The sequence below is a fragment of the Brienomyrus brachyistius genome, chromosome 22 (assembly GCF_023856365.1).
Source record: "Brienomyrus brachyistius isolate T26 chromosome 22, BBRACH_0.4, whole genome shotgun sequence".
NCBI classification, from domain to species: domain Eukaryota; kingdom Metazoa; phylum Chordata; class Actinopteri; order Osteoglossiformes; family Mormyridae; genus Brienomyrus; species Brienomyrus brachyistius.
The window spans coordinates 1,332,967-1,393,914 of NC_064554.1; the positions used below are offsets into that span (position 1 = coordinate 1,332,967).

At 43.9% G+C, this 60,948-nt stretch overlaps 2 protein-coding genes and 5 long non-coding RNA genes across 12 annotated transcripts; all 7 read right to left on the reverse strand.

The window, feature by feature from the left end:
• Window positions 1–20,268: 20,268 nt before the first annotated feature.
• Window positions 20,269–25,209, reverse strand: LOC125717885 (uncharacterized). The gene is made up of 4 exons (XR_007384677.1): window positions 23,177–25,209; window positions 22,829–23,028; window positions 21,197–21,326; window positions 20,269–20,822 (listed from the first exon to the last, which is right to left on the reverse strand). It is a non-coding gene; the product is annotated as an uncharacterized LOC125717885 (long non-coding RNA).
• Window positions 25,210–26,309: 1,100 nt separating this feature from the next.
• Window positions 26,310–31,018, reverse strand: LOC125717882 (uncharacterized). Of its 3 annotated transcripts, none has more exons than XR_007384673.1 (4): window positions 30,892–31,009; window positions 29,959–30,136; window positions 28,979–29,358; window positions 26,310–28,802 (listed from the first exon to the last, which is right to left on the reverse strand). It is a non-coding gene; the product is annotated as an uncharacterized LOC125717882 (long non-coding RNA). The 3 variants fall into 3 exon arrangements; XR_007384672.1 differs by having other exon boundaries at window positions 26,311–28,802; window positions 29,959–30,032; window positions 30,671–31,015; XR_007384671.1 differs by having other exon boundaries at window positions 26,312–28,802; window positions 30,671–31,018.
• Window positions 31,019–34,201: 3,183 nt separating this feature from the next.
• Window positions 34,202–37,490, reverse strand: LOC125717883 (uncharacterized). Of its 2 annotated transcripts, none has more exons than XR_007384674.1 (3): window positions 36,043–37,490; window positions 35,531–35,589; window positions 34,202–34,986 (listed from the first exon to the last, which is right to left on the reverse strand). It is a non-coding gene; the product is annotated as an uncharacterized LOC125717883 (long non-coding RNA). The 2 variants fall into 2 exon arrangements; XR_007384675.1 differs by having other exon boundaries at window positions 35,190–35,589.
• Window positions 37,491–38,779: 1,289 nt separating this feature from the next.
• On the reverse strand, window positions 38,780–39,883 carry LOC125717881 (uncharacterized). The gene is made up of 2 exons (XR_007384669.1): window positions 39,789–39,883; window positions 38,780–38,974 (listed from the first exon to the last, which is right to left on the reverse strand). It is a non-coding gene; the product is annotated as an uncharacterized LOC125717881 (long non-coding RNA).
• Window positions 39,884–42,677: 2,794 nt separating this feature from the next.
• LOC125717880 (uncharacterized) lies at window positions 42,678–45,974 on the reverse strand. Its single transcript, XR_007384668.1, has 3 exons — window positions 45,867–45,974; window positions 43,781–44,606; window positions 42,678–43,427 (listed from the first exon to the last, which is right to left on the reverse strand). It is a non-coding gene; the product is annotated as an uncharacterized LOC125717880 (long non-coding RNA).
• Window positions 45,975–49,457: 3,483 nt separating this feature from the next.
• cenpx (centromere protein X) lies at window positions 49,458–51,820 on the reverse strand. Of its 3 annotated transcripts, none has more exons than XM_048991238.1 (5): window positions 51,733–51,820; window positions 51,204–51,255; window positions 51,040–51,093; window positions 50,251–50,362; window positions 49,458–50,119 (listed from the first exon to the last, which is right to left on the reverse strand). In XM_048991238.1, the coding sequence occupies exons 1-5, from the start codon at window positions 51,766–51,768 to the stop codon at window positions 50,038–50,040; spliced, it is 336 nt and encodes a 111-aa protein (XP_048847195.1). In that variant the 5' UTR covers window positions 51,769–51,820; the 3' UTR covers window positions 49,458–50,037. The 3 variants fall into 3 exon arrangements, with proteins under 3 accessions (XP_048847195.1, XP_048847197.1, XP_048847196.1); XM_048991240.1 differs by having other exon boundaries at window positions 50,274–50,362; window positions 51,733–51,800; XM_048991239.1 differs by lacking the exon at window positions 51,733–51,820 and adding an exon at window positions 51,418–51,714.
• A 3,048-nt stretch (window positions 51,821–54,868) lies between these two features.
• LOC125717865 (uncharacterized) lies at window positions 54,869–60,362 on the reverse strand. Its single transcript, XM_048991218.1, has 4 exons — window positions 60,287–60,362; window positions 58,054–58,213; window positions 57,536–57,706; window positions 54,869–56,855 (listed from the first exon to the last, which is right to left on the reverse strand). Exons 2-4 carry the CDS (start codon window positions 58,201–58,203, stop codon window positions 56,172–56,174), a joined length of 1,005 nt encoding a protein of 334 aa, XP_048847175.1. The 5' UTR covers window positions 58,204–58,213; window positions 60,287–60,362; the 3' UTR covers window positions 54,869–56,171.
• Window positions 60,363–60,948: the final 586 nt, after the last annotated feature.

A 60,948-nucleotide genomic window follows, 5' to 3' on the forward strand; every position in this document is an offset into this window, starting at 1 on the left:
CCGTAATCGAGCCTCGTTGCTTTGCCCCCCCCCTCCCTCCACCCCCCGTCACTGCTGCCACCACCCCACACTGCAGGGAGATGGCTTGATTCACCGTCGCCCCTCTGATCACCACGGGGCCCTCGGCAGCCGGGTTAAATAAGATCAGAAGCCCCTTTGGTCATGCCGACACGACAACCCCCCCGACAGACCACCCGTCAGCCTTTTGTTCTGGTTACCAGGCACTGGGCGCCCCTTAAAGTTATCCCAGGGGAACAAAAAAGCAGTCCGGCCAGGGGGAGAACAGCCATTCCCAGAGGAGGAGTGACAACCCCCCCCAGGCTCACGGCTCAACCCCTGCTTTCTCACTGAGGTACATTCCAGTCTGATTCTGCTCCTGGGACAATCTAATAGGGAACATCGCTGTGTCCAAGGGTGCAGGAACTGGGGGGCACCGGGGAGACATGTACTCCCCGATATTTTATTGATGTCGTCAGTCCCCCTCTAAAAAGTAGACCTTCGCCTAAATAATGTAGCTGTGTCCCCCCAATACCAAATGCTCTCCTACACCCTTGTCCCTAATATGAAAATAGAGGACGACACAGATAATCATGTAGGCCGGCATCTTAGAGCCAAACCCTTTACTTATCAAAAATAATCCATGCTGCCCAATATGGCCAGACAGCAAATCCTTACCCGCTCACTCCGTCCTGCCTAAAAAGTTTCGCTCACATTTACTCCTTGGCTGCACGTTTTCTACATTCCAAATCTGCTTGTCCACCTTTGTTAAATGCCTTTCCTGAAAAATTCAAAGTCCTTTTTCTGCCCACCCGATTCAGCACTCCTGCCTCACCGCTGCCTCCCCTCACCCCCGAATAAAATGGACACTTATTAGCCTGCCAGCCAATGGGAACTCCCCCCCAACCCACACACACACACACACACCGCTACATATTACATGCAAATAGGACTTTGGGCTTAGAAAGCATAACCTGAAGACAGTTCAACCATGACACCTCTTTCGGGACTTCAAACGCTTTGTGGAAAAATAAAGGATGTCTGGAAAACAGACTTCAGTCTGTTTGTCCACTTCTACAATTACGGCATTTTGGATGGGGGGGGGGAGGTTGGTGTCCCAGCCCTATTTACATTAGATAGATTTCAGTAGTTTTCTCAGCTGTGGATTTGCAGGTCCTGCTTCCCCCGCTGGCTGTCCGTCCATCCATCCATTTGCCGCGGGAGTTTCCCAGTTTGCGGTGGCTGTACGTCACTGACCACTTCCTTCGGCTTTTGGCAGAGATGTTCTTTACTGTCAGAAGACACGCTAGGATACCACAGTGCACCATCAGTTACAGAGTCAGTCTGTGGGGCTCAGAGACACTCGAGGAAACGCACATGAATTTTCGGATGCGCTCCTGCCAAACTTCTCTGTTTACGATATACTGTCCCATAAATCCCATCCTACAAAAAACTAATATACAGAAAAAGGTACAAGCCAGGCTTTTTTTGTGTGGGACTCTCTCTCATCCTGGCTCTTTATGTCTATGTTTTTATGTATGTCATTGATTATATTGCCTTGATTGTCCTTGACTGTTTTGTATGATACCTTAAAGTTAAAGGTCTTGGCGATAAATAAATGATTCTGGTTCTGATTCTGGTTAGCAGAACTTGCCTGAATTTTGGGGGCTGGGAGGAGTTGAGTCTATGTGTTCAGTCACCCTGCCTATGCTGCGTGAATCTTGGACCAGCAACACTTAAAGCTGAAGTCTGATGACTTAATTAAAGGTGCAGCAGATCCTCTCAGAAATAGGCAAATGCCCCCGCTCCCCCTTTCGTCTGCGTAATTGCTGTGAATGTGTAATAAACCAGAATGCATGTGATGAGCAGCTTAGCTGCTTCACTGAGCCGTTCTTCTTGGGTGCTGCTGTGGTCGGTCAGACTCATTTCAGGGTTGCAGAACTAGAGGGTAACCCCAACCGCTCTCCATAGAAACCTGTCACTTGGGATAATCTCCCAGACCTCCATCATCCACTCTTTTTAACTGCATTTACCATCAGTTAAATTATTATATATATTTAGCTATTTCCTTAATGTTCTGTTTTTGGGATATTCTGCTTGTTTACTACATACTTTTAAAATTTGTTCGCAGTTTGTTTGCTCGTCTATGTCATGCCCTGCTCGTGCCGATCATCCTGTGTTCCGCGCCCCCCTCGCTACCTCCTGTGGAATCCTCGTATTACCAGCTGCTTCGAGTCATGTTGACTGTTGTTGCGTATTTAAGTCCATGTTAGAGCATGTTTCCTGAGTCTTTGTGTGTTGCTCCGTGTTGCTCATCATATTCTCTGAATAAATCCCTCGTTCACCCGACCCCACGGCTTCTGTGCTGCTTCCCCGGTCCAAGCATGAGGGTCCATAGCATGTTTACCGTCTTTGCACTTTGTCTTATTCTGCATGTTTGTTTGCTCACTGGCACTTTATGTACCTGCTCTGAAATGCATAAGATCTTCACCCCCGAGATCAACGGAGTTTATCTGATCTCTCAAATAAGAGGCCAACATGCAGCTTCCTTCAGAGGCTCAGTGTAGAATGTACTGCACTGTCTTGTGCCTTAGGGGGTGGGGGGGCATTATCAGTTCACTTTCTCATGTCTGTTGTGCATTCGTAGCCCTACTTGTTGTTTTATCGTCACTGTAGACCTAGATCTGCACCGCATCCACGCCTAGATCCGCAGAGGAAGCCTCAGTATTTAGACAGCTTGAGCATTGAATACTTTGCAAAAAATTACATGCAAACACAGAGATACTTTTGATGGATATTTCAGCTCAGTGTGTGGAACAGGTATGGAAGCCAGTGGGATGTGGGTCGTCAGGGGGTTGGGTGCTGTCCTGGTCAGGGATGAGATTCATGCTTGGGTACGTCAGGTCTCAGGCTGCCCTTCTGAAGACAGGAAAATATGACAAAATATCGTTTTCTCTGATACGGTCCGGATAACGATATAAAAATTTTGAGTATCCGTCGATACCTGTATCATTCCAAAATTTTTTACCCCTTCATCAAGTGCTAACCAGTAGATGACATACTTGTATCAATTCATTGAAGTAACTTGCCAAACTACCTGCATTTAGTGCCGTATGCATTGTTTGAGTATGCTAAGAATCAGAAGGTTTAATGATCATGTTGCTCAAACAAACGAGAAAGAAAGAAAGAACACAGAAAGAAATGTGTGAAGGATGTTGCTTTGAATTTATGACTGATTACATGGGTTGTCACTGTCATTGACCATGCATGGAAGAGGAATCTACCTGGGAATAATGATCCAAACCTGGTGATCCAAGTACCATTCCATGTGGGGAAAATTCCACTTAGTTGGGTTTCACTGTCACTGAGGAGCTAATTAGAAGCAAAATATTTACCGACCGGGGCTTTTTTACATTTATGAATCCCCTCAAAGCAAACTTTGAGGAAACACACTAAGCAGCCAGGAATCACATACTTTATGGAGAATCCAATGCATTTGCTTGTGATGACCATGATATTAGCTGTATCACTAATTTGCCAGTAACCATATTATCCTATCATTGAAGGATATCCCAGATATCCTCACCATCCCAGTATGGCAAGCATATGTATTCATTCAAAAACCTTGGTAGAAAGGAACACATTTAGCACTTTCTGGCTAAAACATGGGTTGTGAAGTTAAAGTCATCTTCCTCATCCAGGACCATGTTGACACCCTATTTTCCTAATCCAGTCCTTGGGAACCACAGACAGTTCATGTTTTTACTCCTATCAGGAGCTGGGATAGAGGAAATATGTGGAATATCTGGCAGGGAGCTCGAAGGGAGCAAAAATGTGGACCATCGAAGGGAGCAAAAATGTGGACCTAATGTGGATTAGGAAACACTGCCGTAGTGGGATACTGGTGGTTTTCCAACCAGGGTCAGGGAAAAGTTAAGCCTTTGTGGCTAAGAGGTCAAGGCCCCTCATACCACAGGGGCTGTAAGAGTGGGTGCGTATGCCTTTTGGCATTTCCAACGCACCAGCCATAGACCTGCCAAGTGTGAACTTTTCAGAAAAGAAATTAGGTATGGGACAAGACTGGTGTCTGCATTGACCCAAAAGACTTCATGGCTGTTCTCTCTCTGAGACCGAAGAAGCCCAACACAGTTTGTGAGGTTTGCAAGTTACTGGGGTTTCTGAGCCAGACTTAATTCAAATTCAAAACATTTTCAATGATTAATTAAGACATTCAAATTCAGATTTGCTAGATTCAAATTCATTTCCTAGTGGAACATTTTTCATTCCATATGTTAGGTCAAAGAGCTGAATAGAAAAATCTAATGTCATCAGTCTTTTCAGTTTTTGGGGGTGACACATTAAATGTTTGTTCACATTGTTATGTTCATTGATTTTAATATTTATATTTATAATATTTTCTGCGATAGTTATATCTCAAGCTTTTTTATTTAAAACATGGTTATGGGTGATTCCTCTGGTTACCTGTAAAGATCTGTGTGAGGGCAATGTGCCATTTGGGACAGAGGACTATACTCTCAGTAGCTGTGTAAGTTTCTCAAGTGGCAACATGCTAAAGTGGCACAATTTCTTTGCAGATTTTTTGGCTCTAATGTCTGGTGGCTTCAACTGATGTTTTCATTGAGTTCCATTTGCTTCAATTCCATAGGAATCTAAGAGAAAGAAATCAAGATGACAAAAGCTATTGCAGGAAGTGCTGTGCTATCTGCATTTGCCTCTATTAAAAAACGTTATTTTACTGAATCTGCATGGAAAATATGCATCCAGCTCACTTCAGCTCCTGGTTCCTTGAAACCTACAAAGCTTCTCGGACTTTGAGAGACACCTTATGAAGCTCCTGCTGTACGGAAAATAAAGTAAATGCTTCTCAGGAACTGAGCTGGAAAATTGTGGTTATCACACCGTGGTTGTGGTTTCAGAAAAAACAAATAGACCTCAGAAAACAGAAAACCTGGCACCCCACTAGCTACTAAAACCCAACCAGTGCTCCAGACCAGGAGGTTTCAGTCACGGGTTTGAATAGCACTAAGCTTCAAGCGTGCTTCATCACAGAGATTCTTCGAGACCTCTGGCCGCTGAAGCAGAATGAACACAGGGGTGAGAACGTACAATCTGCCGTCTGCAAAATCACCGTCGCTAATGAGTATAAAAATAGAACACCCTGATGCCCCCTACCTGATGACCCCAGCGCTGTGTGTGGTACACAGCCACTTTTTGCAGTGATTGGTCATTTACTCAGTTGACATCATGCTGGTCATCGTTCTTGTATTTTTAGTATTGCGTCAAAGGTAATATAACCCCTAGCTGTGTTGTGTAAGGGGGTTACTTATTGTCACTGCCTATCACCTTATTTGTTTCGGGATTGTCAAATTGGAAGGGATAAATTGGAGGTCATGGTAGAGGGTGAAGGGGGGCGGGGTTACATTACCAGAAATTGCTGTTTTTTTGGCCTAATTGTACTTCCCCCCTCCTCTATTGTCCCTTCCAAGATGCCAACCGAGGTCAATGACCTCATCATCCACTTGGCTGGCTTCGGAAGAGTCCTTTCCGCCCCCTGCAGCTTCCAAAGCGCCAACCAGTCAGGCGGACTGCACCTCGATTATCTGCAGAGAGCCAGAATCTGTTAGGGCTGATCCCGGCACAGTGGCCCGAGCAGCCCAAATGGGCAGGTATGCTGTAATCCGCCCCCAGGGGAGCACGGGCCCCGGATGAAAGGCCTCCAGAGCGGCCCCCGAGAGCCCAATGTCAACACCTGCAGCAGCATTCTGCAGTGTATCTGACTTCCTCTGCACATGCTAACACTCTTTCAACTCCAGCTACGTCAGTGATTTTATTCATTCCTCTTCAGATACAGTAAAAGTTGTATCCAGCTGACTTCTGGTTGAATATTTCAGATAATGTTACTCTTGAAAAACATTAAATAGTATCATATTTCTTACACTTTAATCCTTTCGTATACACTCAATAATGAACATTTTAGCATTATGCCATATCAGTGCCAAACACAAAAGATCACTAGGCAAACAATGGTGGAACAAGTGGGAAGATTACTAAAGAGTGCTGCTCCATTAACATAAGTGAAGAAGCTTTACTTAGTAGTAAACAACATTGAACAATGAAGACGATTTCACTTCCTCTGCAATTCAGGAGCCGTAGGAAGCGGTGATTCTGCCTGTAGCTACAACCGGCCCTGCTTTAAACCTCTGCTATACACAAAGTAACGCTCTGTTCCTCCAATACTAACTACAGCTGCACGTCTTTAAAACCTCATCAGAGACTAATTCCTGTCCCGCTAATATTAATAATCTCCATGTTGTTACACTGTACCCAAACCAACCTGTAACGCCTAATGCTACCACTGCATCCACAAACAATAGTTCTCTGCCTTTGTGGTAGAAAAATTTTAAATATAACACTTAGAATAAAAGTCGGACCTCTCAGTCTGAGGTAAAGGAAATCTCTTTTATTCTAGCAACTCAGCAAAGCGCTCCCGTCACACTCTGGCACTTGGTACCAAGTCACACGACGCACACAGAGCAACCAGTTGATAAACCATAACTCCCAATTCCCAATAAGGACTTCTAAATCCTGCTTGGTCACAAAACACCAACAAACCGAGCTCAAATGTATAACAAACACAATTCTCCTGCTCTATTGGTTTACCTTGGTGGCAAGGTAAAATCCACCCATCTAGCTCAGTTTACCGGAATCTGTCTCGGCTTCTAGACTCTACTTGAGATATGTATATAGATATTGATCATATGACATTGAATCACTATTAATGTTTGGGTGTTCTATTGATTGATGATTAACATATTGATGTCCTTGTCATTGAATCACTGCAAATACATGGTTAATATATGATTAGTATGATTAACATAGTTACTTATACATTTGCACTACCGCATAGTTTGCTATATATTGTCTGCCACAACTATTTTATAAAGCTATAATTCACTGTGTACCAGTTGGGGCAGCTTCGAATCTCCTCCTGCAGGTGGTTTCTCCCCCCCCCTTTTGTTCCGCTGTCTGCCTCTCCAAGGTCCAAGCTTGCCTCGGGGTCTGCAGAACTTATTGCAGGCAGCTATCGCGAAGCGAGGTCACACAGTATTTAAAACAATCTCTTCTTGCCTAAGGCCTAAGACATAACAGACCCAATATGCCAACCTCCCTGGCTACCAATGTCCAATTTTACTTCCATACCTTCAAACATACTCTACAGTCTACACGCACTGACATCACACATTCTAGATAGTAAAAATTATGCAGATAGATGCTTCTTACGCTGTATACATCTAACAGTTGTAACTCAACATTTCTCATAAAAGGCTTGTCAATTTTAATACACTCAGTCACAAAAAAAGTTAAGCACCCAGAAGTAATGGTCTGATTTGGATGTAATTTGGTAGACGTGCAGACCAGCAATGGGTATGTAAATGATTCGATTTGCAAGGAGCTGGCATGTCTAGTCACCAGACACAGAGGATCCCTCATAGACACATTGGACAGCATTACCAGCACTTGATGGAATTTGATAGGGGTCACATTGTGGGTTTGCATGAGGCCAGATGATCATATTGTGCAATTGCCCAGCAAGTGGGGCATGCAGATGTCACAGTCACCTGATGTTGGAACCAAGGGCAGCCATTGTGAAGGTTCTGGTCACCCAAGACAGACCACATCAAGGGAGGATCGTTGGATTGTATGCCAAACATTACAGAACCCCATGACATCCACACCTGCCATCCGGACACAGGTATCGGACTCTCTATAACACCTCAGGTCACCCTAGACCATGTCTTGATGACTGGTATCAGCTGGATTATGGGTTCACCATCCCATGCATAGGCTGCTACTAACACCAGCACAGAGATGGCTGCGGATAGAGTGGCACCAGAAGGCATAGACTGATGACGAGTGGCACCGTACCATGTTCAACAATGAATCTCGGTTCTGTATTAGCACGGATGACTGTCGTGTCTGTGTATGGTGGCGCTGAGGGGAGAGGACCGATCCTGCCAATGTTTCAGAGAGACACACCAGCGTTACTCCTGGCATCATGGTGTGGGGAGCCATAGGGTATGACATCATGGTGTTGGGAGCCATAGGGTATTACATTATGGTGTGGGGAGCCATAGGGTATGACATCATGGTGTGGGGAGCCATAGGGTATGACATCATGGTGTTGGGAGCCATAGGGTATGACATCATGGTGTGGGGAGCCATAGGGTATGACATCATGGTGTGGGGAGCCATAGGGTATGACATCATGGTGTTGGGAGCCATAGGGTATGACATCATGGTGTGGGGAGCCATAGGGTATGACATCATGGTGTGGGGAGCCATAGGGTATTACATCATGGTGTGGGGAGCCATAGGGTATGACATCATGGTGTGGGGAGCCATAGGGTATGACTTCAGGTCATCTCTGATAATGATTTGGGGGACCCTGACGGCACAGCGCTATATCAGTGACATCCTGTGTCCACGTGACTTACCCCTCCTGAAACAGCACCCCGGTAAGTCTTTCAACAAGATAATACCATCCACACATGGCAATGCCTGCATCATGTTGAGGTCCTCCCACTGCCAGCCAAGTCCCCAGATTATTATTCAATGGAACATGTTTGGGATCAGCTCGGACGTCAGCTCAGACCCAGTGCCAATCTGCAGGATCTTGAGGGCCAGTTACAACAACTGTGGGCCGACTTGCCACAGGAGAGGATACAGCCACTGTACAACTCCCATCTGCACCATATTGCTACATGTATCCAGGCCCGGTTGGGGGAGGGGGGGGTGCCACACCCTACTGACATGGGACTAGCAGTGTGCCCATATTGGCAACTCTGTTATCTGTTTCATCTGTTATTATAGTCATTGCCATATAGTCACATGACCTTTTACCACATGCAGATTCATTTAATTTCCACCACTCCGTCTGGCTGCTTAACTTTCTTTTTGTCACTGAGTGTATTTAAACGGTACTACATTTAATGCTGGTTTTATGATATATTTTTATTTGCTACAAAGACTTGGTGAGTAAAGTGCTGCCACAGTAAATGCTGCTGAATTTTAAAAATGCCACAGGCTGTAAAACTTGACCATTGTTCTCAGTGGTTTGTGGTCCCAACACCATGGCAGAGAGTCTCTGAGTCCCTCGGCAGAATACGACAGGATGTGAAAAGGAAAGTGAATAGAGAATATATTTTTCTTAGAGATATTTTTTTCTTAAAAATCATTTTACAATCATCAGTGCTTGTGCATTTAATGCAGATCGTTATTTAGAATCCAGAAAATGATTTGTAGAGCACACGTTGAAACGGTACTACTGAACCACAGATTGCCATTGCATTGCTTAATATATTTGATGCTGTGACGCACTTCGCGTCTGGGTGTGCATCATGGCCACTACGGAAAGCCAAGCAGTTCAAAAACACATGAATGTGATGTAACAGGAGTTAATAGAGCCCCTCTGATTGTCTATCCATTTTCTATACCCAACCCATTACAGGGTGAAAACACATACATACACATCACATCAATTCTCCAGTTCATCCTAGACCATGTCAACTTTGCACACAGGATGTGGGGGCAGAGATTTGAACCCCAATCCCAGACTTGGTAACCACTGTACCACCCCGGAAACTGTATGAAATTAAACAAAAAAAATGAATTAATAATTCCAAAATGTTTCATTCCCTTATCCATCACGCACACACTTCTGTGATTTCAGTCTGTTTGGTTTAAGCCTAAAAGACTACGTACTGCCTAGATAAATAACCTTTGCTTTGACTACCCCAGACGTTTTTGCAGTACTATAAAATTAATTAACCAGCATGTTTTAGCTCTTTATGTCCAGCAGGGGGGAGCAGAAGCTAAGCCATGCATACAACAAGCCTGAGAGTGAAACAAAACACAGAAAAATAAATGTCAGTCCCATCAGTGTTGGGATTCAGTCTGTCATGATTCACTGAGTGTGTAATGCATGGTCAACATCTTCAACTTTACTGCAACTATCCCTTTTCATATAGCAATGGAAACATAGTAAACTCACTTTTTTCCTAGTTCAGGGAATAATAGTCACCTTAGTAACCTTTAACTGTTAACCGGCCATTTTAGTGAGATGGGTTAATTCACATTGACTTTGGTTTGAGCTGTTTGAGCTGTTTCCAAGAATGTGGATGGTCCCCAGGGTTGGGAAACACTGATCTTAAGTGCTGATGGCTGATTTAGACTATCTCACTCAATACCCCACTACAGGTCCCAAGAACCCTCCCCTATTAAAAAAAATCAGCAGTTCAGCTGAGTGCATGTCAGAGGGGGTGCCCCTTGCAGGTTCCTGCCACTTCTCTTTGTCTAAAAGGCCAGGCCTGTGACCCCATCCTCTGCTGCTCTTTAATTACTTTCAAATGCTGCTCAGGTCCTTTGATGATGATGGGGGGCATCATGCTAGATGCACCTGCTGAGAGTCCAGAGCCTGCAGGGGGAAGAGGGTGAGGGGTGAGACCAGGCTGTCGGGGTCCTTAGTGCCAGTGCTCTTGCTACCGGCCACTGCAAACGTGCAGTGTATAGGACCATCACTGCAGTTAGAAGTTCATAGATGGTGTGCTTGGAACTACATGCAAACTACAAACATCCAACCTGTCCTGTATAAATGGATGTATTTAGCAAGACAATTTAATTTGTTCCTACTTCCATTCAGCTGTGACTAGGCACCAAAGCCAAGCTAGCTAATGACGGTCGAAAGCATAGCGTGATTCAGTTTGTGTGGTGTGGGGAATGCGGCTCCCAGTGAATCATCCCCACAGAGACCAACTGGTCCAAAGGTTACACTAATGAGTCATGCGGCAGCATTTCAAAGCGTGTTTGTTCCTCTCTGCCCCTCAAACAAACATGCTCACTGCATTCTGTGGCACCAACTCACACACAGACACACACACCCTACCTTTAAGACAGCCAGCCCAATATCCAGGGGTTTTCATGATAGATGGGCCCCGTCCTCCATTACTCAAGTGCTAAAAACCTCAGTGAGTGAAGGTGAATATTCAGTATGGACTGGTGTTCCATTTATCCAGTTTGACCAGTAGCTGTATGACCCGTTTACTGCACCACGCACCCCGCCAGAGGCACAGTAAGAAGGTTAAAAACTCTTGGGCTATTTGAATGGTCAGAGGCCCCCCCTTTACTGTTTTACTGTTTTCCATGATGGTGTAGTTGTCAACTGGGGGGGGGGGGTCAGGGATGGCAACAATAACATTTTTTTATAGTGTGGAGGGGATGGGCATGTGGACGCATGCCACATTTATGTAAAATGGGACACGACATTTCATTTTTCAGTATGAGATGATACTGTAGATTATGGGATGGGTGGCAACTCTAGGTTAAAGTCTAGGTTGAGACCTTTTTAGCTGAGACCACTGGGTTACCCCGGCATTAAAGTACCCTGACACCAAGCTGGTTTATGGCATTCCAAGCTAGGAATAAGCCAAATGAATGGGCGAGAGCTGATGAACCACCTAAAGGCCGTCTGTGTTTCATAGCATGTTTGAGAAAGAGGATCATCCACGGCAACACAAATAAATGTTTTGACAGAAGAACCAAAGGTCTGTTTTAGCCTCCTCACTTGACTGGTGAAGTAACACCTCATAGCAGAGGAGAGACCTCCTCTCTAAGTGTCATCTGTAATTATCTGGGGGTTTCTCCCAGACTATGAAGGTCAGGTTGCGCCTGCTGACAAGGCATATGTTCTGTTTGTTTTTGTGACACCATGGCTATTGTGTCTGCAGGGAGATTAGAGGATCTCCAGTGGATTTATAAGGATATCCCGCATTTGTTAATGGCAAAGAAACATTCCATGAGGTTGATGACTGTAAGATGATGGTCTGTGTGTGGGGGTGGGCAGGGTTGGGAGGTTGAAGTGTTAGCATCATAAATAGTTATGGACACGTTGGCTGAATAACTAGGATTTGTATGCCTTCCTTTTTCAATAGCTACTTATGACTGTGATTAAGCTACCTAATGTGTTATTGAAATGGCTTTGTAAGGATGTTTGCATCTTTCCCTCGGACAGGCCTGGTGGTGTTGACATTCTTGTCTGGTCTTCTTGCTAGACTGCTGACTTGTGATGGTGTACAGGGTCTTCAAGTCATTCTTCTAAGCTGCATCCTCGGCATCTGTGGTTAGTCTGTCGGCTAACTCCCTTTTGTCTCTTCTCGCAGTCATTCTTGACTTCCTTGTCCTTCAAGTTGTACTCTTGCTATACCTGCTGCTGCTGGGCTATGGTTCTGTTTGATTGTCCTGAACTTCCCCGTCTTTCTGTTTCTTCATAACACCAGTTCTTATATTCTCTGTTCCTGATTCCTCACATCTCCTCAGCTACAGGGAGCCGACTTCCACACCTACAAGGACTTTAAATCTGTTAGACAGGATTATGCTGTAGTCCTGTGTCTGCTGCGTTGGTATCTTTAGTTAGGAGATATCGAATGTAAAGTATAATAAAATCATTATAAGATAAGATAAAATGAGGAGAAGTGAGGGGAAATATTTTTATCCAGTATCACAGAAGAGATAAATGCACCATAGAATAATTTAGGTAGAAATTAACACAACAAAGCATAAGCAAAGTGGACAATAAACACATAAAAAAGCAATAAAATTTAAAAAGGAAATTAGAACACTGCACATGTGAATATGACTTGTTAAGAATAAAGGGAGATTTTACTTTGTTATTAATGTTAGAAGACTCCAACTATTTGTTAAACACGGGAATTGTTCAATGTAAAATGGACTGTTTTCGTTACATTAGAAATCTTATTTCAAGATGTAGTCAGATATCTCCCCCTGGTGGCTGTTTGTTAAACTGTGTGCTGTGAGTTATAATTGAGGGTGCGTTTGCATTGAGGAACATATATTCTTCATGTCTTGGACGTTTTTGTCCAATTTGCCCCAGTCTCAGGCTCTGTAACAATAGGGATCAGATGTCCAAGCACAGAACAAGCAGGTTTAATATTTTAAGAAGGACAAAGAAGCATAAAATACAGTCCTAGAGTAGGGTCAAAACACAAGCCAAGTTCATTTAAATAAAAGTCAGACAAAAGATTTGTTGGCTAATATTCAGGTGTGGTAGAGCATGGCTGCAAGCACTGGTGACAGGTGTTACAGGACACTGCCATTTAAGGTACATTATTCTAAATATGTGCTAATACAAATGCAACTGTAGTTCGTAACAAAGGGGATCAGACTGGATTTCAGTAATACCTCTGATTACACGATTACCTCGAGACCGGCCTAAGTAGGGATTGATTTGATTATGATATCATAGCGTTTACATGGCAGCAAGGTACCTTCTTTCCATGTCCTTGATGTCCTGATGTAATCCTTCACCTTGCTCTCGCCACTCCCAAGATTTTCAGGGAATAATTCCAAATGTGAATCCAGACAGTAGATCTTGAGGCTCATGTTGCAACCCAGTTCCTTAGTACTTGTTTTTTGCAATTTATTTATAATTCTTTCTCCCCCAGAAGAACAAGGCAGTGAGACTCTCTTGCATTCCTCTCCCCCAATCCCAAGGACTCACCGCACCCTCCCCCCATCCCACGCCTTCGCCGCTTCATACCCCCAGCGTGAACAGGCGGGTCTGTGACCAGCGCCCCCGTGGCTGCAGGACCGGATGGCTGTTTGTCTCTGCTGGACTGCCTCCACCTCCCCATTTCCCTCACCTGTTGCAATTCGTGTCATTTTATGTTATAAGATGTAGTGACCATGTGCTTATGCTACTGAGGTGTTTTTTTTTTCGGTTCCTACAATGTCCTCCCCACTGGAGTACAGTCTGGGGGCTGTGTTTTTATTCTCCTCCTCTCTCCTCATGTTATTCTCTTTCTTATCTTCTCTCTGGTTGCCCCTGTCTCCCGGCCTGTCTCCCCCTACTGTGATGTTTGTGTATATGTATGGTCGGGTTGATGGCCAGTTTTTTCGCTGGTACTTATGACTAGTGACATGATGTATTGCAACAGCAATAAAGGGTTCTCATCTCTCATCTCTCATCTCTCATCTTTACTGTTACCAAAAAACTTTTCTTTGAATGAGTCCATTTCTTTGAAAGATACCCAAAATATGGGAAGTGACTGCTGGCCCAGTAAGACACATAGAACTGTGTTTTGAGAAAAACATTACGTGATGGTGAAAAATGTTAATTTTTTCAATCAGTACCCAAAAAATCCACCCATCCATTTTCTGAAACCCAACTGGGGTCGTGGGGGGGACCAGATCCTATCCCTGGAACAGTGGGTGCAGGCAGGAACCGACACGCCGCAGAGCGCACATGCTCACAGGGCCAAATTAGACTCACCAATCAACCTCTCCTGCACACTTTTGGACTGTGAGAAGAAACCGGAGGCCCTGGCAAAAACAGGGAAAGTGTGCGAGCTCCACACAGAAAGGACCTAGGACCAAACCCAGGACCTCCTTGCTGTGAAACAGCAGTGCTAACCCCTGCACCATCACCACCCTATTATATAAAAATCACATTAAATAATCAAAACTATTTTTTTAATGTATACTCGTGAAACCTGATAAACACACTTAAACTTTATCAAATAGATTACAGCAGGGGTCTCCAACTCCAGTCCTGAAGAGCTACTATCCAGTAGATTTTCTATCCTACCTGGCTTCCGATGAGCTACACCTGCTCTCAGGCAAATACCAGGAACAGGTGTAGCTCATCAGAAGCCAGGTAGGGTAGAAAACCTACTGGATAGTAGCTCTCAAGGACCGGGGTTGGAGACCCCTAGATTACAGTATTAAACATGAACTCTGGTTGTTGTATTGTGGAAGATAACAACCTCACTACTTTTATTACTAATCGAACACCCCTTGTTCCTTACTGAGAATACTTGTTAAACTTCTTAAAAATACTTCAAGTAGAGACATCATAAGGTGAAGTTTCTTTAATAGACAGGAAAGAAGCAAAAGTGACACAACGAAAGAACAAAAACAATAGTTTATATACCTTTTGCAAGCTTCCCTAAAAAGCATATTGACATTATGATTGGCTACTTCTCTAAAAAACAAATCACCTATCAAAAAGCTCATCAATTGTGATTGGTTATTACTTCAAGAGGTATGCCAATTATAATTTGTTGCTACTTAAAGAGACACATGTCTTGCAATAAAAAGAAAAACAACTATACCAGTTATGACCGGTTACCCCTGTTCACTCCACTCCATGATCATCACGTGATTTAAACCCCCCTAAAATGTACCTTTCTTATCACAGCACAATCTGTACTGTTTGACTTTCCTCATCTTGCTTGAGGTTTGTCACAGAGCCCCTCCCCTATTGAATCTATATCCGTAGGGTTCATACTCCTGCTACTACTGTTATTTTAAGCTTATATGTCCCTTATGCACACAAAATCTTCTGCATTAGCACAATCTATCATATTGCAATACATGATCATTAGCATGACATTGACAGCAATCCCATAATGCCTCTCTCCCATCCTAACCCAGCAGCTCACATTCCACAGTATGAATGTCACGGGTCGTGGGCAGCGATCGCGAGCAGAGAGCGGCGATCGTGCGGAAGGAGCAGGCAGACAAGCGGGATACGGGAAAACGGGGGTTTAATCGGGGAACGGGGAGCAGGAGACATGGAACGCCAACTAACATCAATGACAGACAAAGCAAACTGGGGAGACCAGGACTTAAATACACGGAACAAGGCAGCAGGAAACAAGACACGACTGGGCAGGATCAGGAAATCACACGTGGGTAATTAGGGGGCGTGGCACACAGGAGGAGCGGACGAGCCGGGCATGACAGAACCCCCCCCCAAAGGCGCGCTACACCGGGCGCGCCCAGGAGGAGGCGAAGGACGGGACGAGACCAGGGAACCAAAACCTGAAAAACAAGAACAGAATCAACGCACGACGGGGAACAGGACCGAAGCACAAAACAAAGCCAGGGACAAGACGTGCGACAGGAGCTGACAAAGGGATGGGAAGGCAGACAGACAGATCAGGAAGGGAGAAACAGAGGGAACAGGCGGAACACAAGGAGCGGGAGTGACGGGAGGGAACGACGGGAAACCAGGAACAGAGCGGGGCAGAACAAAGGGACCAGGAACAGAGGACGGCGGGACAAAGGCAGGAGGAGGAACAAAGACAGGCGGGACAGAGACAGGAAAGAAGGGAGAGAAGGCGGGGGAACTAAGGGGAGCCCGTGGGAGCCCCAGCGGGCGACGGGAGGCAGCCGGAGGGGCCGCAGGCGGCCGGGAGGCCGGAGCCGGAGGGGACCGAGAAGGGGCAGAGGAGACAGGGCGAGGGACCCGCGGAGGGGCCAGGGAGGGAGCAGGAGGGAGCACCAGGGAAGGGGACGAGGGAGCTGGAAGGGGCCAGGGCGAAGGCACGGAGGAGGGGGGAGCCGCAGCAGGCGGCGATGTCCGGGGGAGGGCCGGAGGTAGGGGCCCCGCAGGCGACCGAGGAGCCGCCGTCGGAGAACCCCCAGGCGACCGACCAGGACCCGGAGAGGGGAGCGAGGCAGGGCGACGAGGCACCGGAGAGGGACCCGCAGGCGACAGCCGACCCGGAGGGCCAGGACCCGCAGGCGCCAACCGAGCCCCAGCGCAGGCGAGGCAGGGCGAGCCAGGGGGCAGGGCGGGCGGGACCCCAGCCCTGCGTCTGTGTCCCCTCCCTTTACGGGACACAGACATGACCCCAGGTTGGGGTCGAGTTCGCCGGGGCGAGGGAGAAACTGTCACAAGGGGCGCCTCGGGAGCTGCTGCAGCGCGGTCAGGAACTGGAGCGCTGACAGGAGCTGCAGGTGACTGCAGTGGGGGCGCCTGCCCGGGAGCTGCAGCAAGTGGCTGCAGTGGGGGCGCCTCTGCAGGGACAGGAGCGCGGTCAGGAACAGGAGCGCGGTCAGGAACAGGAGCGCGGTCAGGAACAGGAGCTGGCTGCAGTGGGGGCGCCTGCCCGGGAGCTGCAGCAGGCGGCTGCAGAGGGGGCGCCTGCCCGGGAGCTGCAGCAGGCGGCTGCAGAGGGGGCGCCTCTGCAGGAACTGGAGTGCGGTCAGGAACTGGAGCGCTGACAGGAACAGGAGCGCGGTCAGGAACAGGAGCGCTGACAGGAGCTGCAGGTGGCTGCAGTGGGGGCGCCTGCCCGGGAGCTGCAGCAGGTGGCTGCAGTGGGGGCGCCTGCCCGGGAGCTGCAGCAGGTGGCTGCAGTGGGGGCGCCTGCCCGGGAGCTGCAGCAGGCGGCTGCAGTGGGGGCGCCTGCCCGGGAGCTGCAGCAGGCGGCTGCAGTGGGGGCGCCTGCCCGGGAGCTGCAGCAGGCGGCTGCAGTGGGGGCGCCTGCCCGGGAGCTGCAGCAGGCGGCTGCAGTGGGGGCGCCTGCCCGGGAGCTGCAGCAGGCGGCGAAGGCGGCTGCGCAGGCGGCGGCAGCGGCGAAGGCGGCTGCGCAGGCGGCGGCAGCGGCGAAGGCGGCTGCGCAGGCGGCGGCAGCGGCGAAGGCGGCTGCGCAGGCGGCGGCAGCGGCGAAGGCGGCAATGGCGGCTGCACGGGAGCGGGGTCCGCCGGCAATGGCGGCTGCACGGGAGCGGGGTCCGCCGGCAATGGCGGCTGCACGGGAGCGGGGTCCGCCGGCAATGGCGGCTGCACGGGAGCGGGGTCCGCCGGCAATGGCGGCTGCACGGGAGCGGGGTCCGCCGGCAATGGCGGCTGCACGGGAGCGGGGTCCGCCGTCAGAGTCGGCTGCTCCGACGGGGAAACAGAGGCTCTCTGTAGCTGGAGAAGCTGTTTGAGGTCCCCTGCCAGCCGGTCGAGGTCCTCCCGCTCGGAGGCGGGAGTAAACGTGTCGAAGCCCCTTCTCAGACGGACAGTGAGCGCTTCTACCTCGTCGCTCACTGGAGGTGCCACCTCCGCTAACGCCCTCCAGAACAGCCCCTGGAGGGCGAAGAATTGATTGGCGAGGGCTGCCGTCTTCCCTGGGAGAGGCGAGGGATACGCCTCCGGGGTGGCTGCCGCGGGAGGTGGAACTGATACGTCCGGCGCGGGTAGGGCAGAAGTAGCCCTTATCAGAGCGCGGGGTACCCGGGGAATAACGTCCCTCATCGCTCTGACACCTCGGTTAGCCAGCCGCTCGGGCCGGTAATCACACCGCTCGAGGGGCGGCAGCAGTTCCGTGGGGAGGGGCTCCAGGTCTGGGAAGACGAAGGACTCGTCCTCTTCATCCTCACTTGGAGCCCAGAGCCTGGCCACGGAGCAGGGACCCAGACCGTACAGTCCCAGGTCGGGACCTAGGACGAGCTCCTCTTCCTCCTGAGGGAGCCCGGGGCTGGAGAGCGAGCAGGCGCCCAGATAAAGAGGCGGCGCTTCCGGGATTCGCCTTCCCCTGCGTCTCCTTTTCTTTGTTGGGTCTGTCATTCTGTCACGGGTCGTGGGCAGCGATCGCGAGCAGAGAGCGGCGATCGTGCGGAAGGAGCAGGCAGACAAGCGGGATACGGGAAAACGGGGGTTTAATCGGGGAACGGGGAGCAGGAGACATGGAACGCCAACTAACATCAATGACAGACAAAGCAAACTGGGGAGACCAGGACTTAAATACACGGAACAAGGCAGCAGGAAACAAGACACGACTGGGCAGGATCAGGAAATCACACGTGGGTAATTAGGGGGCGTGGCACACAGGAGGAGCGGACGAGCCGGGCATGACAATGAATATGCATACATTGATATTTGACTGATATTTTGGGTACATTTTAAGCATACTGGGAGCATCAGCCTTCATGTTTTCCTCCCGTTAAAAAAGAAACTGCATTTTATTATTTTATTTTTTTTAAATGTATATAGTTCATACAGAGGCGGCATGGTGGTACTCCTCCAGGTACTCTGGTTTCTCCCCACAGTCCAAAAACATGCTGAGGCTAATTGGAGTTGCTAAATTGCCCGTAGGAGTGTATGTGTGAGTAAATGGTGTGTGAGTGAGCCCTGCGATGGGCTGACCCCCATCCATCCATCCATCCATCCATTTTCCAAACCACTTATCGTAGAAATGAAAGAAATGAAAATAAAGAAAAAAAATAACCGGTACTTGAAATTAGAACCCAGGAATATAATTATTAAAAATAATCAGTGACTTCCTAGGAGTTTGGGGAGTTATAGTGGCGATCAAAATTAGAGAATGACTGACATTTTTGTAATTTACAAAGTCACTGCTTATCCAAATTGAAAGTTATTACAACTTGAATAGGTGAGATATATTTAAATCAAAAATTTAAATCAAATTTCATTAGTGAAAACATCACACATCACAAAATAAAAGGTTTAATTTTGATCACTACTGCACAGTGTATCACTACTGGCACATTATGGCCTATTGTGGATTATAAAATCTGTCTTTTTTTACGACAACTTTGGCACTTTGCAGATGCCCTCTCAGTTGTTCTTCTCGGCCTTTGCGCAACTCCTTTAGAATATGCTTCATATCTGTATTGAGATCCTGCGTTAGCTCATTAACCCTGGTCTCTCCATTCAGAAGATTACTTACTGCCTCACATTCAGCACAATTGCCATAATTAAAGGACTGGTCTTTTGGTGCCTTTTTTTGGCCTGCTGTGGGTGGTGTTGAAAACGTAACATTTGGGAATATTTCTTGGCACAAAAAAATAGGAGAAGCTCACGACAGTCGCCCCAAAACAAAAGTCATTTCCACAGGATCTACCCTCACTTCTGCGAATGATCATGTCATCATTGAGGTTCTGCAGCACTTCCAGAATAGCAGTAACACTTTGGTCCCCTGTTGTTTCAACAACCTTGGGAAGATATGAAACATAAAAAACATACTTTTCTGTATAATACATTTCTCACTTACCAATAGATGATGATGATTATTATCCATCCATCCATCCATTTTCCAAACCGCTTATCCTATTGGGTCGCGGGGGGTCCGGAGCCTATCCCGAAAGCAATGGGCACGAGGCTGGGAACAACCCAGGATGGGGGGCCAGCCCATCGCAGGGCACACTCACACACCATTCACTCTCACATGCAGTCCTACAGGCAATTTAGCAAGTCCAATTAGCCTCAACATGTTTTTGGACTGTGGGGGGAAACCGGAGTACCCGGAGGAAACCCCACGACGACATGGGGAGAACATGCAAACTCCACACACATGTGACCCAGGCGGAGATTCGAACCCGGGTCCCAGAGGTGTGAGGCAACAGTGCTAACCACTGCACCACCATGCCGCCATGATTATTATTATTATTACTATTATTATAATTATTATCCATTTCCAAAGTAAAGAAAATCAATTTTACTGGTTCACTTGTTCACTTGAGTTCACTTGTTTTGACTGAGATGTTAAACTTGCCAGTTAACAGTATAATACAACCACATACTAAATGTGGCCAGTGAGCACTCTTAATATGCAGTTTAATCATATGTTATTCCTTTACATATATAGAGAACAAAACCTAAAAAGCAATTTGAGTTGGTATGAAATTAAAAGTTATTTTTCATAATAAAATATAATTTCACCTTTGTTCCTTAAAGCAGATCATGCTAACAAAAAAGGCATGTTTCCTTAAGAACTGTTAATGTGCCAAAGATTGTATAGGAGTAAGTCAGAGATTATTCCAGATCACTTACCACTTTCAACAGTACTGAGAAAGGGGGTCTATGGGGCAGCTGGGATTTGTACGATTTGAAAATATCTGGGTACATTTCAGCCAGTGCTGACTTAAGCGGTTCACCTAGAATTTCCTTTGGATCAATGGCTTTTCTGAAAATGTAGCAAATGAAGAAGATGCTGTGCAGAATTTGGCAGATAAACAGAAGATGACCATTACATCTGGCTTGGGGCAGACAGCCCCAGTAACAACAAAGCACACTGATACTTAAACTTTAATCTACCTACATGATTCAATCCCCGCTCACTAACTAGGAAAAAAACTGAATTATTTAATAATTTCAAATTTCATTTGCTTAAGTTTAGATTCAGTGGTATAATTCAGTTAAAGCACAAAATTGGCATCATCACATTTAATAGAAGCATGTGCAAATAAAATATACAACTAAATTATTGAACAGCTTTAGCTTAAGATGAGGTATTAATAAATCATTTTAGCAATTAAAGGGTTCTGTGGTAAATTGCTAAAATTACAATATCAGGAGGTGACTCACCTCTTTAAAGTAGCATTGTCCCCTAGCAGTGTCCATGTTTGAGAAAATGAAATTCTGAGCTGTTATGATAAACACTTCGGCACTAGCCACTAGGGTCTCCCTCATTTTAGCCTCAATCTCCTGTATATTCCTTGAAAAAAATCATAGTACATAATGGTAACCATAGGCCAATGTCTGAGATAAGGTCTTGTGAATTCTAAAGTCAGTAAGGCAAACTATTGTTTTGCTATCAACCAGTAGTTTATTACAATTCATACATATTGTCATACTCAAATAAAAAACAGAACATTTTAATTAACAAATGGAATGTTTTTGTTCATTAACAATATTTCATCAAAAACAGCAAACACCTTATTATAACTGATCTTTAACGGCAGTGACCTAATATAACACCTCTTAATGAAATAAACGATGATATTTTATACCACAGCTTAGATTGATTTTCAATTCTACAAGGTGTTGAATAAGGTAGACCGGAAAATCCACATAAGGAGCCAGTTTCAGCCTTGTACATAAGGGGGGTATTCTCATTTGTTGTGAGAAATTATTTTAACTTGGGGAAAAAGAAATGACAGCGGCAGTAAAACAATTTCACACTATCTCAACTTAAACTTTGCAATTAATCCGCGGTTCACATCATGCATGCTGAACCATGGAGGGGGGGGGGGGGAGTCACTACAAACAGGGTTCACGCGAAACAACAGCAAGGCTGTGAATTTCACTAGCTTGCCAGCTAACGTTATGTATGTCATGTAACTCCAGTGGCATTTTGAAAGATTTTCAATGCCTGAACCATGGGGGGGTAAGATGACCTTGGCAACTATTTGAAATCAATGATATGATGTCAGGATTGGGGGCGACATGGTGGTGCAGTGGTTAGCACTGTTGCCTCACACCTCTGGGACCCAGGTTCGAGTCTCCGCCTGGGTTACAGGCCCCATGTCATTGTGGGGTTTCCCCCCACAGTCCAAAAACATGCTGAGGCTAATTGGAGTTACTAAATTGCCCGTAGGTGTGCATGTGTGAGTGTGCCCTGCGATGGGCTGGCCCCCCATCCTGGGTTGCTTCCGGGATAGGCTCTGGACCCCCCGCGACCCAGTAGGATAAGCGGTTTGGAAAAAGGATGGATGTCAGAATTGGTCTCAGCCTTGCCTTGGTCCAAGTGTCATTTCATTGTTTGGCCAGCAGGTGTTGCTGGTCATCTAAGTCCCTGTCATTTCCCAGATTGGTAGCTCCTAGTGTTTCCTTGTTCTCCTGGTTGCTGTTTGGGTTAATAGACTATGCAGGCAGCCACCATCCATCTTCCCAGGTTCGAAGTTGGCCTCACCATGTTTGTGTATACTTCTCTTTTTTGCTTCTTGTATTATTCCTCTTGTGTATCTCTGCTTGGTTCCTTGCTTTGTAAATTTGTCTCATTCCTGCTTGCACCCCAGTTTTGTAAGCCTTAAGTTATCCTGGTTTCTTTTAGTGTTTGAAGCCTTAAGTATTTGTTATAACTCTCACCGGTGTCTAGTTCCCAACCCTAGTGTTTGGTTAATTGTCTTGGTCTGCACCTGTCCCTCATGTAGTCCTTGTTAGCTTGCGTATTTAAGTGCCTGTGCTCATTACTTAGTCATTGTGTTCAATTGTTACCTTGTGGTTGCTACTCTGTTAGTTCCTGTCATTAGTGTTATTCTTCTTGCTTGGTTCCCATGTCTTAGTAGTTTTAGCGTTAGTTCTTATTTTGTTCGCTATATTTTGACCCCTTATGGTCACTTTGTTTTCTGTTCTGTTTTGTTTAATAAACCCTGTTTGTTGAGTCACTCCATGGATCGTCCCTCCTTCATCATGCCCTGCCGTAACATATGAAAGATAAATGGGATTATTTTGACAAAAATTACCCAGCCCTTACAGTGAATAACACCAGTGATATGAAGATATTATGTGTTGCACGAGATACAATTATCAATACATTTATTACATGTAAAAGTATGAACTCACCTAGCAGCTCTTTCAGGTGCTTCCGCCATGATGACTTGAAGTAAGCAGTTTCTCAAATATTTGCCAAATGTTGAAATTTGGTTGTGTAATGAGCTGATTCACTGAAATCCGAAACATGATAAAATTAGAAAAATCAAACAAATCTTGAAAGAAACATGTTATTTAATCAAGCACCACTTGTGCGAAAGTACATGCTGACTCTTGGAGCTGTGGCTAATGTTTTAAACATGATTTTCAGCCCAGCCACCCCTATGACATGGTTTCCTACTCCAAATGGAGAGTGACCCATATATTACTGCTCTATAAAATATAAATATAATATGTCTGGCCGAGGCATCAGGTAAACGGCTACGTTGATACAATCAAAAGAATCATCAGAATATCCATTTTGAGTGTATTAAGCTTAATCTCCTCCCCTCCATAACCATTGGCTCCTTCGCCTCCTTCCTGGTCGCCCAGCCAGATATGTCGGCTTCAGAGTCGATGGAACTAACGACCAAGAGACGGGCTTTGCCAAATTACTGTTCTCATACTCATTTAACTTGTTTAATCAAATAAACACTCGTGTCAACTATCTATTGAGGTGGTTGAGCTGCATTTAATTTATATATCTATTGTTTGTGTACGTCTTGTAGGGTCCAGTGGCTAGATATAGGCAGCATAAGTGAAGAGGGTAACCTGAAGGGGGTGTGGCTTTGTCACAAGTGGTTTGGGGTGCCCTATATGCAAAGACAGTAGTAGTTATTTGATGAGCATAGTTATTCATTTTGTGTCCCTGGGTTGCCAACCACACATTGTAAATGCCTGCTGGTGTATTCTTTTAATGGCAGAACATTGTAATTACTGGCAGATTGAGGCAGAATGATGTCGGCAAAAGACAAGAAAACTCTATTAAGATGGAAAATATGCCTTTATATTATAGTCTTTAAAAGAATTAACACAAACCTGGAACAAGTACCAAACCAAAAATGGTCAGACGCTGAACTGCTTAGGCGGCTACATCACTACTGTCAGGTACATATATGGTGGGTAATTTAAGGACATACAAAGATTGGACATGGTTCACACAAGACAAAGGCAAACAACAATAGGGAATTACAACAAGTGCATTTACAATAACACAAGGGGCTATTTACAGTTGCTCGGGAGAATGTCAAGATAAGCGAATCCTCCAGCCAAAATTGTTGTTGCATACCCCCCAAAAAGTGAGTAGTTGCGCCCCTATGACTGTTGAATGCTGGATGGGACTGAGATTTCATTCTGTCACAGGTGATCGCGGGCAGAGCGGCGATCGTGCGGAAGGAGCAGGCAGGCAAGCGGGATACGGGAAAACGGGGGTTTATTCGGGGAAACCGGAGCAGGACGGGAAACAGACATTGACAACATCAATGACGGACCAAGGACTCGGATAAGACACGGACTGAAATACACAGGACTGATTGAAAATAAGCAGACACAGCTGGGTACAATCCGGGAAACACACGTGGGTAAGCAGGGGGCGTGGCACACAGGAGGAGCCGACGAGCAGGGCATGACAGAACCCCCCCCCAAAGGCGCGCTGCACCGGGCGCGCCTGGGAGGAGGCGACAGACGGGACACGGGAACCGGGACCTGGAGCAAAAAAAAAACAGAACCCTCAACGAGAGACGGGAAACAGGACCGAGGCACAAAACAGGGCAAGCGACAGGACGTGAGACAGGAGCTGGCAAAGGGACGGGAAGGCAGAGAGACAGATCAGGAAGGGAGACACAGCGGGAACAGGAGGAACAAAAGGACCAGGAGCGAACGAAGGGAACAGAGGAAGACGAGGAGCAGAGACGGGAGGAACAAAGCGAGGGGGAGCAGAGACAGGCGGGACCAAGAAAGGGGAAGCAAACGAAGGAGGGACCAGGGCAGGAGAGAAGGGAGAGAAGGCGGGGGAACAAAGGGGAGCCCGTGGGAGCCCCAGCGGGCGACGGGCGGCAGCCGGAGGGGCCGCAGGCGGCCGGGAGGCCGGAGCCGGAGGGGACCGAGAAGGGGCCGAGGAGACAGGGCGAGGGACCCGCGGAGGGGCCAGGGAGGGAGCAGGAGGGAGCACCGGGGAAGGGGACGAGGGAGCTGGAAGGGGCCAGGGCGAAGCCAAGGCGAGGGGGGGAGCCGCCGCAGGCGGCGACGTCCTCCGACGAGCCGCAGGTAGGGGCCCCGCAGGCAACCGAGGAGCCGCCGTTGGGGAGCCCCCAGGCGACCGACCAGGCACTGGAGGGGGGGAGCGAGGCAGGGCGACGAGGCACCGGAGGGGGACCCGCAGGCAACAGCCGACCCGGAGGGCCAGGACCCGCAGGCGCCAACCGAGCCCCAGCGCAGGCGAGGCAGGGCGAGCCAGGGGGCAGGGCGGGCGGGACCCCAGGCCTGCGTCTGTGTCCCCTTCCCCTGCGGGACACAGACAGGCCGAACCTAGGTCGGGGTCGACGTCGCCAGGGCGAGGGACAAGGGGTCACAAGTTCTGTCCCCGAGGGGTCCCATTCCAGATCCTCCACCTCCAGAGAGGGAGGAGCTGCGGTGGAGTCTTCGGGGACCTCCTCGGGAACCGGGGCCAACGGACTTGGAGCGGGAGTAGGAACGGGGCCAGGAAGTAAAGTCACTCGGGGCGCCTCGGGAGCTGCTGCAGGTGGAGGGGGCGCCTCGGGAGCTGCTGCAGGCGGAGGGGGCGCCTCGGGAGCTGCTGCAGGCGGAGGGGGCGCCTCGGGAGCTGCTGGAGCGCGGTCAGGAACTGGAGCGCGGTCAGGAACAGGAGCGCGGTCAGGAACTGGAGCGCGGTCAGGAAAAGGAGCGCGGTCAGGAACTGGAGCGGGCTGCAGTGGGGGCGCCTGCCCGGGAGCTGCAGGTCGCTGCAGTGGGGGCGCCTGCCCGGGAGCTGCAGGTCGCTGCAGTGGGGGCGCCTGCCCGGGAGCTGCAGGTCGCTGCAGTGGGGGCGCCTGCCCGGGAGCTGCAGCAGGCGAAGGGGGCAGCGAAGGCGGCTGCGTGGGCGGCAGCGAAGGCGGCTGCGCGGGCGGCGGCGGCCGCACGGGAGCGGGGTCCGCGGGCGGCGGCGGCCGTTCCGACGGCGTAGCCGGGACCGGTGCTCTCCGGACAGGAGAGGCTGCCTGGGGAGACAGCTTAGCAGAGCTAGGGACCATCCGGGCGATTGGGGAGACATCCCGATCCTCCTCCGGGAGGGCCGCCGGGATGAGGGCACATGCCCTTAAGGCGATCGTCGGGGCGATCGCCGGTTCCTTCCGTCTGCTCCTCCGGCTCTTGGTAGCGGCGGGAGGTGGAGCTACGTCCGCCAATGCAGACGGCGGAAGGACTGGTCCCCGCTCGCTGGGAGCGACTGAGCGCTTGGTCCGGAGCTGAGCTATCCGCCCTCGCGCAGCTCCTCGGCCAAGCGGGCTTCTAGGTCGAGGGCTAGCTCCCCGAGGGTCTTCTCGCACCGGAGGACGAGGCTCCACGCAGGTAGATCTTCCGAGATACCGGGTTGGGATCTCCAGAAAACCACCTGTTCTCCGAGGCGGAAGTACTCCTCCTCGGAGATGTATTCAGCCTTGTTGCGGTCCGTCATTCTGTCACAGGTGATCGCGGGCAGAGCGGCGATCGTGCGGAAGGAGCAGGCAGGCAAGCGGGATACGGGAAAACGGGGGTTTATTCGGGGAAACCGGAGCAGGACGGGAAACAGACATTGACAACATCAATGACGGACCAAGGACTCGGGTAAGACACGGACTGAAATACACAGGACTGATTGAAAATAAGCAGACACAGCTGGGTACAATCCGGGAAACACACGTGGGTAAGCAGGGGGCGTGGCACACAGGAGGAGCCGACGAGCAGGGCATGACAATATGAAATATAACACACATTATATATAATATACATCCATCCATCCATCCATTTTCCAAACCGCTTATCCTACTGGGTCGCGGGGGGTCCGGAGCCTATACCGGAAGCAATGGGCACGAGGCAGGGAACAACCCAGGATGGGGGGCCAGCCCATTGCAGGGCACACTCACACACCAGTCACTCACACATGCACACCTACGGGCAATTTAGCAACTCCAATTAGCCTCAGCATGTTTTTGGACTGTGGGGGGAAACCGGAGTACCCGGAGGAAACCCCACGACGACATGGGAAGAACATGCAAACTCCACACACATGTAACACAGGCGGAGACTCGAACCCGGGTCCCAGAGGTGTGAGGCAACAGTGCTAACCACTGCACCAATATGTTATACATTAAAATACAAAAATGCTTGGAATTTTAATGAAAAACCACACAAAAATGAAGTCTCATATTTCTTTTTGCAAGAATTCCATCTCAAGGTTTCTATTTAATGCTGAATTTTTTACCATCAAGCATTTCCTCATTGATCAGGTGCACTGACATAAATGATTTACAGAATGCATGGTTACTCATGAAAATTAAGCAAAAGGCAACTCATTTCTACAAAAAGATATACAAAGGAAAATGATCTATCTAAAAAGGATCTTGATTTTTTTAAAAAACAAAACAATCCAAGCCACGCAGTTAGATTTGTGGATGGGTGTTAAATGGCTAGCAAGTTCTACAGCACAACACTAAACCTACTGAAATAACATTCTGAATGAGAGGGAAACTGCTGGGTTCAGCTTAGGTGTTGAACCCCTGCTGGGTGACCAGTCTCTGGATACAAAGCAAAACGCCACACTGGTGATCTCTTTATCTCACTGAAGGGAAGCCCAGTCCGGTCACAGAGACTTGTCTCTTGACTCAATTCAGCCGACTTCGGAGGAGGGCTTCTCTCGCAGTACCTTTTCTTAAGCACTTCCATTTGCATAGCAGTAGAGGTGTCACATGATACAGTAATACCATATATTGTCAATAACACATGAGCGTTTCTAATAATGCCTGCTGTTGCTACGCGGAACAAAACGATTAGACGTACAAGCATATGCGATTTAGCAACATCTATTTCAAAATAGCTTTAACTGAACTGAAACTCTGCGGTTAGCATCTATCAGCAAGAAAACATGTTCTGTGCACTTTAGCCTGCACTCTTTCCTCAGCGGCCTAAGTGTCGCTCTGCAAACTTACAGGCAATACATAAATGGCAACAAGCATAATTACCAAAAGAAACAAATTTACATTTCATTCAAATATACAAGTATACACTCTAGAGCGATACTGTGCTGTGAAAGAGAAACTGTGAAGCTCCTATCTACCCAAGATTAAGAAACGGCAAAGGAAATCCAACTATTTGGATATTTGGAACTATGCCTTTTTTTACATCCTTGTCCTTGTTCTTGTCATGCCCGGCTCGTACGATCCTCGTGTGTGCCACACCCCCCTGATTATCCACGAGTGCTTCCCTGATTGTACCCAGCTGTACCCTGTTGTCTAGTCTATTTCAGTCCCCGTCTTGCCTCAGTTCATTGTCTGTCATTGATGTTAATTGGCGTCCGATGTTTCCTGTTCCTGATAGGAAACATATAAATCCCCGTTTGCCCGACTTTGCCTGCTCTCTGCCTGCTTACCTGCCCGTTCGCCTTACCCGCATTCAACAGATCGTAACAGTTTTGCAAGTCCTCTTTAATTTTCTCCGTCTTTGACAGGCTCAAATACTCCTCTTCACACTGCAAGAAATAAACAGTTCATCATCACAATCATTCTCCGATTATATATTTTTTCATAACATACAATTTCATTAATGTATCTAGTGTTCTGCTTTTAAAAAACTACTGTTGTCTCATAAGATTATTAATGAAACAGATGGTTTTCAAAAACAAAATTCCATATCATTACACATTACCTGTTACAGGTACTGTCCATATTTATAGCTAGTAATGGGAGGAGACGTCGCACCCTCCTTGAAGAAGTCATTCAAGCTGCAGGCTATAAGATGCAGGACCTCATTCTCATAGAAGTAGACTTTGCCCTGGCTGTCTACCAGCACGATGAGCTGCAGTCCCTCTGCCAAAGACGGGAAGTTATCAATGGCACCAATGACGACCATCTCCATTGGCTCAGGAAGGTACAGCTCACTCCAGCTCTCCAGCATCTCATCTCTTCCCCAGTAGACAGTTCCATCCAGATCTGTGATTCTGATTGCATAGCCTTTTGGTTCTTTTAGTTTGATTTCTGACCCATTGTGTTTCTTCACCAGCTCAGGAAGCTCCTTTAAGTCTCTGTCTGTAAACAGAAGCCTTGTCAGTGCTGGGAGAAGTAAGGCCTCAAAACCCACAGTAGATGAGAAGTAAGATGAGCTGTCAATCATTAGTTTAGTCTAGTTTGAATAATTAGATATTAGGTTAAAACAAGTATTTCTCCACTAGCTCTGTGTAATCCCCATCTGTGAACAGAAGCCTTGTGAGTGAAAGGAGAAATCAGGTTTCAAAACCCACAATGGGTTAGACATAGAAACGTGCTGTCAATTACTGTCTAGTTTAACCTAATAAAGATTAAGTTAAAATGAGTGAAGTAACCGCACATGGTAAGTTCCATCCGTTGTTGGTTTTGAAGCCTTTCTACTTTCTAATTTCTACTTTCACAAGCCCACATTTGAAAATTAGTTGGCATGTATACAGAGTTATTTTGTGGATAGAGGGGTACATCATGAGATCAAGATTTTGTTTCAACCAACCAGTTTGGGATTAAGAATTATAGTCACAGAGTACGCAACTGGTTGGTTGAATCAAAATCCCGATCTGGACTTGTACTCTCTGAACCTGAATTACCTAATTCTGCATGTATACAAAAACAGCAAAAATTCCCGTCTTACTCTTTACTTACCCATTGCGCAGAATTCTTGCACACATTCATGATCACCATATTCACTACTCTTTCCATACTCCCATACGTTTTGTCTAAAATGGAAATATGAAGATGATAGATGCTTGTAGTCAAAACAGACATGGCCTACTTTTGACTGCAACGTCCATCTCATCCAGCAATTTCAAAACTCTTCAGACTGCAAGAAGTAAACAGATGTTCGTCACAATCATTCTCCTAATTTAAATTAATAGAGCACATTTTCATTTTAGTACAACACCTTTTACCCTGACAGACAGCATTACTAAGACAGTAACCCTGGATGCCATCTAGTACAACAAAAGTGCGTTTGCTGTTTTAACGAAATATTGTAAACGTCAAGTTACCAGGGACACATACACGATTATTCAAATAACCGAACAGCCTAAATTCATCATAGGCCTTAGATGAATTTCACTTCTGACGGGGAAACCCGGGCTCTTCCTGAGACTAGATTCTACACAAAGTATATTTCAGATTGAAAACCCTCAACCTATTAAATCGATACTAACTCGAGAATGATGCTGCTAAGTCTGCGAGAAAGGGTTGACTGTTTAAGTCATAATTTGTATAGAATTATAGAAACCGAACAAAACATAACAAGGAAAACGCCATAGTCCGACATCGTACCCTATGGAGCTCACCGTCCTAACAGTCCATTACTTACAATACTGTTTATATCTTGAAAATATACCTTTAAAGAAGCAATTTAAACATAAAGATCAAAACAAGTTTTTTCCCCATTTCGTCATACTATATTTCAAGTACGCCAGTCAAAACAGGGGAAAAATCGAAACTTCAACTCCATCTTCAGGTCTTCAAAGCCGCTGTCAACCTTCCGTTCGAATTTATTTCTAACTTAGATAAATGAAATACACGACCAGAGGCACACACGATACACGAGAGTCCTTTTACTTGCTAGGGTGCGAGGACGCGCCTTCAGCAAAGTTCTCGTCTCCAATAGCCTGCTGTCACTGCCCGATCTGCAACATGCATGCGCGCTGTCTTCGCCGCGATCATGAAACATCAAATATGGAGCTTCGCGTGGCTCAAACTTTGCCTGACAAGTCCATGTCTCGTTTAAAATTGCGTTTGACACTGCGTCTTGATTTTTCACGTCCGCTAATTATTCGATTGAAATTCATTTGTATTGAAGTACATACAAACATTGTACATACAAAGGGGGACCGCCAGGATAAATATGACCGATAATACTATAATCATCTTTCTTGTTCTTAAATTCAATGTGGTAGCAAATATAATCGAAAGTTGCACCAAAAATCATTTCCGTCCAGTGCATCTGAAAAGTACAACAAAATGTTAAAATTGTTCAACACTACATTACAAAAAATCGTATAAAATTTTCAGCATCAGTCCAAAACCTTTTCGTAAAAATACAGTCAAAAATTAGATGAAATAATTCCCGCACTGGCAGTTGATGCTTCGCCCCCCCTCACTGTTTCTGATCTGCCTGACCTGCCTATTCCTGACCCGTTTGGCTCGCCTGTTGTACCGGGCCTGCCCTATGTGCCTGACCTGCTGGACCCGAAGGCTGACGTACCGGCCCCAGTGGATCCAGTCTTGGTGGCTGATGTGTCTTCCTGCGGGGTCCCTGTCCCGGACGCTGCATCGCTGCCCAGCCGGATCCCAGTCCCGGCAGCTAACGTGCTGTCCAGCAAGGCTGTGCCCATGCCCCCTGTGGTTCCTGTGCCGAGACCACCCACGCCTCCTGCTCTGCTCGAAGTCCCAGTGCTGCCCACGCCTCCCGCTCCACCCGAGGTCCCGGACTGCCTGAACTTTGTTCCTCCTCCTTTAATGGAGGGAGAGGATGAATTTGAGTGGGACCCCTCGGGGACCTCCTTCATGGACCCAATGGACTCCTCCAGGAGGAGGACTCCTCCAGGAGGAGGACTCCTCCGTAGGATCGATCCTGGCCGGGATCCCACCTGTCGGTGTCCCGAAGTGGGAGAGGACATAGGCTCAGGGGCCGGGTCCCGCCCGCCCTGCCCCCTGGCTTGCCCTCTCTCGCCTTGGCTGGAGCTCGAGGGGGTGCCTTCGAGTCCTCCATCTCCTGTTCAGCTGTCACCTGCGGGTCCCGTTTACCCCGCGGAGGGGCCAGGGAGGGAGCAGGAAGGAGCACCGGGGAAGGGGACGAGGGAGCTGAAGGGGACCTGGGCGAAGGCAAGGTGAGGGGAAGCCAAAGGTGGGGTCCCCGCAGGCGACCGAGGAGCCGCCGTCGGGGAGCCCCCCGGTGACCGACCAAGTACCGGAGGGGGGAGCGAGGTAGGGCGCCGAGGCACCGGAGGGGAACCCGCAGTCGACAGCCGATCCGGAGGACCAGGACCCGCGGGCGCCAACCGAGCCCCAGCGCAGGCGAGGGAGGGCGAGCCAGGGGGCAGGGCGGGAGGGACCCCAGTCCGGCGCTTATGTCCTCTCCCCTTACGGGACACGGACAGAGAACCCCCTGTTCGGGGTTGAGTTCGCCAGGGTGCTGGGATCGGGGTTACCATTCCAGCTCCTCCACCTCCAGAGAGGGAGGAGCTGCGGTGGAGTCTTTGGGGACCTCCTCGGGAACCGGGGCCAAGGGACTTAGAGCGGTATTAGGAACGGGGCCAGGAATCAAAGTCACTCGGGGAGTCACAAGAAACACCCTGGGCAAGGGCGTAGGAGCTGCGGCAGGTGGAGGTGGCGCTTCTGGGGCTGCTGCAGATGGAGGGGGCGCCTCTGGGGCTGCTGCAGACGGAGGGGGCGCCTCTGGGGCTGCTGCAGACGGAGGGTGCGCCTCTGGGGCTACTGCAGGCGGAAGGGGCGGCTGCGCAGGTGGAGAAGGCGGCTGCGCAGGCGGCGAAGGCGGGAGCGGGATCCGCGGGCAGAGGCGGCTGTACGGAAGCGGGGACTGCAGCCCTCTGGAGCTGGAGGAGCTGCCGAACATCCTCTGCCATACTCTTCAGCTCTTCCTGGTCAGAGGTGGGAGTAAACGCAGCGAAGCTCCTCTGGAGTCGCACCATAAGCTCTTTTACCTCCCGACTTACTGGAGGGACCAGTTCCTCCCAGATCCTCCAGAACAACCCCTGGAGGGCAAAGAACTGGGAGGCGCAGTCTGCCGGCTTCCCTGGGTGAGGCGCGGGTGGCGCCTCCGGGGTGGTTACTGCAGGGGGAGAGAGCTGTGGGTCCGTAGGCGTTAACGGAGGGAGCTCCTCGGGACAGGCGATCGCCGGTCTCCTCCTCCTTCTCTGGCGCCCAGTGGTGGCGAGAGGTGGCGCGATGTCCATGAAAACGGACAGTGAGAGAATCGGCTCCGGCTCCTGGTAAGGGTAGAGGAAGGGCTCTTCCTCCTCGTCCTCACTCGAAGGCCAGTACCTCCACACGGGGTAGGAATCCTATGGGGTCGGCCCTAGGGCTGGAGATCGGACGGGCTTCTCCTCCCCGTCCTCCGAAGCGATCCATAGCCGGGAGAGCGAACAGGCTCCCAGGCGGATCATCTCCTCCGGTATTCTCTTCCTTCTCCGGGTGCCTTTCTTTTTGCGGTCTGTCATTCTGTCACGCGCTGAGCCAGACGGAACGGCGATCGTGCGTACAGGCGGTCAAGGAGTAGGCAGACAGGCAGATTCGGGATGAACGGGGATTTATTAAGCGGAAGGGGACTCGGAAACAACAAACGCCTACGAACATCAACAATGACAGACACCGGACTCAGGTAAGACATGGACTGAAATACACAGGACTGAGCACTTTAACTAGATACAGCTGGGTACAATCGGGAGAAAACACGTGGGGAATCAGGGGGCGTGGCACACAGGAGGAGCGGACGAGCCGGGCATGACACAATCACTTTAATAACCTCATTAACATTCCTCTAAAAAGTGTGGTATCATCTGGCAACTGAGACAACTATACCTTGAAAATATTTTTTCATGTGCCCTGATATAAAATGACACCCCCGCATGTTCTGGACCTCTGTTTCCACGGTGACCCATCGGGCCTTGGGTGCAATAAGGCCGCTGTTGGACTACGACCCTGGTAGGGGGGGCACTCACCGTGATGCCTGACAATGTCCATGTGACCGGGAGTTGCTCAGAACACCACTTGGGGCTCCTTATTGATGAGCTAATGCTAAGAGTAAAGAGCAAAGCTGTAAAACAATGTAGATTGTGTTTCTGTGCATCCCGAGGTCATGTTTGCATTTCAAGGTGGCATAATTCCACTAAATAAAACCACTCATAGATGTGTTAGTGAGAAATTAATTTATTTTGAACTCCTTTTTGCTTTATAAATATTGCACTGTTTAATCACAGAAAATCTGACTTTTCTCTCAAAATGCTGCTGTAATACTACATATGAAATACTAGCTACTACAAGATATCAACAACATATAATGCAATATTGAACGAGGTAGTAAAGTGATATATGACAGAGCCAAGTACCAATATGATGCGGAGTAGTGGGTAGAATACAAAGAGAATGCCGCAGCAGTATCACAGAATCAGCAACTTGCTGTGGAGCTAATGCAAAACATTTCATGCCAAACTTCATACAAACAAGTAAGACCAGAAACAAAGCAGCCAACCAAGATGGTTTTCTCACACTGCCCTCTGCTGGACATAACTTTTAATCGTCCAAATTGACATAAACTACACATGCAAGTACGAGCAGCAACACTACTTACGTAGCAACATCATGCCTAATGGCACAGTAACGTGGAGCATAAACCAGCCCTAAGATGCAGGACCTCATTCTCATAGAAGTAGACTTCGCCCTGGCTGTCTACCAGCACGATGAGCTGCAGTCCCTCTGCCAAAGACTGGAAGTTATCAACGGCACCAATGACAACCATCTCCGTTGGCTCAGGAAGGTACAGCTCACTCCAACTCTCCAGCATCTCATCTCTTCCCCAGTAGACGGTTCCATCCAGATCTGTGATTCTGACTGCATAGCCTTTTGGTTCTTTTAGTTTGATTTCTGACCCATTGTATCTCTTCACCTGCCCAGGAAGCTCCTTTGAGTCTCTGTCTGTAAACAGAAGCTTTGTCAGTGAAGGGAGACGTAAGCCTCAAAACCCACAATAGATGAGAAGTAAGATGAGCTGTCAATCATTAGTTTAGTCTAGTTTAAATAATAAGATATTAGATTAAAACGAGTGGAGCAATAGCACATGCTAAGTCCCACCCGATTTTACATTGGACCCTGTGCAACAAGAAGGAAAACTAACTTACATGTTTACAAATGACAGATCACCAACAGTTTCCATTTTACTCTTTACTTACTCTAAGAAACCCACTCGTAAAGTCTCGTACCAACGTAATTTCAGCAAAATGATTTACTGAACAGCAAAATAATTCATGCAACACAGTGCAGACGTGTGCTGGATGTTGAAAGGCAGCTCAAATACAAATAAAGGACAGTGCTTTACCCCTCAACCTCAAAACACTGTGTACAGGATTTATCAGTAAACCTGCACATGAAGGGTGATCTCCTGCAAGCATGAGGAGCCTGCACTGTATTGCATGAATTAATTTGCTGTTCGAGACTTTGCCAGTGGATTCCTTAGACTTACTCTGCTTGCAGAATTCTTCCATTCATTTATGATCATTATGTCATTCTTGTGTGTTTTGCCTGAAATGAAAATATGAAAATGATTATATGCTTGTAGTCAGCACACCTATAGAACATCTCAGAAATTATTAGACATATAAATAACAAAAAAAAACATCAATCTTACAGACAGCAAAACAATGCAGCTCTATTATCTCCATCAGGGACCAAACAATTTATGAGCATATTACTGTATGTAACACTGTGCACCCAGTGATATTGTGGCAGTAAGTCTAGCATACAGCCCAGCCTCATGCCCTGTGCTGTCTGACATTCCCCATCTCCCCTCCCATCCTGATCAGGATAAAAAAGCAGGAAGAGGGACAAATGGACAAAATTCAAGTTCACATCACCACCTTGCTAAGAACATTCAGAACCATCAGGATTTCAAGCAACAGCAGGAAGTAAAAACTATCCCCCTTATAAACTGCTTAGGATGACCACAGTATTAATGGTAAAAATGTTTTAACTTACGTTTTATTATGATTGAAGTAAGATGAATTTCCATTTATTGTCGAGAAAGTAGTGCTCATTTCGAATGGCATACGCAGGTAATTAAAGCTAAAAAATACAATTGTCTATAGCATATATAAATTCCATGTATAATACACTATATGGACAAAGGTACTGGGACACCTGGCCATTATACCCACAGGAACTTTTATTACATCCCATTATAAATCCATAGGCATCAATATGGAGCTGGTCTCCCCTTTGGAGCTATAACAGCTGCCTCTTTTCTGGGAAGGCTTTCCACAAGATTTTGGATTCGGTCTGTGGGAATTTTTGCCCATTCATCCAGAAGAGCATTTGTGAGGTCAGGCACTGATGTTGGATGTGAAAGCCTGGTTCACACATTCCATTCCAGTTCATTTCAAAAGGTGCTCGATGGGGTTGAGATCAGGGATCTGTGCGGGCCAGTCAAGTTCTTCCACACCAAACATACCTTTACCAAACATGGACCAGTCATGCTGGAACAGAAAATGGCCCTCCTTCCTCAAATTGTTCCCACAAGGTTGGAAGTATAGAATTGTCCAAAATATTTTGGTATGCTGAAGCATTAAGAGTGGTACTAAGGGGCCCAGCCCCTGAAAAACAACCCCATACCATTATCCCTCCTCCACCAAACTTTACAGTTGGCACAGTGCAGTCAGGCAGGTAACGTTCTCCTGGCATCCAGCAAACCAAGATTTGTCCATCAGACTTTCAGCACAGAGAAGTGTGATTTGTCACTCCACGGAACATTTTCACTGCTCCAGAGCCCAGTGACGGCAAGCTCTACACCGTTCCATCTGATGCTTAAGGACCGTCACTAGCGATTATATCAATGATCTAATGACTAATCTGATGATTCATCGAGTAATCATGTATATCGATGTGTGCCTGCGTGTGTATAAAATACAACACAATATTAACATTACAACTGGTGCAAGGCAGGAACCAAGGAACCATTGCAGGGTGCACACTCAGTCACACAAATGGTCAATTTAGGCACTCCAAATCACTTACGTTGCATGTTTTAGTACAGTGGAAAGAAATCGGAGGATTTGCGCATAAGCCACACACACAATGGGGTCGTGAGCAGCGACAGTGCGACAAGGACGTCATCCATACGTTCTATTAAATTCATACAGGGTATATGCATTTCCAATTGTTGTGCACCTCTGCCTTGCTGTTATTTAAAAATGCACGCGAGGGGGTGGAGCACTGTGTGTAAGGAGAGTATTGGGGGCTATGGGGGGAGGGGGAGTTCAGTATGGATGTGACTTGTTATATGGATTTTGAGAGGGCACTGATCAGAAGTGGAAAGTTCAGGTGCAGAAATTACAAATCCAGACCAAGATTTTGTTTCAACCAACCAGTTGAGTGAATGTGACTCTTTATTCTCAACTGGTTGGCTGAAACAAAATCTTGGTCTGGATTTGTGCTTTCTGAACCTGAGCTTTCCATCTTCGGCATTGATGAACGAATAAAAAAAAAAAACAACCACCAACATGCAAAACTGTAAATATAATAACCTGTGGATTCTAGTCTAATGAGGTTACCGTAGCCTGTTTGAAATTTTTTAAGATCTTGCCATTAGATTTTTTACATACAGGGACATCATATTTAACTAGTTCACATATCAATAGCTTCACGTCATTTATGCAGAGCACTCAGAGTGGATAAATCCAATTTGCTAGTTCACTTGAACTATATGGCACAATGCATGCAATTCTGACATAGGCTATAACCGTTTCGGCAGTGGTTTAGGTGTATTGAGACTATGGTTCTGATCTGATGGGTAGCGTTAGAGATATATAGCATTAGGAATGTCTGTAATAGTGTAATAAGTACCAGCAGTAAATATACTAATACCGAACAGATTTCAAAAAGGCAGTATCTTTTCAGTACCAGTATCTCGTGCAGCAATGGTACAAATCACCTTTCTGTTTTGTGATAGTTCGAAGTACACCCATAATTATGCAGTGATATCGTAAGAACATCATTGGTTATAATGAAGTGAAATGTTTTGGAAACCAAATGAGTAATTTCATTAAAATAATCCAACAAAAACAAAAGATGCATCAATTTTAAATATCAACATTGATGCTGAAAACCGACTATAATGACTAATCTTGGCAGCCCTAGACGCTAGGCATTGTTCTTGGGGATGTGAGGTTTGCATGCAGCCGGTTGGCCACGGAAGCCCATTCCATGAAGCTCCCGGCGCACGGTTTTTGTGCTGAGGTTAATGCCAGAGGAAGTTTGGAACTCTGCAGTTATTGAGTCAACAGAGCGTTGGCGACTTTTACTCACTATGCGACTCAGCACTCGTCGACCTCGAGCTGTAACTTTACGTGGTCTCCCACTTCGAGGCTGAGTTTCTGTTGTTCCTAAACGTTTCCACTTTGCAATAATATAACTTACAGTCGACCGTGGAATATCTAGCAGGGAAGAAATTTCACGAACCGACTTCTTGCAAAGGTGACATCCTATAACAGTACCTCGCTTGAATTCACTGAGCTCTTTAGAACGACCCATTCTTTCCACAAATGATTGTAAACCTAACTCCAGGGATAGATGCTTGATTTTACACAGCTGTGGCAACGAGTCTGAATGAAACACCTGAATTCAATGATTAAGAAGTGTGTCCCAATACTTTTGTCCATATAGTGCATGTACAACTTAATTGTATTTGATGTAGTTTCACGGACTCAAAGTGGCTTGGTTTGAAGACTTTGCTTTTATGATTCTGAAGCAAAAAAAAGAATTAAAAAATGCATACATTTATAATTGTACAGAGACAATTCTACACTATGTAGATTCCCTTGTGCAGGTTTGCTGTCAAATTCAGTTAACCAAGTTCAGCTTCGTATAGTTGCTGTAGCACTGAAAAATGTGCCAAATCAGCTGGCTTGATGTCCTATGGAAAAAAAGCATAAAGATATCTATTAGTGTTCAGGTATGTGCCTATTAAATAAGTCAAAGATAAAACAGTAATCAAACATTTACAGACTCCTAACCACTTTGCTACATGCCACCCATAAAACAAGAGGTAGTAAACATGACAGACACACCTGCCTGTCTTTAGAAATCACAGCCGTCAAATAACTTCATACATGTGGGTTTAATTTGAAATATTGGGTAGACATGCAGATCAATACATTAAAAAGACATATTACAACAACTGAAAAAAATGCTTAAAAAAAGAGTTCTAAACAAGGGAAGCAACATCAAAATGAAAAATACTGAAGGGAAACCACACAGTTCAAAAATATCTACTCAAGAGAGAGAAAAGGCGACTAGGATTCCATTGTCAGAGAGATCTGTATGCTTATTGTTCCAATTCAGGACAACCACTGTGGAGGCTGCTTCCCATGAGTTATGTGGAGAGAAAAATGAGCTTCGCCCAGCGTGCAACAGTCACACAAAGACGAATTAATGCCGATCACTCCATTCGAAACACATGAGAAGTTAGGGCTCACTTTAGGTGCACCGTGAGGCCAGATTATGCAAAAAAAAAACAAGTTTAAACAAACTTAAACATAAAAAAGTTAAGTAATAACCGCACCAAACAAAATGGCCCACAAATCGAATATCACACAATTTCAAGACTTCACAGCAGCTGTCAATTTTCACTTTCTGCTCGAATTCACTTCTAACTTGGACAAACGAAATACACAAGTATGGCTATACACAAATCTCCTTAACTGCTAGTACGAGAGGAAATGTCTTACTTCTTCAGCAGACGTTCACGAACCGTATTCGCGACCCTCTAATGGCGGTCCTGGATCTGAGATGTTCTAACAACAATTAGACTTCCTGTGTGTCATTTCCGGTTATTCCTTCCGAAATTTAAAAGTCCAGATGCACTCTTCATTTCACACATCATTTGAGGTATGCGGAGAAAAATAAAAACACACCACGTTTAGAACTAAATATTATGAGAAGCATGGAATATTTCTGTATTGGAACAAATGAAGCATTAGTGGTAAAATAGTTAAAAGATTGATTTTCCAAACCGCTTATCCTACTGGGTCGCGGGGGGTCCGGAGCCTATCCCGTAAGTAATGGGCACGAGGCAGGGAACAACCCAGAATGGGAGGCCAGCCCATCGCAGGGCACACTTATACACCATTCACACCTACAGGCAATTTAGCAAGCCCAATTAGGCTCAGCTTGTTTTTGGACTGTGGGGGGAAATCGAGAGTACCCAGAGGAAACCCCACGACGACATGGGGAGAACATGTAAACTCCACACACATATGTGACCCAGGCAGACACTCGAACCCGGGTCCCAGAGCTGTGAGGCAACAGTGCTAACCACTGCACCACCATGCCGCCCTCAGATTGATTTTATATGGTGTATATAAAATAATTGTGTATATAAAATATTTTGTATTATATATAGGATTGTTACTAGGTATCCGCACACTCTGAAGAAAAACAGAAAACTGCATTGTTTTTTTTTTTTTTTATCAGATTTACAGCTTTGCAAAGGTTGCTGGGGTTTAAACACTGCCTGTATACCCATAACTTCACTTTACGGAAACTGGCTGTGAGGCACTTTGACACCCATAACTCCAGGAACCAACTATAACCAAGCAGAACTACATATCCACACATTTCCCATAATAAAACCAAATGGAAAATACCACACGTTCCATCACTGTAGTTCAAAGTCTTACCACTGTTGCTAGGGGGTTCTTGTGTTTCTTTTTCTTACTCAGTTTAATCAAATCGTAATCGCAATGTCTGTCAGAAAAATCGCGATTATTTCTCCCAAATCATGCAGCACTAGTACTCATATTAATTAATTTTTTGCTGAAACTGGAAAATGTCCCGCATTTACCAAAAAGGCAGACAATAGCAGTTGCGGTCCATATGTATGCGTTTTCAAAACAGCTAGTTAAAAAAACATAAACAAACAGCGTCCTATTAAAATGCGTGACATTGTGCTAAGTGAACTTCAAAATTAAGGATTATAACTGGAGTGTAGAATTACAGCGAATTCAAAATTTTAGTTTACTTAAAAGGTTATTCTGTTACATGTTAATTATCCTGTTTATTAAAGAGTTGTTAATTATGTAATTTATATGTATTGAATCAGAAATTCATGATGTAGATAAAAATAAACAATTTCTGTATTTAGTTACAGTCCTGTTGTCCTAAAGTCACAATTTGCAGTGTCGTGAATCTGATAAAACAAGTGCCGTTTTCCATTTTGTCTGAGGGTGAGGATTGTGTGGATATCCGGTTTCACTTGGTTACAGTCCTGTTTCCATGAAGTTACTGGACATGAAATTGTCATACGGTATGTTACTCTAAGTTAGTATTTTAAAATGATGGTTTAAATGTAAATTAGTGATTAAATTAAGTTTTATGAGGAAGGCATCCATCTTCAATGTATATTTTGACTATACATTTACATACATTTACATTTACAGGATTTGGCAGACGCCCTTAGCCTGAGCGACTTACATAAGTGCTTTGAGAATCTGCGATGAATTTCCGATGCTAGCTCAATAAGGACCAAAGCTATGAATACCATCTGTCTGAAAACTCCGTTGAGAAGTGCAGAATTTTTTTTTTTTTTAAACACACACACACCAGAGAAGAGCCGAGTAAGACTACAGAAGTACTACGTCAGGTAGTCAGCTAGACAATTCATTTTTAAAACTTTCATTATTTTCCATATTCACATAAATACAAATACAGGATTTTTCTCTTACTGTAAAGAACAGTACATTATTCTTTATTACCTGTACATACTTCATGTTGCCAAAAACGTGATATCATCTGATAAAGTCCAATATGTAAATATTGCCTCAGCAACACCTTTCTACTTTGCACTATAATTATTTAAAAATTTTGCCTTGCCAGCCATGTTCTTCCAGTGTGTATGTATTTTATGTTTTTATAACCTTATATCATATATTTATATCCCTTCTTGTAAATATTACCTCATAAACACCTTATACTACTATTTGCACTTCTGGTTAGGTGCAGAACTGCATTTCGTTAAACTTGAACTTGTGCCATGTGCAATGACGATAAAGTTGAATCTTTATCTTAAATAGACGTATAATATTTTTAAAAGATCGCAAAAAGTGAAACAATTCACCTTTAGTTTCTTAGTCTTAAAAAACTACAAGGTAACTGGCCAGGGAATTAAGTCAATCGTTTTACCAAACTGAATAACATTTAATCCTTAAATCACATGTAACCAATGGGGCCATTTAATACATAACAATTCATAAATTCTAGTTTTCCGCACAGAAATTATCAAGCTTTTCTGAAAACAGCACGTGAACTTCCATACTCCGTTTTCAGTTGCGCTTATGCTGTGTTCCATTTACTTCGGAGGTCGGAGCTGGGTATGACGTCACACCTGAGTTATCCTTCAGTCAGGAAGCCATTTAGCAATACCAGGGACCACTGGCTGCTGAAGTATGTCTCATGCCTGCTAATGTACTACAGTTAATCAGCAAATGGTAACCATGTTCTTTTTAAAAAGGCTTACAACTTAAATGTATTGAACATTTTAACTGAATTTGACTAAATATAAAGTGGTTTAAAAACTTTATGTATCTAAAATGTATCGAAACAAAATAAATGGAGATTCATTTGTAACTTACACAAAATTTTATTCAGTGCAAATTTAATATACACTTGAACCTGAATAAAATCGGAGAAGTCACTGAATGATAACCTGAACAGTTCAGTTTTTATAGGAAAGTTGCAATAGTATATAACTTAAAAAAACATATCATACATCTTATTTCCACTTATTGCTGCCATTTTTGTACAACATGCAGCTATGGACTGGCAGAAATGACATGTTACAATGCATGGTCACTCACAAAGACCAAGCAAAAAAAAAATAATTATTCATGTATCAAACCATACCCGCACCTTCTAGTCTCTTTCTGAATCTTGGAATTCAGTATACATTACAAACATTATAGCTCTACTAAAAAAATAAATGTTTTATGTTTCAGCCTATTTTTCAACCAAATAGTCCACATGACCCTGACCTGCAGTTATATTGGTAAGTGGGTGATAAATTCCAGCCAACTAGTTGCACAGTTTAATACAAAAAAAATCCACAAATCCCTCAGAATTAACATTCAGAATGAGGGAAACAAGTACCCTTCTCAGATATACATTTCCTTCAATTATGATCTGACTTTACACTTTGCAACAAAACACTGCCCTGTGATACAGCACATGTACATCCTCAAGATCAAGAATCATTCAACGAAATCCAACAATTCTGTTAAATCCTTGTCCTTGTTCTGTATGAACTCCTCTGTACATTTTTCCGTCCTTGCAAGGCCCACATCATCCAGTAGTTTCACATACTCCTCTTCAGGCTGCAATAAAAACACTTGAGCATCACAACCATTATCCTCATTTGTATATTTTTTAATAAATGAAAAACACATCTAGTAGGGCTGTACAATATGTTATACTCCATATTCCTACATTTATTAAATTTGGTTATTAGAGCACGGCCCATGCTACTGTTTCGGTATATCATGGAAGTACTAAAGCACTGAAGAGCTGGTGAAGAAAGTGACAGCTCAACTGCCACATATTTAAAAAGAGAAGATATTATGGATATTATGATGTAGAAAGATGTCTGTGACGCGGCAGTACTTCTAGCAGTTTAATGTCCAACGTTTGTTAAGCAAAAGGATACGCTTAATTTATACAGATTACTAACATTTCCAGCATCGACGCCGTCGCCTACATCGACGACACGTGGCAGCCCTGGACTCTTGGCGTTGCGCTTGGTGATGAGAGGTTTACATGCAGCTGCTCGGTCATGGGAGCCCATTCCATGAAGCTCTCGGCGCACAGTTCTTGTGCTGAGGTTAATGCCAGAGGAGGTTTGGAACTCTGCAGTTATCGAGTCAACAGAGCATTGGTGACTTTTACTCACTATGCGTCCTAGCACTCGTCTACCCCGCTCTGTAACTTTACGTGGTCTCCCACTTCGAGGCTGAGTTTCTGTTGTTCCTAAACGTTTCCACTTTGCAATAATATTACTTACAGTTGACCGTGGAATACCTAGCAAGGAAGAAATTTCACGAACTGACTTCTTGCAAAGGTGGCATCCTATAACAGTACCTCGCTCAAACTCACTGAGCTCTTCAGAACGACCCATTCTTTCACAAATTTGTAAACCTGACTAACTGCAGGGCTAGATGCTTGATTTTATACACCTGTGGCAACGAGTCTGGATGAAATGCCTGAATTCAATAAGTGAAAGGTGTGTCCCAATACTTTTGTCCATATAGTGTATATACAACTATATGACTTGCATTTGATGTAGTTTCACTGACTCAAAATGGCTTTGTTTTAAGTCTTTGCCTTTGTGATTCTGAAGAAAAAGACTTCCACATGCCAACTAATTTCTAATGGTACAGACAGTTATACACTATGTAGATTCCCTTGTGCAGGTTTGCTGTCAAATCCAGTTAACCAAGTTCAGCTTCGTATAGTTGCTGTAACACTGAAAAACGTGCCAAATCAGCTGGCTTGATGTCCTATGGGAAAAAAAGCATAAAGATATCTATTAGTGTTCAGGTATGTGCCTATTAAATAAGTCAAAGATAAAACAGTAATCAAACATTTACAGACTCCTAACCACTTTGCTACATGCCACCCATAAAACAAGAGGTAGTAAACATGACAGACACACCTGACTGTCTTTAGAAATCACAGCCGTCAAATAACTTCATACATGTGGGTTTAATTTGAAATATTGGGTAGACATGCAGATCAATAAATTAAAAAGACATATTACAACCACTGACAAAACTGCTAAAAATGCAGAGAAGCATCACAGCAAAAAATGACAGCAAGTGAATTTACTTTAGTATGTGCTTTTATCATATTCCTCCAAAAGTATAATCTTTTCCTTTTCTGACGAAATTGGTTTCTCCTCTTTTCTTCCATTTTCCCCCACTATAGACCAAGTCTGAGATCATAACAGGCATCACAAGCAAGCACAAACAAATGGTCTACAAAGAAACCATAAAATATTAGAGTTGTGAAATGTTTCAATGCAGTAAATCCCTTAAGGTTTTTCCTTAACTAAAGACACCTTTTATAGGCTGATTGATACTTCTGCGTTGCAATAAGTACGGCATAGCCGTGGATCCTACACCATAGCCTTCGCCATAACCTGACGTGCACCTCCCCAAAAAGGTAATTACGCATCGCAGTGACGCAGACCACGTGAACTGTGATTGGGCCGCTTGGTAGCATTGGTTTTTATGGGAGCAAAATCTTTTACAAGATTAAAAAAGTAAAAAGTACTGCAGGGAGTACCGTATTACTAATAACTTTAAAACTGTTCATAGCAGTTTGTCCGTTTCACTACACTGCTTGTATTTGTGATTGCTGCAGTACATCTGTAATATCACTGCTGCATGCGTGCACCGACCGCGACAGTCCGCCGACAAATGCACTTTATTAACGCGAGCAGCACTGAAGCGCATGCGCAAACTTCCGTCAACGGGCTAGTCAAACGTCGTGCGGCGTCCAGAACACGGGCGCTCTACACTTACCATGACTGTGAACTTCTAACAAACCATAATTTGAAAATACTGTTCGAAACTTGAAAAAAGCAACTTAAACATAAAAAACGTTCTGTAATAACCGCGTCAAACAAAACGGCCCACAAATAGAAATTTACAATTTCAGGTCTTCACAGCAGCTGTCAATTTTCACCTTCTGTTCGAATTCACTTCTCATTTGGACAAACGAAATAAACGAGTACAGCTATACACAGATCTCCTTACCTGCTAGTATAAGAGGAAATGTCTTACTTCTTCAGCAGACGTTCATGCACCCTATCTGCGACCCTCTAATGGCGGTCCTGGATCTGAGATATTCTACAACAATTAGACTTCCTATGTGTCATTTCCGGTGTTTCTTTCCGAAATTTAAAAGTCCAGATGCACTCTTCATCTCGCACATCTTTCGAAGTATGCGGAGAGAAAGAAAAACACACCACGTTTAGTATTAAATATTAAGACAAGTATGGAATATTTATCTATTGGAACAAATAAAACATTAGTGGCAAAATAGTTCAAAGACTGAAATCATATGGTGCATATAAATTAATTGTAAAATACTTTGCTTTATATACGGGATTGTAACCAGATATCCACACACTCAGAAAAAAAGCAGAAAACACCATAAAAAAAATCACATTTACAGCTTTGCAAAGGTTGTTGGGGTTCAAACATTGCCTTGCATACCCATAACTTAACTTTACTGGAACTGACTGTGTGTCCATATAAAATCAATCTAGGGGCGGCGTGGTGGTGCAGTGGTTAGCACTGTTGCCTCTGGGACCCGGATTCGAGTCTCCGCCTGGGTCATATGTGTGCGGAGTTTGCATGTCCTCCCCATGTCGTCGTGGGGTTTCCTCCGGGTACTCCGGTTTCCCCCTACAGTCCAAAAACATGCTGAGGCTAATTGGAGTTACTGAATTGACCGTTGGTGTGCATGCGTGAGTGAATGGTGTGTGAGTGTGCCCTGCGGTGGGCTGACCCCCATCCTGGGTTGTTCCCTGCCTCGTGCCCATTGCCTCCGGGATAGGCTCCGGACCCCCCGCGACTCAATTGGATAAGCGGTTTGGAAAATGGATGATCAAATGTATATTCACTGCCCAGATAAACGACTATAATATATTATAACCGTTTATCTGGGCAGTGAATATATATTTGATCAGTAAACACATATTTAAATGTATTCATGGGAGCAAAGAAACTGTACATGCCAGGCATATTTATACTGCTGATTGAAGAGTTATTTATATATAGCATTAATTAATGTGCCCTAGGCATTACTGGTCTGCAAAACACTCAAGATAATATGGAATATTATTTAGTACTATATAACGTAGAACACAAGTATTATGATATTATGCCAAATATCCATGATGTAATCATTACAATATAAACATTATAATGTAATCAACACAACGTAATCAACTGAGTATGTATTTGCACCTTTTGTTAGTCTGAGATTCTGTTAGCTACTTTATGTTAGTCCTGAATCTATGAATATTCACTTTTATTAGTGTATATTTTATCACTTTGTTAAAGGACAAATATATTATCAACCTTTTAGTTAGACAATGTGTAAAAGGCTGAAACTGCCTAGGTTTACTACTGAAGGAAGGGATTCGCCTGAGTTCACCAGAAGTTCACGGCTGAGCATTTTTAAAAAACTAAATGGAGCTGCTCACGCCACCATTATGTTCAGCCGAGACCAAACGGTAAAAGAAATAATGGGCAAACTTATCACCTAGGGGTGTGGATTTAAGGGAAAAAACAATTATTGTGAATGGCTGAAGGAATGATGATGCTTAAGTGACGAGATATTGTTAAATGATAAGAACTTATATAAAAATTGGTGTAAAACAGTACTGGACACACTTTTACGTGTCCAGCCTTGGTTGTAACTTCATTGTTGCAATAAAGACTGAATTCTGGATACTACACAAGCAGACCTCTGACTTCTGATTTGGCGGGGAAGGAGAAAAAACCACGACAATAACAACACCAATTTCATTTAGCCCACTATTTTACAAGATTAAAAAAGTACTGCAGGGAGTACCGTATTACTAATAACTTTAAAACTGTTCATAGCAGTTTGTCCGTTTCAATACACTGCTTGTATTTGTGATTGCTGCAGTACATCTGGAATATCACTGCTGCATGCGTGCACCGACCGCGACAGTCTGCCGACAAATGCACTTTATTAACGCGAGCAGCACTGAAGCGCATGCGCAAACTTCCGAATTACAGTACTGTAATTACAGTACTGAATTACAGTACTGGTAGTCAAAGAAAATTATAATTTTCTTTGACTACCAGTACTGTAATTCAAAAATCTTTTTGTATGTTAAACTGTATGAGCAAAACCAGAGAATAAGAATGCATTTACATCTAAATAAACCGAAATGGTTTATGTGTATAATTTCCTTGATCACATTCCATATATTACAGTAAGCTAATATTCGACGATTCTTTTAATCGTATCAAAATAAGCATTCACCTGGCGTTTTGCGTCGACCAGACCGATTATTTGTGAATTGTATGTACAGTAATATATGGGTTATTCTCTATTTGGATTAGAAAACAACGTCACAGAGACTGCAGGGTTTTTAAAACATACTTAAAATATTAGCAGGCGGCATGGCGATGCAGTGGTTAGCACTGTTGCCTCACCACTCTGGGACCTGGGTTCCCCCCACAGTCCAAAGACACGCTGAGGCTAATTGGAATTGCTAAATTGCCCGTAGGTGTGCGTGTGAGAGTGAATGGTGTGTGAGTGTGCCCTGCGATGGCCTGGCCCCCCATCCTGGATTGTTCCCTGCTTCGTGCCCATTGCTTCCATGGATGGATGACTGTGTGGCACTTTGGCATCCCATAACTACAGGAACACAGGATTGTAACCAAGTAAAACTACATATCCACACAATTCCCATAATAAAACCAAATGGAAAATATCACTGTAGTTCAAAAGCTTACCACTGTTGCTAGGGGGTTCCTGTGTTTCTTTTTCTTACTCAATTTAATCTGTCCACAGATCTAACATTTTCCCATACATTTCACTTGAAAGCAGCTTATCATTATTGTATCATCCTATACAGTCCTACATATTTACACTGTAATAATCTGTAAATGTTGCCTTCCCAGCCATTTTCTTCTGTCTGTATGTATTTTACATTTATATAACCTTAAATCATTTATATCCCCTCATGTAAATATTAACACATAAGCACCTTATACTATTTGCACTTGTTTAGATGCAAAATTACATTTCGTTATACTTCAACATCTGCCATGTGCAATGACAATAAACTTGAATCTTAAATAGAAATATCCACACATTTTGATCATTTTTAATTGAGAGCATCATGCATGTGCACCGTCTTTGTGCGTGAAGTAACCAAAGGTATAAACCGAGCAGCGTTATAAAATATTGTCTGGTAGACATGTGCTGAAGAGCCACATAAGCGAATTTTTAGACATATAGCAATTACAACTTAACTCATTATTACTAATTTCTCATTTACATGCTGGGGACGGGGCTTGAAGTGCTTGAGCACCTGCCCGGTTTAACTAAATGTTTAACGTAAATCTGTGCATGAGCCATACAGGTACTGAGGTCCAACACCAGCCCCTCACAACCCATGTGCAGCCCTGCTTGTTTCTATAAATCTAAATGAAATACAGATGAATATGTGACAACTGTCATTTTTTTAAAGTTTAATTCATGATAGCTGCCCAATTCTGACACCCGAGCGTATCATAAAATAACACAACGTTAATTAAAATAGATTTAAATTACAAAAGGAAAACATTTAATGCATATTTTGACTAGACAAATATTTATTTTCCACACTACACAAAAATACAAATACAGTTACTAGAGAGAAATCAATTTCATAACAGAGTATAGTAGGTGCTAGGTAAACTAGGTGCTAAATTGTAAGTCAGACATAGTGGCAGAACATTTAATCCATTGGACTTTTATCCCATCTCATGGAAAAAAAGTAACGTCTAAACTCTATAAAGACACATTGCAACGTTGCAGTTTAGGTCATTCATATACCAAGATGTTTTAAAACTTGTAAAATGTTGAAATAGGAAACAGGCTTTGTTTGGGAGAAAGCCTCTGGGTTGAATCTATTACACACAAAAAACATGGACCAAAATAAGAAACCAGCTGATGCAGGATATGGGGTCTTATGAAGCAGTTTTCTGTCCTCACTACCCAAAGGGTAGTCTGTTTGGAAGGACACATCTATCCTGTAAATGAAGGAACATCATTCCACTGTTGACTCGTGGCATTTCTTGTTCCTTCACTGCTGATTCACGTTATGATGTGTGTTCAGAGACAGATCTCCACACTCCTATTGCAGTGAGTGATAACAAGGGCAACTGATAACACTCAAGGTGAAGGAATCTCTCGTCCCCAGCAATCATATGACACACAAAGAATGTGGAAGCAAAGGTTACTAGAAGTCCAGGAGCTACAGAGGAAGCGAGAAAGGGTGAATTTAATTAAACAATACATTTTTAACAGAAGAAATACATACATTTCTCTACATAAACTCCCTGTGTATTTTAAATTAAATCTGAAGTCACCATTTAGAAGACCTACACAAAAGGGCCTTGCAGACTAACCAGTTGTGGTAAGATCTTCTCAAAGTGCTCAATGTCAACCAGGTCACAATCTTCTGCATCTGCCTGCTTCACTGATCTTCGGGCAGCCTCTGGAGGACAAGAGTAAACTGCAACATGAACATCTTGCTAATGTGTTGTATTAAGCTGACATCATTGTCAAAGTAGCAAAACATGAAAACGAAGCGGCGGCCATTTTATCAGGGAACAAGTTAGACGATCATTACTATAGACTGTTGTGTGCTTCACTGTATTAACATTAGCAAGAAAAACCCAAATCTAGCTGTCTTTATTATACTTTCAGTTCGTAAAAATCAAGGCAAAGAAACCAAAGAACTAACAGAAAGGAGATGAAAAGCTTGACTGAAAGCCCTCAACTGAAAGAACATTAAACAACAACAAAACAACAGTACTGTCAGGAAGTGGCACACTGTATGTGCTAAGCATTTCCTTACAGGCAGAGACGGGCAGTATTTCAATTAAATGCATTTAAAATATATTTACTTTTGAGTGAGTATTTTCTCATTTTTATTTTGCTGGACAGAAAAAAAAAATCACACATTATAACAAAATACTTTAAGAGATTGTATTTCATGTAGTTAAAATGTTTAAAATGCTTAATAAAAATACAAAAATACATCGTCCTGACAAAACATTTCATTTTCAATTAAATATGGGCTTGAAATACTTTTACTTATTATTTCAATGACAGAAAACAGCTAGCCAGACATCAGATTAATCCCAGAGATAATTATAAAACAATACCTACCTTCTACAAATATCTTCAGCAGCTCAGTCATCAGAATGCCTGCGTCACCGCTTACTTTAAAATGAGAAAATACATACATACAAAATACATATCATGTATGTAACTGCGTCCAACTGCTTGCTTAAATGGTTGCAAAAAGTGAAACAATTCAAACGTTTCCTTACTTTTAGTTTTTTCGTCTTTGAAAAAAAATGACAAAAGCTTGCCCACCGTCTCCTGAAAATACACACAGCATACAGTTTACCAGGATTGCCAGCTCTCCCGCATCTTGCGTAAGAATTTTCAGACTCTCACGCAAGAAATCTTACGGCAAAGCCAAATTATTCCATTAAATACCAATAAATAGCTACGTCAAACGTGTTGGGGTAGTTTGCTTACCATACAGACTATTTATAAGGTAATCAAACTGTTAAATACGTTTGCAGACTGAAACGAGACTTGAAAATCTCAAGCCAGCCATGATTTAGCGTCTTCAATTTACAGCAGCGTCACTAAAACATACTTATGCTAATAAACCCACAGCATATTTACGGCATCAATAAAACAGCGAATTACAAGTTACTCGGCTATAGGACTAATTCAGCCCCATATCAAGCTGAATAACGTTTACTCTTAAATCACATTCGAATGATGTGAGCCACTTAATACACAGTAATTAATTAATTCCAGTTTTTAGCGCAGAAATGACCAAACCTTTTTGAAAACTGCACCCGACCTTCCGTCCTCCATTTTCAGCTGCGCTCAGTCTGCGCGCTCTGCTTGGCGATTGGTTGAATGTCCTGTTTCTCCGCCAATCGGAAATCGAGCAACATTTCGTCACATGGATGGGATCCATGTGGATGGAAAAAAAGTGATCAACCTGACAACGAATACCCAAAGTAAAATTACGGTTGAATGGCAAACGGTTTCAATAGAATCTGCCAGCCAGCTTTTGTTTCATAGAAATGTATTAAATGCATTGGCCAAATGTCTCTCATCCTGGGGTGCGTTTCCTAAACAACGACGGAAGTTAGGATTAACGATGCATCGTACTATGGTAGTTCAAACTAACCAACATCTGAAGTATGATTGTTTCCCAAAACCGTCGTACTACACAGTTAGTTCTTAACTATCGTAGTTCGGAGTACAGTGGTTCCAGCGATGATTAATCTGACTCACGACGAGTCGTGTGCAAAAACTCACAAACTTAGTAATATTATTTCTAAATGGGACAGTTTTCTGTATACATCTATCATGTATAGACATCTGTATATAATATGTAGTGTTATTTATTGACTCAACTCCTTACTCTTCTATACCACGGCATTTTTGCACAAATAACCTTCGCTGCTACCATACAGTAACTTAAATACTGTATCCAGAATGTTACCACCGTTAATTGGCACTGTATGTTGTCTTGTCTTGTCAATCTGTACTGTTATGCTGTCCTGTCTGCACTTATGATGTTGCTCTGTCTTTGTCCTGCTCTGTGTTGCACCATGGTCCTGGAGGAACGTTATCTCATTTCTCTATATACTGTGTGTATGGTTGAAATGACAATAAAACCTACTTGACTTGACTTGAGTTGTGCCGATATCACATTATTACCGGTAATTTACTGAATGAGTCATATAACAAAAATATTATTCAAACATAGCAATAGCGTCATAAAAATATACTTGTATGATGCTTTTTGTAGAAGGAAAAAATATAAGAACTATTATGTATTAGTGACATCAGCTCTATTTATAACTTTTATTATTACTTTTTTTTCTAACTCCTTCTAAAACATGACAAATGGACAAAACACACCTTAGTATAAGCCTAAAAATCAGCAAGAATCATTCCCGTGCTCTGTGACCATTTCATTTATTAAACGATGCGCCATGCAGATGCCATGTGAGGTTTGTGGTGTCCAGAAGGGGCCGTTATTTACCTTTTTTTTACATAGAACAGTAGAAATAGTTTGACGACTTGCACAGCAGGCACTAATGGCGAAAACAGGACCCCCAACCCGTCGAAAGTAATATTCTTAATTTTAGTCATTAAGAACCTAAACACCAGTCTATCTACAAGACCCTCACTGGTCTCATTAGCTTAGACAGACTGCTTGCCGTTTTTGTAAGGGGGTCGTGAGTCTCTGGCGAAGGAGCCAGGGTTACCAGACAAGTGCCTGGTCGTAAACGAGCTCCAGCATGTTCCAGCGCCCCTTTCCTCTTCAGCACTTTCTGTAAAAAACGCCTGGGGACAAGCGGAGATATTCCTAAGAGAAAAAGACACACCTCACACATTGGGGTGGTGAGGGAGGGGCCACCAAGTGTGTCTAACCAGAAGGTTGTTAGTTCAAATCCCTGGAAGGATCCTGCTGCAGGATCCTTCAGCAAGGTGCTTAACCTCATGCCCCTTGTGTAGTACTATTATATAAACAGGGGCCTCATCTGATAACTATTGGTACCATAAATGGTATTTTCATTTTTTCCCTGAGACAAAATAGAACATCAGATGGTCAGACCTAAATGGCACCGGATGAGTTTCATCTACAATGTTTAATGCAAATTATGTTGTGATAATATGTTCTGGCTTGGCACCTAAAGAGGGATATTACTGTTGTACTGTGGGAAGATACTGTGCTTGGCTTTAATAAATACCCATGGTCAGTAAGCAAGGTGTAAGACTGATTGAGGTTTTAAGCAAGTTGTATATAAGACTCATATGAAGTCATTTAGGTCTGACCACCTGATGTTCTATTTTGTCTGAGGGAAAAAAGTAAAATGAAATTTATAAACAATCTGCATAAATAGTGGAACTATGTGAATCAAACTGGTGGAATGAGATCCTGCACCGTATTTAAAGAAAAGAACTTACAGGCTGCACCAGGTCTAAATGGAAGAAATCACTTGTGTATCTGATCCAGGATAAATCATGAAGCAAAATCTCATCTACAATTGGTGTGATTTAGAATTAATAGAATTCTGAATCAAGGATTCTGTCCAAAATATATAATTTTATTTTAACCTGCTAACAGCAGTAATTTATATATAAAAGCCTGAGGAATATACATTATATAGATGTAGAATATGCATGAAAGGTAGTTGTAGCTTGGGATTTACACCACCTGCAAAATGTACACATTTTCAAATGAATCTGATGTAATTTTCTTTATTTCTGAGTGCCAGTGCATTGGACGTGTTCTGGTGCACCAAGCCCATTGTGGTCCCTGTGTGGTTGTTGCAGGTCCAAATTGCAGTCATTGTCATTTTATTGTTACCAACCACAAACGCTAATGCTGTTATGATCCTACCGAGAGACATCCACCTTTTTATTAAGCTCCCACAAAGATCTCAAGCAGTTATTTCCAAAAATGTGATATTTCCAAATTTCAGCCTTAGAGAGATATAGAGATGCTTAAAGAGAGATAGAGTTGTTTCAGGCTTACTCATATTGTAACTTGATTTCCTTTCAAATTATTCTAATAATCAATTTCAAATTATAATTGCATACCAGCATAAGCTTAAAATACATACAGCAATATTTGACTACTTTTATTGAAAATTGCTTTAATCATATTTCTTAAAAAGCCACCCTCCTTTTCTTCTTATGTTAATCATATAGCCCATTTTCAATGTTTGTTAGCTAGTCAGTGCATGCATTGTGCCAGCTGAACCGGCTCAGCTTCTCAGTAGCAGGTTGGAACCCTGTATGACACCTGTATTGCCCACTTAGCTTGGACTGGCTCATCTGGGGTTAGATGTCAATCCCCAGGATCAGACTAATGATCTTTCAGGCCGCCTCTGATGCAAAACAGATTCCCTTAATGATGACGTGACATCAATCCAAAGTTAAACATTCGTTCATAGGTAGTGTTTTATTTTAAAAAGAGTTTATATTATAAGAACAAGTGACATAATAAAAACATGTGACATTGAGTGTCCGTGAGCCACAGGGTGTGGGTCCAAGGCTGGCATATCCCAGCCTCATCTCTTCCCGGTTTTGTGTTCGACTTTTGTTCTCTTCGGTGTAGTTTTGGTTTTTAGTTTTTATTTTCTGTCGTAGCTCTCCCACCGGTGGTCCACCTTCCTTGGGTTTGGTTCTGTTTTTTTTGTGCTTCTTGTATTCTGTATTAGCCCTGTATTCCTGTGGTTAGTGTGATCTAGTTTATCTAGTTTGTTAACCTTCCTAGTTCTATGATTTTCCCTGTTCATTACTTGCACATGTTGTTTGTTTCTCTGTGTTCTGTTTGATTGGTTGTCTGGTTAATGCTTCTCTCCTGCATCCTCATTAGCTCAGTTTGGTCTGTGCATTGAAGTTCCTGCCTTTGCTCATTTCCCCAGTTGCTCACTGAATGTGGTTGTGACAATGTACCATGTGTTTGTTGCTTTGCTCACTTCCCTAATCTTGTTCCCAGTGTTTTGTTTAGATCATGATCTTTAATTTGTTCCTTATTGTTGCCCCTTGTGCATTGTCCTTTTATTTTGTGCCTTCTCTGTTGTGTTCATTATTACTAATAAACCCCTATTGTCTTGGAGCCACACTGTGGATCGTCACCTTCTTTCTGCTTGCAACATGCCCTGCTGTGACATATGAGTTACCAGTACAATTTCAATGGGTGTCTGTAGAATGAATCCAGATTTAACAGGGGGTGCTGAAAAAGGCATCTCCTTTAATTTTACATTCCTGTATCTCCCGTCAACAAATGCTTTTTGTAATTTGTATTTGAGAGAGTCTTAAGTAACCTGTACAAGGTTTACGGGTGTAGCTAATGCACAGCCAGATTAAACAGGGGGTGCCTTTCCTGGCAGCGGAGCGCTGAAAAAGGCATCCCTCTTAATTTTGCATTTCTGTAGCGCCCATCAAGTACATGAAAAATATCTCCACGCCCCTTCATCACTACATTTGCACCGACCCCAGCAACCCCTTGTTGTCAAAAACAGAAACATCATTAAACCTGATTAAAACACTTAAAACAGTATTAATCTTGTTTTGTTTGAATATACATAAGTTGAAATTTGAGTTTACAATTTGCACATGCTGGAAGGTGTACATCACTCGCCCTGATGTTTGTCTCCCATTAAGAAAGTAACTGCATTTTATTACTTGAATTTTTTTATGTATGTAGGTTTATAGAAAAAAAACTGTGTATCACAGTTGTGCTATTATGGATTATAAAATCTGGCCTCTGGGGTTATCTTAAAATTGAATTTGTTCAGATGCCCTCTCAGTTGATGTTCTCGGTGTCCACGCAATGTCCTTAGAGTAGGCACTAATCTGGCATTCAGATGCTCTGCTTCCTCACTAACACTGATCTCTCCATTCAGAAGATTACTGATAGCCTCACATTCAGCACAATTGCCATAATTCCAGGATGGCTTATCTTGGTCTGCTGTGGCTGGTGGTGAAAATGTAACATTTGGGAATATTTCTTGGCACAATAAACATGGTGACAGTTCTTCATATATGTGACTGTAATTCTCTCCCTCCCTTACACGGCACACTTGATAAGCCATAGAGTACACTGCAACTGGCAGCGAGATTGACCTATGATGCTTGGAAGCCAAACACACAGCATGGGCCATGTTGTCATTCCATGTCTCAATGCAGGCCAGACAAATGAAAATCCTCGTTGCCTTCCTCCCTTTGCAGCTCACGGAAGCACCAAAGTAGTTCTGGGTTTTCTGACCACCCCTCTGAAAATAGGAGCAGCTCACGACAGTCGCCCCAAAACAAAAGTCATTTCCACAGAAATTACCCTCACTTCTGCGAATGATCATGTCATCATTGAGTTTCTGCAGCACTTCCAGAATGGCAGTAACACTTCGGTCCCCCGTTGTTTCAACAACCTCGGGAAGATATTAGAGGGTTTTATAAAACATGCTTTTCTGGATGTGATACATTTCTCACTTACCAATAGATTATTATCATTATTGTTGTTGTTGTTGTTGTTATTATTTTAATTATTATTATCCCTTTCCAAAGTAAAGAAAATACATTTCACTGGTTTTGATTGAGATATTAGAATTTAGAGATCAATTGTCATTGTTGACACACAACAATGAAATGTGTCCTCTGCATTTAACCCATATGTGACAACGTGACATAGCAGGGGGCAGCTAATTCAGCGCCCGGGGAGCAGTGCTTGAGGGTGGTACCTTGCTCAGGATACCTCAGTGGTGCCTTACTGGTTGGGGATTCGAATCTGCAGTCTTTCAATTACAAATGCGCTTCCCTGACCATTAACAGTATAATACAACCACATACTAAATGTGACCAGTGAGCACTCTTAATATGCAGTTTAATCATATGTTATTCCTTTACATATATAGAGAACAAAACCTAAAAAACAATTTGAGTTGGTATGAAATTAAAAGTTCTTTTTCATAATAAAATATAATTACACCTTTGTTCCTTAAAGCAGATCATGCTAACAAAAAATGCATGTTCAGTTTATTATATCCTTAAGAACTGTTAATGTGCCAAAGATTGTATAGGAGTAAGTCAGAGATTATTCCGGATCTCTTACCACTTCCAACAGTACTGAGAAAGGAGGTCTACGGGGCAACTGGGTTTCGTACGATTGGAACACATCTGGAAACTTCTCAAACAGTTTTGAGTGAAGGTCTGTTTCTAGAATATCTCTTGGATTAATGGGTGGTTTGTTAATATAGCCGATGAAGAAGATGCTGTGTAGAATCTGGCAGGAAAGCAAAAGACGACCATTACATCTGTCTTGGAGTAGACAGCTTTCTCCATCTACAACTTTAATCCATCTACATGATTCAATCCTCACTCACTCACTAGGTAAGAAACTGAATTATTTCATAAGAATCATTTGCTTATGTTTAGATTCAGTGGTATAATTCAGTTAAAGCACAAAATCAGTATTATCACATTTAATAGAAGCATGTGCAAATCAAATATACAACTAAATTATTGAACAGCTTTAGTTTAAGATGAAGGTTGAAGTATTAAAAAATAATTTTAGCAATCAGAGGGTTCTGTGGTAAATTGTTAAAATGACAGTTTCAGGAGGTGACTCACCTCTTTAATGTAACGTCTTCCCCTCTCTTTGCAGAGCTTTCTCTTTGTCATCATTGATTTAATGAATTTCAGAGATTCTTTGATAAACACATTGCTGCTATTCAGCAGGTTCTGTCTTATCTTCATTTCATTCGGTACTAATGGATTCATTCCCTGAAAACTGAAAAAAGGTCACATTATATGATAGGCCGAGGTCTCAGACAGCCATTATGAAGTCTGAGGTTGAGAACACAAGGCAAATGTTTCAAGCCAGCATGTCAAACAGCAATCTACAACTATTATGTAGTACTTTATTACAATAACTACTTATTTTAATACTCAAATTATAAAACAGGCTGTGCAGAACATTTTTGATGACACAGGGTCAGATTTTGTTAATATACACTTTTCTGTGAGGTACAAAAATCTCCATGGTTATGAGTTTTATATAAAACTAGTAACATTGTGTGTATTACAGCATATTCCATATATTAAGTACCATCTACTTACTCGTATTAACCTAGATAAGTTGTGCAGGGCTGGGGCACAGCCTGAATGGGATGCTAGTCTATCACAGGGCACATACACATAGTAGGCAATTAAGAGACACCAATTAGCCAATTAGGGCCTACAAAACTCTCTCTCGAATCGAACCCTCAAGCCTGGAGATGTGCGTTCAGAGTGGGTTTTAAAGATCATAATTCCAAAATCAAACCACCTTTGCCTGTCTGTTAACATGTCCTATACATTCAAAATGTTATGCATTCAAAATGAAGAACTTATTTCCATCCATCCATCCATTTTCCAAACGGCTTATCCTGCTGGGTCGTGGGGGGTCTGGAGCCTATCCCGGAATCAATGGGCACAAGGTAGGGAACAACCCAGGATGGGGGGTCAGCCCATTGCATGGCACACTCACGCATCTTTCACTCACGCATGCACACCTATGGGCAATTTAGCAACTCCAATTAGCCTCAGCACGTCTTTGGACTGTGGGGGGAAACCGGAGCACCGGCAGGAAACTCCACGACGACATGGGGAGAACATGCAAACTCCACACACATGTGACCCAGGCGGAGACTCAAACTCAGGTCCCAGAGGTGTGAGGCAACAGTGCTAACCACTGCATCACCATGCCGCCTGCTAATATTTTAAGTATGTTTTAAAACCCCTGCAGTCTCTGTGACGTTTTCTAATCCAAATAGAGAATAACCCATATATTACTGTACATACAATTCACAAATAATCGGTCTGGTCGACGCAAAACGCCAGGTGAATGCTTATTTTGATACGATTAAAAGAATTGTCGAATATTAGCTTACTGTAATATATGGAATGTGATCAAGGAAATTATACACATAAACCACTTCGGTTTATTTAGATGTAAATACATTCTTATTCTCTGGTTTTGCTCAGACAGTTTAACATACAAAAATTTTTTTGAATTACAGTACTGGCAGCAGGGACGGATTATGGGTTGTGTGGGCCCCTGAGCAAAACGTTCGCGAGGGCCCCCCCCCCCCCACCACCACTAGCACCACCACCACAACCACCACAATTCAAGGGCCCTTGGCAGCCAAACGCCCTCCCTATAGGGTCAGGGGCCCTTGTAGGCAGAGGATCAAAGAATGTAGGCCCTCTAAAATAGACAAACGAAAATACATTGTTGATAAGCGTTGCAAATTGTTTTGGGCTAGGTGCCCCATGGGCCCCCTGCACTCCAAGGGCCCCTGGCCAGCGGCCCCGCTGACTGGCAGTCAAAGAAAATTATTATATGGACAGTGAATGTATATTTGATCAGTAAACACATATTTAAATGTATGCAAATGAATAATAAAACGCACAAAAAAGAATTTCTTCTGTTCTCCAAAAAGTTACTTATATTTTGGTGGATGGCTAGATGAACAACGCTTCTGTTCCCAAATCTCTCCTCAGGGGCACCTCAGCCTTTTCATGTATTTGTTACACTTCACCACCAGCTCAATTCGTTAATTAACGTATATACTTTAATAAATATATGGCGTATTGATTGGCCAAACAAGGTGTGCTAGTGGTCGAGTCAACAAATACACCGATATATTTAATGGTTACTGCATATAATAGGGTGACTTTTAGATTCTTAGATTGTGAAACTAACACACTTTGATACGCATGTTATTAGTTTTACACAAACATCAAGATCATTTAAACACAATTTTCTTTAACTACCTAAGACTACTGCATAGTACTGCATATTTTTTTTAATATATTTTACCTTAAAAGATTTTGTCGTGTTCCGCGTTCCTCAGACAAGTCCGCCCGGTGAATTGTGAATCGAAACTAAGGAAATAAATATTATAGGCGTGGTGAAACTTTTCGTGAATCAAATGCGTTCGTTTTTCTGGTTGTAGGTTTCATTAATGGATTTATTAGGGGTCAAAGCTGCAGGATCTCTATTGTTTGATTTTTTGCAAAAACTCATTTCATAGTAGACTTGAAAACGTAACAGAAAAAATATTTCTTGTGTGATTTTTATACAAATGGAACATTCTGCACTGTAAAAAAAATCTCGTAAAAAATGGTACAATGACTGGGAGTAGCGGCTGCCAAACAAAAACCGTGAAATTAAAGTAAAATATTTTATTTCAAATGAAGTGCAAAAACATTAAATGTACAAAAAATGTCCTTTATTCTTTCGCAGAAAAATACTTCTTTACAGTTTTTTTTATTATGATCAAATACCTTAATTAAAAAGGTAGTTTCAAAAGTTCAGAAGAGAAGTTCAGTTATTTTACAGTTGTTCTTAATATTATTATGATCGAATACCTTAATTAAAAGGGCAATTACAAAGGTTCAACAAATAAATACTGTTATTTTACAGTTTTTCTTAATATTATTGAGATCAAATACCTTAATTTAAAAGGCAGTTTCAAATGT

Bases quoted from the DNA above. Each gene is read 5' to 3' on its own strand.
- LOC125717865 (XM_048991218.1), bottom strand. From the start codon at position 58,203: ATGAATCCATTAGTACCGAATGAAATGAAGATAAGACAGAACCTGCTG. The intron at 57,707-58,053 runs GTGAGTCACCTC...CTTTCCTGCCAG, and splicing joins GAAGACGTTACATTAAAGAG to ATTCTACACAGCATCTTCTT. The intron at 56,856-57,535 runs GTAAGAGATCCG...TATCTTCCCGAG, and splicing joins TCTCAGTACTGTTGGAAGTG to GTTGTTGAAACAACGGGGGA.
- cenpx (XM_048991238.1), bottom strand. From the start codon at position 51,768: ATGGAGGACGGAAGGTCGGGTGCAGTTTTCAAAAAG. The intron at 51,094-51,203 runs GTAAGGAAACGT...CTCATTTTAAAG, and splicing joins CAAAGACGAAAAAACTAAAA to TAAGCGGTGACGCAGGCATT. The intron at 50,120-50,250 runs GTAGGTCTTCTA...CTTCCTCTGTAG, and splicing joins AGTCTGCAAGGCCCTTTTGT to CTCCTGGACTTCTAGTAACC.